Genomic DNA, 72,089 nt, shown 5'->3' with positions numbered 1-72,089 from the left:
AAAAGTCAACAGAAAACTTATTTTCAAATTAATGCATAATTAATAATGTAGAAGCCATGCAACCTATTTTATCATTAAAATAACTTGGAAATTAATGTAAGAACATGTCTAAACATGTTCACCCCGACAATTTTCAGTTTAGACTCGGTTCGGAACCGAAAGTCGCATAGTTTGACTTCTGCTTTGACTTTCAGTTCTGAACCGTTCTAGCATAGTTTAGATGTGCCTTAGAGCTCATTTAGGACTAGGTTTCATGTTAGTATAACCCTCTGAGATTATACAACTTGATCCACTAGTTATCCGATTCGCATGCATGTTTCCGTTAAATGCTTATATGTTGACCATTATGCCCAAATGACCTTAAAATGTGATTTTTGAAAATGTAAAAGAGTAGACACCTTAGTTACTGCTTTATAAGCTTGCACCTAAAATTTGACATCAGTTTGAGGTCTAGATTAAGAGTTATGCTCATTAGCGTAATTAGAAAGCTTTTTAGTAATTTAATGACATAATTAGTATATAGCATATCTAAACCCAAATTTTGATATCAAACTTTTTACCTAAAGATATAAAATAATATTTGGTGATTTTTGGAGATTTTTATTTATTTTAGGCTGAGCATAACTTAGAGTTCTAAATTTATTTCGGTTATTACCGGTTTTGCCCTTTCGGGCTATAAAATGAGTTTTACAAATCCTTGTGATACCAAACCTTTTTCTACTGATTTAATATGACAAGTAAATTATTTTGAGCCTTCTGGAATTATAAAAATATCAGCTTTCTATGCAAAACCCGGAAATGGCTCCAAATCGCCTTTTTAAGCGTTTTTAACGCATAATATGTATCAAAAGTAGTTTATATATATAAGGATTGATGCCTACTGATATTTTCAGTAAAATTTCATATTATAACAGTAAGCAAAAGTTTTAAACTCAGATTTCCAGTTTTGACCTTTTAGGCTTATGTGAAATTATCAAAATGCCCCTACAGTGCATAGTATGGTTAAAATTAATAAATTTCATATATATATGATACCCTACTATTATGACTTATCAAATTAAGTATATTTACTGATTAAATCAGACTTGTAACTCAGATTACTAATTAAACTCTTTTATAACCTTTTAAATGACCAAAATGCCCTTACGGGGCATAGTTTGAGTTTAAAATCATTTTGGGCATAATAGAAGATATCTTACTGATGTCACAACATATTTAAGGCATATTAACTTAGGAAACTTGTATATGATTCATATGGTTACTCGTTACGCACTTTTTGCGTTCGGATCGGCTTATGTAACTAGTTTACATATATTAGCCGAAGCGGGTCAAACCATATCATTTTTGTCTCAAAATCCAGAATGTGTTTAAGTTACCCATATTAAACAAGCATGCAAGCTTGTCGGGTCAAAACCACATTCTAAACCGGTCTTCGCCTTCCATGCGATTGAACCGTATTCTTTCTTTAAAACTAACCGGTCTAAGCTTAGGCTAAATTAAAGACCCGTTAGAATTCTAATAGGTTATTATAAACCTTCGTTCCAGAATAGGAGACCCGGTAAAAGCTATTTGCACTTGCTTATTGTGACTATACTTGCTCAGGTAAATACTTTTAACTTATTTTCCCTTATACGGACTTGGGGTACGGTATATAAAACACCGCTTGGTCGGGCATTTGACCTTAATTCATTGGTAGTTAAGTATTATCAAGATGACCCGTTTAAAAATTTGGTTTTGTTTGTTTAACGCCTTTGGGAGTTTAATGACCATGTCCCGGATATCCTTGGCATCATTCATAGAATGGCCACGACCTTAGCACACGGGTGTAGGCGTACACCCGTCAGTGCATTTATAATTAATAAGGTATAACCGTTGGTACGAGAAAAACTCACCGCGAGACTATACTATGTGGTGTATCTATTAATCTTTAACCCGGCATGAACCGAGCTACTGAACGCATAACAGACATGTAATTCTTTTACAAGATTATTTACAAATAATTATCCCAAGTTATAAAAATATTTTTGTGTCGCGTGCAATCAAATCAATTTTAAACCTTTTCAAAATGAGTCAGTTAAATTGTATTTACCAATGCAAACTGACATATTTTCCCAAAAAGGTTAAGTGCAGGTACTACTCGTAATAGGTTGGCCTCTCCTTAGCATCAATAAGAGTCTCGCAAGCTTGGATGCAATGAGTCTGTTGAACAAGTTTCCTCTTTATTTTGATCCGCCTGTGGATCTGTTTCAACCGTTTGTGATACTTAATATTACAATTTTATTTGGTTGAAATAAATCTATCTTTTGCTTCTGCTATGCATTTAAATTTGTGTTTTTTGACCATGATGATATCAACTACGTCACAATACCCCCACCGGGCCCACCGGTAATACGTGGAAATATCGGGGTGTGACATTTGTCCTCGTTATTTTATGTTTCTGAGTCACTACATACCAACGGTCTTTCAAATGTGTTTTTGAAACGTGATTTGTACATTTTCCCTCTAAGGCGATGGCTTGACCTGACTATAGAAGACATTCAAACACTATATTTAAAAGACTACATCTAATACAACTTATCCTAAATCAGGCTTCAAACTAATTTAACAAAACCATGGCACAGGATGTTTACGACCCTACACAGACATATAACAATATCATAGAACTGTTAACAATATCACAAGTTAACAACACAAACAAAATACAGTTAACAATATCATAGAACTGTTTACCATAATATGACACCATATCTACCAACAACAACATATATAACACAATTCATACAAAAAAATTCATATGTTTAAATCAATCTGTTAAAAACACCATGTAACAGTATACATAACACCATACATACAAACAAAAATCATATCTTTAACTCAACCTATTTGATAACACGACATAACACCATAGCTGGAAAGACCAATATACATAACACCATGCGAATGCTTAACTCAATATGCATAAAAACACCATATAACACCATAACTGGGAAGACCAATATAAATAACACCATACATATGCTTAACTCATTATGTTTAAAAAACACACCATATAACACCATATCCAATTAAACATGAACCATATAACACCCTATATAATAAAAACACCATGTCCAACAACAACAACAAACACAATCTTCATAGCACAGTTAACTGATAAACATATATAAAACACCATTATAACACTCCTATTCTACCAAACCCTAGATTTAACACCATTGAATAATCGATCAGTTCCTTTTGTTCTTTGTTAAAATTAAATATCTTAAAGTATAAAAAACACCATTACATTTCAAAAAAATCAAAGAAGAATGACGAACCTTTTCTAAACTTAGATGTTGTTTTCTTGATTTTTGGAAGTTTAAGCCGTCGGCTTGTAGTGTCTTTTCGAGTTGAATCATCCATCTTCTTCTTCTTCGTCCTTCGTTCGAAATTCTCAGATGATGAACTGTGCCTTTTCCGCTTGTATACGAGTTCAATTTTAGGGCTCATTGTCATCTAATGTAGATTAAAATCTTTGGTGGAGAACACCATTTTTTTCGAGCGGAATTATCGCAATGAGAGAGAAATCAGGAGTTATTAGATACGGTTATTGATTTGAATATGTGTGAAAGGCCTATTTTACCCCTATGAAATTAAATCAGTATTAAAAAACACTATTTTAATTACAATATTGTCATTTTAATACTAACCATTGGATCAATGATCTAATGGTTTAGATTCTTTCTTACCTTTCTCAAACAAAACATCTTTTTTACAATAACCTTACCCTATATATATATATATATATATATAGAGAGAGAGAGAGAGAGAGTTAGTTCCGACTTGCTAACTGAGTTACCGGTTTGACCGCCCGAACCCCATGGCTATACAAAGAATGGTTTAGAAGCATTGAACAATGCAAACCGGCATAGGATCTGGATCCCGGTCCACCATGCTTTTTTATCCGATCATGGAAACAATACCTGGTATTAGTCGATAGCATATTTATGTATGGCATGATCGGTTATAACTTAGCATGTTAATAATTATGATTGTTCAGAATAAACAAAATACAATGCGTTCATTGAACACAATGAGTTACAATGTTGAGTTTACACATATCTAGTTATAGTTTTGGGGAAGGTTCATTTGAGAAGAAAATTAAATTGAGAAGAAAAAGAACAAAGGGTACAATTGTAAAACATTAAATAGTTTTTCTCTCATCTCATTTATTATTATCTTTGACTAATTAATTAGTTATAAAGACTAACATCCTCCACCCTAAAATTTTTACCTACACACATCAAAATTTATCCTACACGTTTTTAAATTTATCCTACATAGCTCGTAATTTATCCTACACACCTCGTAATTTATCTTACACTTTAAATTAATTTTTTTTCTTCTTTGAAAAAATAATTTAAAAAAAAAAGTAAGTTACAAATTTAATATAGTTAGCTGTTAAAAAGGAAGACTACCAAATAATGATCTATCTAAGTTTACAAGTATACCCTTACACTAATATTAAATACAAAAATTAAATGAAGTAACATGAAGCTTTCATATTGGTTGAAATTTTTTCTTTTTTATTCTTACAAAAAAATTATTCTCATTTGAACCCTCCACTATAGTTTTATCATACTTAAAACGTTATGTTATTTTTGTACGAATAATAAATACAAAGTATGAGCATGTATCCTGTACAAGAGAAAATTCTCACTTGAACTCCTTCCTCCATTAATTTTCAAACGACTATAACTTTTTAATACATTAATATTTTTTTAAAAGTACGTCGTATTAACGAGCATTTCATTTTCTTTAATTCGAGCACCCTATTGCTATACTTTTCTTTAAAAATATACATGATTTTGAATGCCCATTACGTGATTTTTAATACCTAGTACATGACTACGTGATTTGGAATACACATTACGTGATTACGCAATATCATTATTGTATGTAAAAACCCCCCTAAGTGATTACCTAATAACCAAACATTAGCCAAATTAACCTATAATAACCACATAATGCCATACATTAGAGACTTACTTACATAATAAAGTATAAGAATCAACTTCTTATTATTTAAATGTGTTATCATGTAATAAGCATTATTGTAATAACATTGGTTATAACAAATCATATTGAATGTTTAATCACGTAATGGAGTTATACTGAATGTGTAATCATGTCACACCCCCAAAATCCACCTGCGGAACACCACCGCTTGGAGGCGTGACCGACCAGGATCCAGCCACTAATCATATGTGACACTTCGAGTTTTCCTGTATGTTTCATGGATGTTATAATTAAATTTGTGAAATTCTGTACTATGTGAAATACATACACACTCTGTGGATCTTGAGCTACGTGACTGTTACGTGCTATGTGACCTTATGTGCTATGTAGTTTAGATGTTGATTTTGCGAACTTGCGTGGACTACGTGTAATCAGATATGACAATAAGGTTATTAAGAAAACCATATGACTTTTTGCTTAAATTTCGAGGACGAAATTCCTGTAACTTGGGGAGAATGTGACAACTCGAACCCTTGGTCCTGATCGTCGAGAGACGGGCCAGTTATTATTAATTATTATTATTATTATTATTATTATCATTATTATTATTATTTGTGAAATAATAATAATCCGCGATGAGAGTTCTAATTATTTGCGTACGAGTTAATATAACCGGGCCACTCGGTTTGAGCGAGACGCGTAGTTGTTTAAACGGTTTCACACTTGGGCTAGGCCCAACCTAACCAACCCAAACCCTACACAAACACATCAGCCGACAAGTCCCCTTCCTTCCCTCCCTCATTCCCGATTGATCAAACCTCCGGTGACCGGAGCCGATTCCGGCGAGCTCCGGCGATTCCTTCTGCCGACAACCCGCACCCACACTCCTTGTCTCCTCCTCACTCTCATTCTGTCCGATCACACACCTCAGTCACGCTATTCCTTCTCTCTCTCCTGAATAACACAGCCGACCACCACCGTGAATAATGGTGGCGCTAGATATTACCCCAACAGCCAGAAACCAGTCAGCAGCTCTCGGCGGTAACAGGAAACGTCACTCTGACGACACAGTGGTGTGACGGTGGAGAACGGTGGCGAGCGGAGGTCTCCGGCACCTCGATTCAAGCTGTAGCGGTGGCATGGCGTCTCCCCCTTGTCTCGAAGTCACTCGGCCAGCACATTTTGGTCAGTGTTTAGTGGTTCATGATTTATATGTGTTTTTGTTGCTTTATGATTTAGTTAATTGTAACCATTTTATGAATAAAGTGGGTTTTTCTTTATGTGATGTTGTGTGCTTGAATTTTGATAAGATCCAACACATCTGCTGTTTTATGAATAAAGTGGGATTTGTTGCTCATAATATGGTTACTATCCTGTTAATGATATTACAATAATATTCACAAGAACAATGAGTTAGAAGTTAGGGAGTTGTGGGGTTACTGAAAAATCTGATGAATATAACTAAAAGGTGATGTTGAGATCTGATGAGGAAATATATAAAAATAGGGGGTCCTTGTGACATGATATTGAAACATTAAATCTCGTTAGTGGGTACACATGATTCGGTAATAATGACGATTATAGGAGTTCTCAAAGGTGTAATAGTTGACTGATGATGATATTTGATATATGAAATTTGTTAGTTGTTTGATGCATAGGGTTCAAGGCTCTAAACTATGCATATATGAGAGTTGGCTACCTGTTTGATTTATGAGTGCATAAGGGTTCAAATGAGGGTCAAAGTTGTGAAAGAAATATTGCTGCAAGATTTATTTTAGAATGAATATGTTGCTTGTATTGCAAATCTGAAATGATGAACTGTTTGAAGATTTGATGATTATTTGGAATGTGCTATATTTGATCTGTTTTGATAAGCGTACGGTAGAATAAACATGTTAATGAAATGTAATTGGATAGTACCGACTTGAATAAGGGGTCTAGAAGCATCGGTGGTGGTTGCGAGTCGAGACCGTAAGGTTGCGACTCGGGACCTCTCTACGGAACAACGTACAATATGAGACTCGAGAACCAGCTGGTTGCGACTCGTAGATCTCCTGATCTCGACTCAAGGTTGCGACTCAAAAACCGCACAACTCGAGACCAGCTGTTGCGACTCAGGAACTCGTGGTTGCGACTCGAGACCTCGTGTTCTCGAGTCGAGACCACCCGGTTTCGACTGGACCACTTTGCTTAGTTATTGGGCCGCACAAACTGATGTTGGACCGTATGTTACTGTTAATGTTTGACTGTTACTGATTATCTGTTCTATGCTAGGATAGGCCCAATAACATGTATGCTGGTATGATACGTGTTACCGTTACCATTTCTGTACATTATGCACGTGTGTGTGTTATATGAAATGTGGATTTACGTGCTACGTGTTAGATACGTGTAGGACTATACGTGACTACGTGACACTGCTTGCATACGAATCTAATAAATATTTAATAACCATAATAGGGTATGGTTGACCAACGTAACACAAGTAAATTTTACTACCGAGCAAAGCAAAGGTGAGTTCACAACTTAAAAGCATGCGTCCCGGTGGTTTGGGACACGAGACTAAAACAACCCTATCCCCTGGTAAAAGGGGATACCATTTACATACCTTCCCTAGTTATTGGGAACAAAACTTACTTTTCCTTCCCGGGTATTGGGAAACCTTTTGGTTAATTACTGTTTATACGGATTACAACTAACGGCACTAAACGAAACTCTATCACTCAAGTCCCTACTACATAATACCGATTAGTCGCCGGTGCCAGGCGAACGGGTTATTAGTTGATAGCGCTATTTAGGTCTTACCAGCCTCACACCGTGCCATGGTATGGGATCGGTCGTGAACTAATGTACTCAGGCATCCGTCAATGATGATAGAACATTGACATCGGGGCATCCTGCGGAAACGCATTCGGTTACCTAGTGTTCGGTATTGGAAAAACAGTTTAGTCGCTAACTTTTGGGGTAGCTCCCCATGGCATGTATAAACGGATAAATTAACTGGTGAAACAAGTTTTTGGTAATTAAAACTGGACAACTAGTGAGCTCACTCAGCATTATTGTTGACCCCTTTACTGCATGCTTTGCAGGTGGCCAGTGACTGGAGCAGCTACTTGGGATGTGTAGTGGTCGTCTGCCCGTGTGTTGGGCATTTATTATGCTTACTTTATGAACATTGTTTAAAACTGTTAATTATGCTTCCGCTACATTTACTCTGAACCTAAAACTTTGAACACTGAACTTGATATTTGCTAATCTTATGGTTAGTAAGTGTTACTTTTGTTATCAACTTAATTAGTCAGTATAATTGGTGGCTGGATCCTGGTCAGTCACGCCCTCGAAGCGGGTGTTATCCGCAGGTGGATTTTGGGGGTGTGACAGATTGGTATCAGAGCCATTGGTTATAGTGAACTTGGTTTTAAAAAGGGGAAAATCTTTTTGAGAAAAACCAGACTATAACCCGTGACTCGCGACGACACTACACTCCAAGTGCAAGGCTCGACACTTTTGACTCATAGCTCGGACCAGTGTTTACTTGTTTGCTTTATGTTTCCTGTTTAGCTATACATACTAGTGTGCCTAATTAGATAGATACACCTCTCTCTTCTATCTCATTCTCGCTACATTACGACATCACCCTCATACTGTGTTTTCTGTGAATTTATCGTTTTGATAACCTCTGTTTGGCACTCGAGTTTGGGGAACCATTTGACACAAGTTAGGAGGAACTGAGATGAGCATGCAAATCACAATATTATTGTGGGTGCACACATAATAATAATGTGGGGTGCATGCGAGTCCCAGTGAGGCTTAACAAGTGAAAAATGGGTTCCGTTTCGTTATTTGTATGATGAGAGACACAACAGTCCATAGGAGCCGTAGCGATGATTGTCTCCTACTCGAACACGATCTTTTCACTTCTCACTGCACCCCTTCGAATCTCGAGGCTATCGAGTATCACCTGAACACCCATATGAACGCCTAGCGAACCGTGTAGAACATTAGGTGCTTGTACGAACATCCCCGGGTTGGATGTTGAAACGACAATGATTGGTCTATATCTTTCTCACCTTTCTTCGCTTGCTGGAACTTAACGTGTTGACGTCTTAAATCCCGAAGTGCGATCACTTCTGCAACACTATCTCGACATACCATGTATTACTCAGTCAACTTGCAAGAACGGTGGACAAGAGGGTAAACGTAGTACCTTACTGGCTTCAGCGTTTGAACGACCCTAGTCACCGACAACGAACATCAGCGAATTGACTCCAATCAAATCCTTAACCCTAGTCAGCGGCTCATGGGGGCCAGCCCTTACGAATCAATCGGGACATAAGCAATGACAATTGATCATGGTGCGGAAATGCGTAACGGCTAGCTCAATAAGTACACCTTGGGACGAAACGACGCGGTGAACGGTTACTCGATATACTTACCTAAGAGAGGCCTGCTACGAAACACATAAAGAAGTTACCAGAACGAATCGACAAAGGGGAGCCACCCCTACATCATGGGATGCTAGAACAGGAAACAGCGTCATTCGCATCCTTTTTACTTGCATATTTCTTTTCCCGCCTTAAGTAGTGGGACTTGTCCTCTCACCCGACTGCTCACCTGGATTCTTGAAACTTGCTAGTAAGTCTGCACCTTTCGAGGTTATGTTTACACGTCTCCAACACGTAAAAACCTGGGTGGTGTGTGCTTCTCATTGTGGTGCCAGCAATCGCATTACCTCTCCATCGACCACGAAGTTATTTCCTCCTAATTCCTCGTTACATGGTTAATCCTTGCTCATACCCTAGCACGCCCCAAAACCCAGCAAGTTGATATCCTTCCTACGAACCGATGTATTTGAAGACGTGGCTAGACAAGGATACGAGCCAGTCAACCCACCGACGAGTACGGTGACCTTGATGCTTACCTTATCCATCATTTGCCATAACCGTTATTCTTTGACGACTTTTCTAATCCTACGAATCCTTTCACTAGCTTCCGTACGAATCAATGTTTATTGCTTAAGACGGTATCCTCACTTCCATCGTTTCTTGATCACGGCATCCACGTTTCTTCATATGGAAACCTTGACCTGATTTCTCTCCAGATTTATGAATTCAGCAAGATAGACCGTTAGTCGACAAACCTCATAAACTCTGAAATATGGCAACATCTACCTCAATCATGCCTTTTCGAAGGTCTGTTTCCGTAGTCTCACATCAACCCCCCCCCCCCCCCCGACTATGCAAGCACTACTTCAAACTCATTTGCATGACTTAGACTAATCCGCTCGAACTTGATTCCCTACCGATCTGAGAAATCATATCCTGCTAGACGTCTCCGTAGACGTTAAAACCTACAGACCCGCGTGATGGTCATTCCTCTCTAGCCGCTTCATATTGTGCTAATCACATCGACGTAACGCCCCATATCGGCAAGCGACATTCTTCTAACTATATACAACTTGTGTACGACCAGCTACCTCATCGACGTTAGATAAATCCCTATTGCCGATCCCAAAGCCTTCATGTTTTGTCTCAAGTTGAAAGCAGCAGTTATGACTACCCCTCTAGCATTATCCCGCTACTCGTGTTGTGATTCACGGATTCCATGAACCTTATCCTACTCTACTCTGCACAAATCCTCGTTTGAGCAAACTACTTCCTATGAATGTTACTCGTTGGAGCGGCGAGCCAAGGATACCCCGGGGGTAACGGGTATCGCAAGCACTGTCCTTCGAACTTGATATGATCAACACTTAGTCACGACGATCTAATTTATTCCATCCTGTCAAAAATTTGACGCTTGTTTCTTTTGATGATATTTGAACCTACTCCGAAAACCCGAGGCAGTCCGAACGGCTCCTCTGCGCTACCTTGGCACCTCTACAACTCAAAACCGCCTGCGTTAAGTTTCCCGCACACGACTTTTAAACATTGCAACGCCCGCATTTCTCGACCATATACGCAACCCCTCATGACTTTGACCCGAAAGAGTATCACCTGACGATAGGAAAGTGCACAATAATCCACAACTCCAGCAATTGAAAAATATCCTACGAGGTGCTTCTATCTTATTTATCCTATCCAAGGCATTGATGAAATGTCTGCTAGTATCGACACACAACCAAAGAAACCGACAGGTTTTCGAACTTGCAACCGTCTACATGGCAGAAGTAGATACTAGGCACGGGATGCCCACTTCTCTTATATCTGAGCGTAACCCACGTTTTGCAACCGATTTGTCGCAAGGCTGTGCACAAAAACCTTTGGCTTATAGTTAGGCATGAGCACCGTGTATCGCCCACAAACTGATGGTCGGGCCGAACGCCCCATCCAAACATTCAAAAGCATGTTGGGAACATGTGTATTGATCATGGATACGAGTGACACCTCCTTTATGTGGAAATCTCTTCCAACAACTGCTACCGCACTAGCATTCAGGCAACACGATTTGAGACATTGCACGGACGCAGATGTCGGTCACCCCTACGTTGGGCGGAAGTCAAAATTCCGGCCCAGAACTTGCACTTGACACAATGGGTAGGATTGCCCAGAATAGACAACGCATGGCGGCGGCTCCAGACCGTCAGAAAGGCTACGCGGATAAGCGTAGGAAACCTCTAGGACTCCGAGTTGGAGACTGGGTCCTACTTAAAGTTTCACCCTGTAAGGGTGTGGTACGTTTTGACAACAAGGAAAACTTAATCCGTGGTATGTTGGACCGTTTGAAATTTACCGAGAGAATCCGTAAGGTCGTTATAGACTAAACCTGCCTGAAGAGCCGAATGCGGTACACAACGTCTTTCGCGTGCCTAATCCGAAGAAGTGTTTGTCAGATGAAACATTCGTTGTTCCTTTAGGAACTCGTGATTAGCAACAAACTACGCTTCGTTAAGAAACCGGTTGAGATCAAGGATTAAGAAATCAAAACCCTCGAGCGTAGTGTAACCAACAGAACGAGTTCGTTGTAACTCACGCTGTGGCCCAGAGTTTACCTGGGAACGGGAAAACCAGCTGATGCGCATGTATCCCAGTTGTTTACAAACATTACTTCCAGCACTGAGGCTACCGCTAAATTTCGGGAAGAAATTCCAAACCAACAGGGGGTGATGTAACGCCCTACGAAAACGTTTAAACACACTAGCTTATCAGTGGCTGCGCGCTAAATTTCGGGACGAAATTTCTTGAACTTGGGGATAATGTGACACTTCGAGTTTTCCTGTATGTTTCATGGATGTTATAATTAAATTTGTGAAATTCTGTACTATGTGAAATACATACACACTCTGTGGATCTTGAGCTACGTGACTGTTACGTGCTATGTGACCTTATGTGCTATGTAGTTTAGATGTTGATTTTGCGAACTTGCGTGGACTACGTGTAATCAGATATGACAATAAGGTTATTAAGAAAACCATATGACTTTTTGCTTAAATTTCGAGGACGAAATTCCTGTAACTTGGGGAGAATGTGACAACTCGAACCCTTGGTCCTGATCGTCGAGAGACGGGCCAGTTATTATTAATTATTATTATTATTATTATTATTATTATCATTATTATTATTATTTGTGAAATAATAATAATCCGCGATGAGAGTTCTAATTATTTGCGTACGAGTTAATATAACCGGGCCACTCGGTTTGAGCGAGACGCGTAGTTGTTTAAACGGTTTCACACTTGGGCTAGGCCCAACCTAACCAACCCAAACCCTACACAAACACATCAGCCGACAAGTCCCCTTCCTTCCCTCCCTCATTCCCGATTGATCAAACCTCCGGTGACCGGAGCCGATTCCGGCGAGCTCCGGCGATTCCTTCTGCCGACAACCCGCACCCACACTCCTTGTCTCCTCCTCACTCTCATTCTGTCCGATCACACACCTCAGTCACGCTATTCCTTCTCTCTCTCCTGAATAACACAGCCGACCACCACCGTGAATAATGGTGGCGCTAGATATTACCCCAACAGCCAGAAACCAGTCAGCAGCTCTCGGCGGTAACAGGAAACGTCACTCTGACGACACAGTGGTGTGACGGTGGAGAACGGTGGCGAGCGGAGGTCTCCGGCACCTCGATTCAAGCTGTAGCGGTGGCATGGCGTCTCCCCCTTGTCTCGAAGTCACTCGGCCAGCACATTTTGGTCAGTGTTTAGTGGTTCATGATTTATATGTGTTTTTGTTGCTTTATGATTTAGTTAATTGTAACCATTTTATGAATAAAGTGGGTTTTTCTTTATGTGATGTTGTGTGCTTGAATTTTGATAAGATCCAACACATCTGCTGTTTTATGAATAAAGTGGGATTTGTTGCTCATAATATGGTTACTATCCTGTTAATGATATTACAATAATATTCACAAGAACAATGAGTTAGAAGTTAGGGAGTTGTGGGGTTACTGAAAAATCTGATGAATATAACTAAAAGGTGATGTTGAGATCTGATGAGGAAATATATAAAAATAGGGGGTCCTTGTGACATGATATTGAAACATTAAATCTCGTTAGTGGGTACACATGATTCGGTAATAATGACGATTATAGGAGTTCTCAAAGGTGTAATAGTTGACTGATGATGATATTTGATATATGAAATTTGTTAGTTGTTTGATGCATAGGGTTCAAGGCTCTAAACTATGCATATATGAGAGTTGGCTACCTGTTTGATTTATGAGTGCATAAGGGTTCAAATGAGGGTCAAAGTTGTGAAAGAAATATTGCTGCAAGATTTATTTTAGAATGAATATGTTGCTTGTATTGCAAATCTGAAATGATGAACTGTTTGAAGATTTGATGATTATTTGGAATGTGCTATATTTGATCTGTTTTGATAAGCGTACGGTAGAATAAACATGTTAATGAAATGTAATTGGATAGTACCGACTTGAATAAGGGGTCTAGAAGCATCGGTGGTGGTTGCGAGTCGAGACCGTAAGGTTGCGACTCGGGACCTCTCTACGGAACAACGTACAATATGAGACTCGAGAACCAGCTGGTTGCGACTCGTAGATCTCCTGATCTCGACTCAAGGTTGCGACTCAAAAACCGCACAACTCGAGACCAGCTGTTGCGACTCAGGAACTCGTGGTTGCGACTCGAGACCTCGTGTTCTCGAGTCGAGACCACCCGGTTTCGACTGGACCACTTTGCTTAGTTATTGGGCCGCACAAACTGATGTTGGACCGTATGTTACTGTTAATGTTTGACTGTTACTGATTATCTGTTCTATGCTAGGATAGGCCCAATAACATGTATGCTGGTATGATACGTGTTACCGTTACCATTTCTGTACATTATGCACGTGTGTGTGTTATATGAAATGTGGATTTACGTGCTACGTGTTAGATACGTGTAGGACTATACGTGACTACGTGACACTGCTTGCATACGAATCTAATAAATATTTAATAACCATAATAGGGTATGGTTGACCAACGTAACACAAGTAAATTTTACTACCGAGCAAAGCAAAGGTGAGTTCACAACTTAAAAGCATGCGTCCCGGTGGTTTGGGACACGAGACTAAAACAACCCTATCCCCTGGTAAAAGGGGATACCATTTACATACCTTCCCTAGTTATTGGGAACAAAACTTACTTTTCCTTCCCGGGTATTGGGAAACCTTTTGGTTAATTACTGTTTATACGGATTACAACTAACGGCACTAAACGAAACTCTATCACTCAAGTCCCTACTACATAATACCGATTAGTCGCCGGTGCCAGGCGAACGGGTTATTAGTTGATAGCGCTATTTAGGTCTTACCAGCCTCACACCGTGCCATGGTATGGGATCGGTCGTGAACTAATGTACTCAGGCATCCGTCAATGATGATAGAACATTGACATCGGGGCATCCTGCGGAAACGCATTCGGTTACCTAGTGTTCGGTATTGGAAAAACAGTTTAGTCGCTAACTTTTGGGGTAGCTCCCCATGGCATGTATAAACGGATAAATTAACTGGTGAAACAAGTTTTTGGTAATTAAAACTGGACAACTAGTGAGCTCACTCAGCATTATTGTTGACCCCTTTACTGCATGCTTTGCAGGTGGCCAGTGACTGGAGCAGCTACTTGGGATGTGTAGTGGTCGTCTGCCCGTGTGTTGGGCATTTATTATGCTTACTTTATGAACATTGTTTAAAACTGTTAATTATGCTTCCGCTACATTTACTCTGAACCTAAAACTTTGAACACTGAACTTGATATTTGCTAATCTTATGGTTAGTAAGTGTTACTTTTGTTATCAACTTAATTAGTCAGTATAATTGGTGGCTGGATCCTGGTCAGTCACGCCCTCGAAGCGGGTGTTATCCGCAGGTGGATTTTGGGGGTGTGACATCATACTGAGCATTGATTTAATAGTAGAAATATTTACTATCCAAAGTAGTTAACAACATCGTAGTTTAAGTTCGATGATTAGTTTAACAAAACAGCGGAAGCATAAACCAAAGTAGTTTAAAGATAGTTCTTAGTTCAAGATAAGTAAACCCAACACACGGGTTTTGACGAACACTACACATCCCCAAGCAGCAGCTCCACGGTCACTGGTTACCTGCAAAGCATGCAGTAAGGGGTCAACAATAATGCTGAGTGAGTTCACTAGTTGTCCAGTTTTAGTTTACCAAAAGCTTAAGTTGTTTAGATAAAGCATTTATAATCACGTTGTGGGGGGCTACCCCATCTGTAAGCTCACTAAACTGTAGATACCGAAACTGTTGACGGAAAGTTGTTGTGCCCCGAGTCAATGTCTATCGTCATTGACCATGTTGCAAGGTCTACTAGTTCACGCCCGATCTCCCCCGGTCACGGTGTGAGGTTGTCAAACCTAATAGCGCTATCAACTAATAACCCGTTCGCCCCCGGCGATTAATCGGTACTTTAAGCAGGGACTTAAAGTGATAGAGTTTCGTTTAGCATGGCTAGTTGTGATTCATAAATAATATCCAAACGTATCTCCCCCGGAGATAGTAGTTACCCATTCTGATTTCCCCCGGAAGTAATGGTTTAAAAGAGTTTTTCCCAAAGTTGGTAGTTTGTTCGTATCCCTCCGCGGGACGCATGCTTTTAGTGTGTGAACTCACCTTGGGTTGCTCGGCAGATTAGGTTACTTGTTAAACACGTTGGTCACCACGTCCTAACATGGTTACCAGTATAGGTCAGGTTTGGTGTACAAGCAATCACGTAAAATCTACACTTAACTAACACGTAACATGCATATAACAAACAGTGGGTTATTGGGCCGGCCCTAACCTATTCACATTCAAACAGAACTTCAGCAACACATAGTCCAGTTAACAGGTAGCCCATATTACACATATTATGGCCCAATAACCAAAGTGGACAGCCCAGTCGCAACCAGGTGGTCTCGAGTCGCAACCGTTGCGGTTTCGAGTTGTCATGCTGTGGTTGCGAGTCGCAACTGTGTGGTCTCGAGTCGCAACCGTTGCGGTTTCGAGTTGTCATGCTGTGGTTGCGAGTCGCAACTGTGTGGTCTCGAGTCGCAATGCTGTCCTTTTCTTGTTCACGTGTAGATTCAGACTTAGTCAGGCTAATGGTACAAGGCATCAGGCCCAAATCAGGAAACAACCAATGAGGTTTAACAAACAAGTTTTCCTAATCTGTCTATTAGTAAAAATGGATCAAATCATAAGGGTTTTCACATCTTCAACTATCATTCATCAAGTTCATCACAAGTTCATCTTTCTAGGGTTTTCATATTCAAAGCAAACATAACCCAAATAGTTCATGAATTACACACAATCCTTGGTTCATCATCTTTAAACAACATTTTTCATACAAGAATATGTTTTGTCATAAAAATCAATCATTCATCTCCAAATTACCTACCATTTAGTTTAAACATTCAACTAGTCATTTTGAACATTTTAACAAGCATCCTAACATGGTTTACACATATGGTGAATACTCACAAATCATTTGAAAAATCATGCATAACACTACTAACTAAACACTTTCTAGTCCATTCAACACACATAAATCTTTTACACATACAATAACACTAACCGGTTATGAAGAAGGAGCCGAAACAAAGGAAAGGAACCGAGAAAATGAAGTGTCCGAGTGATGATGATCTTGACCGAGATTTCTTGACCGAGATCCCTTGTTGTCGCCGGTTTGATTCCAAGCTTGAACCGAGATTAAGGAGTGAAAGTAGTGTTGTTGAGGGTTTTCTAGTGAGAGAGAGAGGAGTGTTTGTGTGTTTGTGTAAAATGAAGGAAGTGGGGAAAGGTTGGGATTTTATACAAGGTTCAAAAATAGGCTTAGGGGGTTTCGGCCCAAACCGGTTACGGCCCAAGAGGCCCACTCGAGACCGAGTGGTCTCGACTCACATACACATATATATATAATATATATACATACAACACATACCATGCAAAAGGTCACGTTTCCATTTAATAACATATATATACACCAAGATATTACAAGAAATTTGTTCGGAAAAACCTAGAGTGTCACATTATCCCCAAGTTTTAAGAACTTTCGTCCCGAAAGTTAAGGCAGCCACTGCCAAGCTAGCGTGTTTCAACGGGGTGTCACATCATCCCCCCGTTAGTTTGGAATTTCGTCCCGAAATTCGGTTGTAGCTTCAGTGCTGGGGTTTTCGTTTGGGAACAACTGGGGATACTTGGACTTCATCAGGTCTTCCCGCTCCCAGGAAAACTCTGGGCCACGCCGTGAGTTCCAACGAACTCGCACGAGAGGTATTTGGCTACGTTTGAGGGTTTTGATCTCTCGATCCGTGATCTCAATCGGTTCCTCGGTAAAGTGTAGCTGTTCATCAATAGTGAGTTCCTTGAAAGGAATTATGAGTGTTTCATCTGACAGACACTTCTTCAGATTAGACACGTGAAAGACATTGTGCACTGCACTCAGCTCTGCAGGCAGGTTCAATCTATAAGCAACCTTACCGATTTTCTCGGTAATTTCAAATGGTCCAACATATCGCGGATTCAGCTTGCCTCGTTTACCGAAACGAACCACACCCTTCCAGGGTGAGACTTTAAGTAGAACCCTGTCCCCGACCTGGAATTCTAGCGGTTTCCTACGCTTATCAGCGTAGCTTTTCTGACGGTCACGAGCTGCCGCCATGCGTTGCCTGATCTGGGTAATCTTTTCCGTCGTATCTACCACCAGTTCTGGGCCTGTGATTTGACTGTCACCGACTTCCGCCCAGCAAAGAGGTGATCGGCATTTACGACCGTACAATGCCTCAAAAGGTGCCGCCTGAATGCTAGTGTGGTAGCTGTTATTGTAGGAGAATTCCACCAGCGGTAGATGCTTCTCCCAGTTCTTGCCAAAATCGATCACACATGCTCTAAGCATGTCTTCCAGGGTTTGGATGGTGCGTTCAGACTGCCCATCCGTTTGTGGGTGATAAGCGGTGCTCATGTCCAAACGTGAGCCAAAGGATTTGTGCATAGCTTGCCACAACTCGGAAGTAAAACGAGCGTCTCGGTCGGAAATAATAGAAGTTGGCACCCCGTGTCTCGAGACTACTTCCTTTAAATAGATTTCTGCCAAGGTAGAAAACTTGCCTGTTTCCTTAATGGCCAGAAAGTGTGCAGACTTAGTCAATCGATCTACTATCACCCAAATAGTGTCATTCCCGCGTTGGGATCTAGGTAGCCCCGTAACAAAATCCATGGAAAGTTGTTCCCATTTCCACTTCGGGATTTCTGGTTGCTGGAGTAGGCCTGCTGGTTTCTGATACTCAGTCTTGACTCTTGCGCAGGTCAAACACTTGCTAACGTATGCTGCTATGTGGGCTTTCATGCCAGGCCACCAGTAAGTGGTCCTTAAGTCGTGGTACATCTTATCTGAACCAGGATGTACTGAATAACGGGACTTATGGGCTTCGTCCATCACAAGCTCTCGTAGATCTCCGTAAAGTGGGACCCAAATGCGCCCTGCCACATAGTAGGCGCCGTCTTCTTTTTGCTCTAGTCGTTGTCTCGATCCTCGCAGGGATTCAGCCCTGATGTTTTCCGTTTTCAGAGCTTCAGTCTGAGCATTTCGAATCTGAGTGGGGAGGTTAGACTGGATGGTAAGTTGTAACGCTCGCACGCGCTTGGGCGTAGTTTCTTTTCGGCTGAGGGCGTCTGCCACGACATTGGCCTTGCCCGGATGGTACTTGATGGCGCATTCATAATCATTCAGGAGTTCGACCCATCGGCGTTGTCGCATGTTTAATTCCTTTTGCTTGAAGATGTGCTCGAGACTCCTGTGATCGGTGTAAATGGTGCACTTGGTACCGTACAGGTAATGTCTCCATATCTTAAGCGCAAAGATCACTGCTCCTAGTTCCAAGTCGTGCGTAGTGTAGTTCCTTTCGTGAGTCTTAAGTTGTCGAGAGGCGTAAGCAATAACTTTGTCGCGTTGCATTAACACACAACCGAGCCCATGGATGGATGCATCGCAGTAAACCACAAAGTCGTCAGTGCCTTTAGGCAACGAGAGAATAGGAGCACTACAGAGGTTATCCTTTAGTTTCTGAAACGCGGTTTCCTGAGCTTCACCCCATTTATAAACCATACCCTTCTGAGTAAGAGCCGTGAGAGGCTGAGCGATCTTTGAGAATCCCATGATAAATCTTCGATAGTATCCCGCTAGTCCCAAGAATTGGCGGATTTCGGTCGGAGTCTTAGGGGTAGGCCAATTCTTTATAGAGTCGATCTTAGCTGGGTCGACGTGAATTCCATCCTTGTTAACCACGTGCCCAAGGAAATGGACTTCTCGAAGCCAGAAGTCACATTTCGAGAACTTGGCATACAGTTGCTCATTGCGAAGGAGTTCGAGGATAAGGCGTAGGTGCTGTTCATGCTCTTCTTGACTTTTTGAGTAGATCAGGATGTCGTCGATAAACACGATCACGAATTTGTCGAGGTAAGGTTTGCACACTCGGTTCATGAGATCCATGAATACCGCGGGCGCGCTGGTCATTCCAAAGGGCATAACAAGGAATTCATAATGACCGTAACGAGTTCTGAATGCAGTTTTGGAGATGTCTTCATTACGGACTCTTAGCTGATGATAGCCTGATCGTAAGTCGATCTTAGAGTAGTAGCTCGATCCTTGCAACTGATCGAATAGGTCGTCGATTCGTGGGAGAGGGTAACGATTCTTGATGGTAACCTTGTTCAGCTCACGATAGTCAATGCACATTCGGAACGTGCCATCCTTCTTCTTAACAAAGAGTACCGGTGCTCCCCAGGGTGATGAACTAGGGCGGATAAACCCTTTATCCAATAGTTCCTGTAGTTGAGTAGAGAGTTCCTTCAATTCTGCGGGGGCTAGTCGATAAGGTGCACGAGCTATTGGCGCTGCTCCGGGAGCTAGCTCGATTTGGAATTCGACCTGACGGTGGGGAGGGAGTCCAGGTAATTCTTCAGGAAAAACCTCGGGGTAGTCACACACTACTGGAAAATCTTCAATCCTCTTTTCCTTTTCCTGCGTGTTGGTGACAAGTGCTAAGATAGCGGTGTGCCCTTTTCGTAAACACTTCTGGGCCTTCAAGAATGAGATAACGCTAGAGATTTCTCCACCTTTGCCACCTTGTACAATGAGGGGTTCGCCAGAACGGCGGGGAATACGAACTGCTTTCTCTTGACAGAGGATTTCCGCGCGATGTTTGGATAACCAATCCATACCGATAACAACATCGAAGCTTCCAAGTGTAACAGGGAAAAGATCGATACTAAATGTCTGACCAGACAATTCTAGTTTGCAGCCTTTGACAACATGTGAGGCCTCGATGTTTCTACCATTAGCTAACTCGACGATATGATGTGAACTTAGTAACGAAAGCGGACGCTTAAGCTTCTTACTAATACGTAGGGACACATAACTAGCATCGGCTCCAGAATCAAATAATACAGAAACATAACGATCATCGAGTAGGAACTTACCCGCCACGACATTGGGGTCATTCCTTGCTTCTCCAGCTCCAATCACAAAAGCCCTTCCTCTAGCACCATTCCCAGCATTGTTGTTCTGATCGTTGTTTCCAGCTCCCTGATTGTTGTTGCGGTTTTGGTTCAGTTCAGGGCAATTCTTCTTAAAGTGCCCCTCAGCTCCGCACTGGAAACAACCCTTAGCGTTCCCGTGATGTTGTTGCTGCTGGTTCTGCCCCACGGGACGTGGACTCCTACAGTCCTTGGCCTCATGCCCCATCTTGTTACATCGCTGACACTGACTTTTCCCACAAGGCCCACTGTGATGTCGATTGCACTTGTTGCACTTGGGGTGGTTACCGCGATAGCCACCCTGTTGTTGAGTGCCCTTGTTGTTTTCAGTTTTCCTTTGCTGTGCTGGGGCCTGAGTGGGGTTAGCATCCTTGCTTTGATTTCCTTCCCACTTACGCTTGTTGTCACTAGAAGTTCCGACGGTAGCACTGATCCTTTTGGGCAACCTGCCCTCTTCTACGGCTTGATCAGTGAGTTTGTGAGCAAGTCGAACGATCGGCTGAATGGTAGTGAGGTTGGCTGAAGTTACATGGCTTCGAATTTCTGGAGCCAAACCCTTGACGTACAACTCGATTCTTCGATACATAGGTCGAGACATGTTTGGGCAAAGAGCAGCATAGTCATTGGACAGCTTGGTGTAGGTTTCAATCTCTGACCCAACCATCTTAAGCGCATAGTACTCGTTCTCGAGTTTGTGGATGTCATCCCGGTGACAGTACTCCTCCTTAATCATGTCCTTGAAATCCTCCCACGCAGTAGCATTAGCAGTTTCCAATCCAAACATCTGAATTTGCGCCTTCCACCAGGAAAGCGCGTTTCCTTCAAGCGTAGCAGTAGCAAACTTCACCCAATTCGCAGGGGGACACTCACAGATAGCAAAGACAGCTTCAACTTTCTCAATCCAGTGCAAAAGACCTATGGCACCCTCAGTGCCGTTGAAAGGGAGAGGCTTGCAATCCATGAAAGTTTTGAAAGTACACACGGGTGGTTGCGCAGGTGCATGCTGACCTGTTCGTGAGAAGCGAAGCGTATAGGTTTTAGGGATAAAAGGCGATGTGGCGGTAGGATCTAAACATCCTAGGGTAACGAGTTTACCTCCAGGGTGAGCTGCGAAAGCTGCAGCCACCGTGTTAAGCAGGTTAGTGAATTGAGCCTGAGTCATGTTGATGTTTCCTCTTCCACGTCCACTCATTGTCTTCATAATCAGAAAACATAGTATGAGTGTGATGTTGTAATGTAGCGAGAATGAGATAGAAGAGAGAGGTGTATCTATCTAATTTAGGCACACTAGTACGTATAGCATAACAGGAAACATAAGGTAAGCAAACAAGTAAACACTAGTCCGAGCTATGAGGTCTAATGTGTTGAGCCTTGCACTTGGAGTGTAGTGTCGTCGCGAGTCACAGGTTATAGTCTGGTTTTTCCCAAAAAGATTTTCCCCTTTTTAAAACCAAGTTCACTATAACCAATGGCTCTGATACCAATCTGTCACACCCCCAAAATCCACCTGCGGAACACCACCGCTTGGAGGCGTGACCGACCAGGATCCAGCCACTAATCATACTGAGCATTGATTTAATAGTAGAAATATTTACTATCCAAAGTAGTTAACAACATCGTAGTTTAAGTTCGATGATTAGTTTAACAAAACAGCGGAAGCATAAACCAAAGTAGTTTAAAGATAGTTCTTAGTTCAAGATAAGTAAACCCAACACACGGGTTTTGACGAACACTACACATCTCCAAGCAGCAGCTCCACGGTCACTGGTTACCTGCAAAGCATGCAGTAAGGGGTCAACAATAATGCTGAGTGAGTTCACTAGTTGTCCAGTTTTAGTTTACCAAAAGCTTCAGTTGTTTAGATAAAGCATTTATAATCACGTTGTGGGGAGCTACCCCATCTGTAAGCTCACTAAACTGTAGATACCGAAACTGTTGACGGAAAGTTGTTGTGCCCCGAGTCAATGTCTATCGTCATTGACCATGTTGCAAGGTCTACTAGTTCACGCCCGATCTCCCCCGGTCACGGTGTGAGGTTGTCAAACCTAATAGCGCTATCAACTAATAACCCGTTCGCCCGCGGCGATTAATCGGTACTGTAAGCAGGGACTTAAAGTGATAGAGTTTCGTTTAGCATGGCTAGTTGTGATTCATAAATAATATCCAAACGTATCTCCCCCGGAGATAGTAGTTACCCATTCTGATTTCCCCCGGAAGTAATGGTTTAAAAGAGTTTTTCCCAAAGTTGGTAGTTTGTTCGTATCCCTCCGCGGGACGCATGCTTTTAGTGTGTGAACTCACCTTGGGTTGCTCGGCAGATTAGGTTACTTGTCAAACACGTTGGTCACCACGTCCTAACGTGGTTACCAGTATAGGTCAGGTTTGGTGTACAAGCAATCACGTAAAATCTACATTTAACTAACACGTAACATGCATATAACAAACAGTGGGTTATTGGGCCGGCCCTAACCTACTCACATTCAAACAGAACTTCAGCAACACATAGTCCAGTTAACAGGTAGCCCATATTACACATATTATGGCCCAATAACCAAAGTGGACAGCCCAGTCGCAACCAGGTGGTCTCGAGTCGCAACCGTTGCGGTTTCGAGTTGTCATGCTGTGGTTGCGAGTCGCAACTGTGTGGTCTCGAGTCGCAACCGTTGCGGTTTCGAGTTGTCATGCTGTGGTTGCGAGTCGCAACTGTGTGGTCTCGAGTCGCAATGCTGTCCTTTTCTTGTTCACGTGTAGATTCAGACTTAGTCAGGCTAATGGTACAAGGCATCCGGCCCAAATCAGGAAACAACCAATGAGGTTTAACAAACAAGTTTTCCTAATCTGTCTATTAGTAAAAATGGATCAAATCATAAGGGTTTTCACATCTTCAACTATCATTCATCAAGTTCATCACAAGTTCATCTTTCTAGGGTTTTCATATTCAAAGCAAACATAACCCAAATAGTTCATGAATTACACACAATCCTTGGTTCATCATCTTTAAACAACATTTTTCATACAAGAATATGTTTTGTCATAAAAATCAATCATTCATCTCCAAATTACCTACCATTTAGTTTAAACATTCAACTAGTCATTTTGAACATTTTAACAAGCATCCTAACATGGTTTACACATATGGTGAATACTCACAAATCATTCGAAAAATCATGCATAACACTACTAACTAAACACTTTCTAGTCCATTCAACACACATAAATCTTTTACACATACAATAACACTAACCGGTTATGAAGAAGGAGCCGAAACAAAGGAAAGGAACCGAGAAAATGAAGTGTCCGAGTGATGATGATCTTGACCGAGATTTCTTGACCGAGATCCCTTGTTGTCGCCGTTTTGATTCCAAGCTTGAACCGAGATTAAGGAGTGAAAGTAGTGTTGTTGAGGGTTTTCAAGTGAGAGAGAGAGGAGTGTTTGTGTGTTTGTGTAAAATGAAGGAAGTGGGGAAAGGTTGGGATTTTATACAAGGTTCAAAAATAGGCTTAGGGGGTTTCGGCCCAAACCGGTTACGGCCCAAGAGGCCCACTCGAGACCGAGTGGTCTCGACTCACATACACATATATATATAATATATATACATACAACACATACCATGCAAAAGGTCACGTTTCCATTTAATAACATATATATACACCAAGATATTACAAGAAATTTGTTCGGAAAAACCTAGAGTGTCACAAATCACGTAATGATTTATGTTGAATGCGTAACCACGTAATAGGTATTCAAAATCACATAGTCTTGTGCTGGATATTCAAGGTCACGTAATCACGTAATGGACTAATGGATATACTGTATTTTTTTTTAAGAAAACTATAGCAATAGGCTGCTCAAATTAAGGAGAATGAAATACTCGTAATTTAAAAAAAATATATTAACGTATGAAAAAGTTTTAGCCGTTTGAAAATAAATTCACTTGAGAAATGACATTTGTCTTCCTCTCATTGTCGCGTATGCTTCATACGGAATTCTTATCTTGTACATCATCCAGCCACTATAAAATATAATTTAACATGCCGTTTAAAAGAAAATATTTGTAATCAAATATGTAAAAATTTTCCTTCATAGTGGAAATTTGATAAATGTACTACGAAGTTAATTAAAACTATTTAATCGTATTTGTTAGTAGTGATACAAGTAGAACCGAGTAAAATATTATAAGATTATAAAAACTATAGATTAATCCAGATTTGTTGCACGTAAAATTCAAAAGAAAATATATTTTTATATTTATGTAAAGGTGTATGAATAGTATTTAATGTGGAGATATAAGTCAAAAGGTATTTAAGAGTTAATTAATTTATGTACCAACCCGTGACAAGTTTCTAGACTTGTAGAGAGATAGATAGGAGGCCAAAGTGGATTTGTTCACAGCCTCAATTCATGTATGGCCAAACATTCATATGGATTATAATACATAGTGGATGGTCTAGTGCCATTAATATACACATGTCGACATACTGATTGATCCTACACCAATAATGGTTAGATATAAAGCCCTTAGCAATTTTATCGCGTTATATCAGCGTCATGTCATATAGAGGACTTTAAAACTGCTCTTTTTAACCTCCATGCAATGTTTAAAGCCCCCTATTAAACAAAATACAAAAAAAAATAAAATAAATAAAGAGCAAAGGATCTGATTGATTGACAAGAATGAGCCCCACCTGAACAAATCATTAGCGCCCGTTACTGGAATGAAACCCTCTCTATGGCGGCGGCCCCCTTTGGTGCCCACGGGGTGGCTATGGGGCGCTAAAATTGTTGATTTGCCTAGGGGCGCTATACCACACCCCCTGACCTAAACAGGGCTGGATCTTGGGCCGGTCAACCCGTGCCGTCGCTCGAGACCCAAATTTTTAAAGTACCTGAAAGGTTTTTATAAGCTTTTATATGTATAGTAAATTATATATTTAGCATATGCATTCATTTTTTATACATATAAATGTTGGTGATGGAGTGGGAAAAACCATCTTAAGATTATGTAGAAGTCTCAAGTTCAAAGCTTGGCTTTTACCGCCAAGGTTTTATATTTTTTAATTCATTACCTCTTATCACAATTTCGGGCTCAATTTATTATTTCTCCCGGGGCCTAAATTATTTTAAGAGTTCTCGGAGACGACTGTGGACCTAAACATAACTTAAACCGATTAAATTAAATAGGTAAAGTAGAGGTTTGATTCCTGTTGGGATTATGTGACTAGCTACCAAGTGTTGTTGAAATGAATGCATAAAAGCCTTTGATTATGGATTGTAATTAAAACCTCGGCATAAAAAACTAAAAACAGAAAACTAAACAAAAAGCTATTTGAATCGTGCATAAAAAAGTTAAAAACAGAAAATAAAATAAGAAACTAACTGAAATTAGTAGACATGCTACTTCAAATGCAGAATATAATCACTTTTCTGGTTGAAGCTAAAATCATACAATTGTAAAGTGGTATATTAGTGTGACAAATGACAAACCACATAGACATAGTCCATAATAGTTACATCCTAATCAGATCACGAATCACACTAAACCACACCAAAGGGACATTCCCTAATTATAGTAACTAAGGTGGAATGATACCATTGGTAAGTTCCACTGATCACACCAACGAGACGTCTCTTAATTACACCAACTATGGTGAAACGACGCCATCGAGTAAGCAAGGATAAAATACATTCAATAAATTCCCTGATTACTAACAAAAGCACAATCAACAAACATTCACTAGCTAATGCAACTAATTGTTCCATTGCTTAACAGGCACCTGTAGAAATTAGAGTTTACATTACAACGATAAACCTCTCACCCAGTCGTGATTAAAATTTCTAGCCACACTTATTGGTGGGTACAAACGAGTTGAAAACAAAGCCATAAAAGAAACAAACATCAAATCCTAGAAATCCTTTTTGTTTGTACAATTCTCCTTGCCTCCAAACCGTCGAAAATTCTCCAAAAGTCATCAAAACTATAGTTTAAATTTTTGTAAACTCCTTAAAACTACATTAGAAACCATCTTTTTGTTTCGAGCATCGTAAAACAGACCAAGGGCGGACCTACCCACAATGGTGGGTGGGCGGCCGCACCTCTTGAAAAAAAAGTTTTTAGTGATAATTTTTATCGAAAATCCCAACCGCGCCCCTTGAAAATTTCAACCGCCTCCCTTAGAAAAAAATATTACGAATTTATATAAAAAATAAACATTGATTATTATGAATATATAAAGTATATAACACAATTTATATAACTATTCTTTAACCACTTATTTACTTTATTTAACCCAATCTACAATCTAATTTATTAACCTAACTACGTAAGCCCAAACTCAAGCTAAAAAATTTTGAACTAAATAAAATAACCCAAACCAACCCACTAAATCACTAATGACCCATTCGAATTCCACATCCCGCTCCAAAAAAACACATCCAACGACTACAGTCTACGTGACTCACGACCGGACGAGCTTTTTGGCCGGAAAATGATTACTAATCAACATTTAATACTAGGGCTTAAATATTTGAAAATTATGGACTATGGTATTGGTTGAACATGATTGTTTATTTATTTAAGTGTTTAGTGTTGTTTTATGAACTTATGGAGCGATTTATATGTGATAAGAACCATGAGTAGGGAAGTTATAACACGATTTCTCAAGAGGAAAAGGGTTGAACCACTTTTTTCGTCGGATTCTTCTAATTAAAGACCAAGCTATGTTTTAGATAAGTTTTTTGTTGTTGTTTTATTTAATGATTAAGAAAAACAGAAGTATGGAGGGCTTGAACTTTGAAGGTTTTTTGTTGTTACTTACTTATAATGAGTTTTTATGTTGTTTACTATTTTATTTGAAACTTTGTTTGTTAATGTGATAGGAAGTTAGGAAATAGAGTTTGATTATTTGAAAATGGAAATTGACCCAACCCGACCTGATCTGATCCGACCCGCTCTGAAACTTTGTTTGTTTATGTTTACTTGTTTTACCTGACCCGACTTGATCCGGCCCGCTATGAACCAAATTTTTTTATATAGCTAGGGGCCTAAAATTTTTAAAAAAAAATTCGCATCCCTAGTAAAAAATTCCTTAGTCCGCCACTCAAACAGACTCATGCAAGATTACTGTGGAATGATACTTAAACACACTACTATAAAACAGAGTTTTAGACGGGGTGATATGGGTTTTAAGACGGTGTTTTGAACACCGTCTTAAAATCGAGTTTTATTGTCTTAAACTTGATGACACCGTCTTTTAATGGTGTTATTACTTTAACACCGTCTAATGCTACATTTTTGTAGTAGTGACATCGATAAAACCCTACATGTCGTGGCCATTTTACTCCCTCAAGCGTTCCATTACGCTTGGCGTGATGTCTTCATCCTTTTTTCCATCTTTTATGCTATGACCTGTCACTAATTACCCATTATTGTAGCGTGTTTTAAAGGTAATTCAACAAGAATTCACACTCATTCAATGGCTTTTCAACATTTAAAACATGTATTGATCAAGTTGCTCATGAAATATCTTAGTCATATAGAAGCTTTTGGAGATAGTAGAATAGTAATATATTTTAAGGAATGAAAGAGTTCATCCGGTAAGCCCCACAACTAGGTGAATGCTAATTTTGGCTGATAAAACCGTGAAGGATAAAGATTGCCATTTGACGATTAACCTAAATATTTTTTGTAGAGGAGAATAAAAAATAAAACATGTTTATGTGTGTATAAATGGAAGCAGAAACGAAGCAAAAATTGGGAGAAAAAGTTGATCTTCATCAACAAATCTAGACTCCAAATCAGTTTTAAGGTTTAACACAGAGGATAACTCTCTTATTATTATAAACAAACTCAATACGATTACAAACTAATGACAGGTAGACGAGCAACAAGTTGCGCCGCTATATTTCCAAATTCTTGATTCCTTTGTGTTAGTTGTTTAAGTCGTGAAAGAGGAAAGACAAGAACTTTCCAAATAGCTAAGATCATTATAAACCACTTTGGTAACTCTCTAATCACTATATTTCCAAATTCTTGATTCCTTTGTGATAGTTGTTTAAGTCGTGAAAGAGGAGTGGAGTCAAGACAAGAACTTTCAATAAACACGAACTTGAAACCACAAATCTAGTTCTAACTCAAGTTCTAATCCTTGTAGTGATTAGAGTTATTCAATCTCCTTGGTAAGCAACTATATTTTACCTAATATTTAATTGAGTTTAAATGGGTTTTAACCCAAATAGTGTTACTTCCTTGAGATTGATGGTATACATAGAGAAACATAGCTTAGAATATTTCAAAAGACTATTAAAAGCTATTATAAACCATTTCAAATATGTTGCAAGATCTGGAATTTTGGATTGAGCTCTTGGAGATTGAGTTAGGACTCAAATATAGATTTTCTTGGGTTCGGTAGTAATGGCACCCCTTAAACTATAATATCCACAAATAATGTGTTTAACATGCTCAGATTGTTTAATTTGGTTTCATACTAAGGAAAATCAACGTATGTAAGAGTTTTGGTTCGAAATTGTTATGAAATATAGTGGGTGTATACTGTCATGAGTTGTAAAAATTATATTAAGATCAACCAAAATCCAAATGAGGTGGTCATTTTTTGTTAGAAATCTATTTGAGTATATTTTATTCTGATATTGAACATAAGAGACATACAGGTACAGTATGTGTAAAAATTATTTTGAAAATGAGTAATCTTAAATGGATGTTTGTACAAGTTTAATATACTACTTTCAAATGACTAATTGTACATATTTTTTTTTTCAGTGGTATGAAGGGATCTATAACAAGATTTTGGTATAACTTGTGGTCAAAATGATGCCTTAGGAGAATAAGATTATTTAGAATTGTGTTAATGATGAAATTGGCTAATTGAATCAAATGAGTTATAAACTAAATTGCTTGACTTTAAGAAAGTCAACAGATCTTGGGATAAACACATGCAATACGAAAGCACTAAATGCAAAATGATTCTACAAAATTTTATTAAGAAAGTCTATAGCTGATTGTGGAATCTTTTACAATTTGTGTGTTTTACGTGAGTTATATATTTGTTGCATAATGCAAATGATTTGTAAAATGGCATTGTGTATACTTTACATGCATGGAATGTATGCAACTATGAGAAGTGATTCCATTATGTATACTTATACATGAATGGAATGTATGCAACTATGAGAAGTGATTCCATTATGAAAGAAATCATGAGAAAGAGAAAATTGAAGTGCATATGAAACTCGAACACTTTCATATCATAATGTAAACTTTGAAAGATGTATCGAAAGTGAGACTTTGAAACGAGTGAATATAACTAAAGTATTACATATGCTCACCCCAAATCTATATCTATGATATATTAAAAAGGAGAAGTGATGGATAAAGATGTAATTTTACCACTTATACAAGTTGTTAAACAGGATGTACAAAAGAGTTTAAGCCATACAATAGGAACTCAACAGCCATTTTAAGACATCTGCAAGGTTATTCTTGGAATTTCATAAGGAATTCTAAAAGAACACTAAATTAATCTTCATCAATTGAAGCCGGCCAAGGAAGGGTCTCACCTTCAATTCATCATCTCAATTCCCCTGTTAAGAAGTGGGCAATGGAAGATCATACAGCATCTTCGTGAGTGGTGGATGATGATGAAAGAGATGGTTTCTTATCAGAAGTTGATTTCCTTTAATTTGAAGAACCACATCAGAGTAGGGAACAATTAGGGTTCCCTTGATTCTAGCCAGGTAAAAAATTTATAATTTTTGGAAGATAAGTTTGATTTTTGTTTATATTTACAGTTTAATCAAAGAAGAAAATGAGAAATATTGTTTATGTTTACACTTTCAGGCGACCAAGATCCGACGAAAATCATTCTTGGTTGATGAACCAGGTAAAACCCTATATCTACATTCGATTTTTTCAATAAATCAATACGTATTAATAAGGTCTGTAGCTTATGTTATTTTTTTTGGCCAAGCTAGGCTTTAGGTCACACTCCGGTGAGAACTCCAATAGGTTCCGGCAACCTACGATTTGGTAGAATGGTAGATGAAAATTGAAGATTTGGAGCCTAGCCTTTAGATACAACAATAATGCGAAAAGCAAAGAACGGTATGTATATATGTAATATTGGGTTTTAAACTCTTCATTTTCTTGACTATGGTAGATGAGTTTATGAGATTGTTTGTTTACATTATGAAGAACATTGAAAGGTCATGAAGGCCGCTACATAGGTAAAGGCGTCGTATAGGTTAGGGCGGCAACTGGCAACGGCATACCGGGAAGACAAACAGACGCAGACGCTGCATCATCTTCTTCAACGTGGACCTTGCCAGAGTCGATTTGTCCTATAGGTTGAAAACTGCGGGTATCTTTGATATGAAATGGAACCTAGTGGGAGCCAACGCAACACATCCATTGCTTGCTCAAGCAGACGCGATGGTTTCTTGAGGGTTCATCACTTAAAAAACTCTATAAACGGTACACTAAATTGATAAAATAAAATGTCACTATGTATGATTTAAACTCATCAATGTAACGTGATGCAGGGGATGCTTTGAAAGAGGTACATAACCAAAAAGTCAGCTCGTCTATGTGTCTATGCTTAGACTGGAATCCATCGGCTACATCGATATCAACAGGACTTTCTGATGGTTCGGTCTTATTAATCTCTATCGACAAGACCAAAACAAGCATATTACAAGAATGGAAAGCCCATGACTTTGAGGTCTGGGCTACTTCTTTCGACACGGACCAACCACATCTGGTCTACATCGGGTCAGACGACTGCAAATTCAAGGGCTAGGACTTACTCAACAGTCCATCCGAAATTGCATTTCAGAACTCAAAAGGCCATCAGATGGGTGTTTGTTGTATTGCAAAATCTCCACATGATCCCAACACTTTATTTACAGGAAGCTATGATGAAAATTTAAGGGTATGGGATGTGAGATCGATTTCAAGGCTCGTAAATGAAACATCGATTAATTTAGGTGGCGGGGTGTGGAGAATCAAGAACCATTCTGTTGTTCCCAGATTGATTTTGGCAGCTTGTATGCATAACGGGTTTGCTATTGTTAAAGTCGATGGGAATGAAGTTAAAGTGGTGGAAACATATAACAAACATGATTCACTTGCTTACGGAGCAGATTGGTATAGAGGGAGTATACGTGATGTGTGTAAAATGCAACATATAAATTACATCAATTAAGGCATAAAACTAACCCTTTTTAAGTACTAATGTTGGAAAAAGAGTGTTTTTGTCTTCCTTTTGTATTTTCAGGATAAAATGAGCTCAAATTCGCAAAAGAAGCAAAAAGACAGCTAATTCTAACATAAATACAAGAAAAGGAACAAAAGTGGATTGCCCGACCCCTCAACGGCATCCTCCCAAGCAGAAAAGAGAAGTCAGAAGACTGAACACGCCCCGTGATCAGCCAGCACGGGGTCGTGCCCAAGAAGCAGTAGAAAAGACAAACCTATAGAAGCTTCTATTGCCCACCACGGGGCCGTGTCCAATGAGCAAGGGGGCGTGGCGAAAGTACAGCAGGCGCATTAATTGTAATTGCGAATTACAATTAATGAAGAGAGAGAGAGAGTGTCAGACGGGCACGGGGGCGTGTCCAGCGGACACGGGGCCGTGCCCAGCCTTCTGTTCAGCCTATAAATAGGAGTGCTTGGTTTCATTTCAACTCATCCCTTGGCACACCACCTCTCTCACACTTCATCCACCACCCACCACCATCACAACACCATCATCCACCACCATCATCCATTGTCCATCATAGAGTGCGTGTGTCGTCTCGGGATCCAAGATTGATCGTAAGAGTTCTTGACAATCAAGGCCATGTTTGCCTAAGTCTCTTACATCACTTGGTGAAGACAAGTGTTTAGTATAATACTTTTTATTTTTAATCTTTTGCACTTTTTATTTGGTTTTGTATTAATGACTTTAATAACTAGTTGCTTATGTTGAAGGTGATCTTTCCTTATCGTTTGTCCGTGGTGTCTTGGCATTATTTTACTGTCTATATAAAATAAAAGATTTTCACCATTCATATCTTCACGGTCTATATGGAGGTATGTTGGCTACCTGGTCGGGGATTAAGGGAACGGTTTGGTAAGGGTCTTGCCCTTGTTCAGCGTTTAGAGGTCCTGCAAGGGACCTGGCTCAAATTTAGTAGGATCTCCTTCAATGCCCATAGGTATTGGATGGCAGGGATCCAAACTCTTTGACCCCCTCATAAGTTAACTACTATTAATACTATAACCCGGCTATTTAGGACTGTATCTCTGCTGACTCAGACAACTTAGCCGAGGGTAACGTCACCGCCAAAAGCGGGGCCTACCACAATTTGCATTAATAACTTAATTCATTATCTTCCAATAATCTAACCCTTTAGGATTGTATCCTTGCTGACTCAAACTACTGGGTTGAGGGTAATGTCGCCTTCAAAAGAGGGGCCTACTACAATAACTAAGATAATCTCTTAAACAAGTGCAAAAGTGCGAAAATAATCAAAGGTTATACTAATACACGAGTCAGATCCAAGTGATTCATCTTGTCTATCTGTTTTTATTTTATTTTTTTTCTTCAGCATTTAGTTAGTTTTTATTTTCTTAGTTTAAAAACCTTTTCTAACTTTTTGATTTGATTAGACGTTGAGGATAAACCGGTACTAAAAGCTCTTGTGTCCTTGGACGACCTCGGTATCTTACCAACACTATACTACGTCCACGATGGGTGCACTTGCCCATATGTGTGTTTAGTGTTAGTAAATATCGTGTTTTATAAATTTAAAACTTGGTTAAAAGTGTAAAAAGGGCTTAACATATACATCAAAAATATATTACACTACACACGCATCAATACGCGATCTAGACAACAAGGAGAAAACTATTGTTGCTACATGTTCATTTTATGATAAACTCCTTCGAGTGTGGGTGCCAGAAAATGATATAATCTAATATTTGTAAGTCTATATTTACTTAATGTATTGATCAATCCTAGGATCTATAGTTTCATCATTTTAGCTAATGTACTGTATTGTGATAACATATACAGTGGACCATTTAAAAAAAATACTAACAGGACTTGCCAATTTGCCATTGATTTTGGAAGTACTCAGAAAGTCATTATTCTTTCTCAGAAGTTGTTCACATTAGGCTAGAGGGTATGGTGATGGTCCTCCCTTGGAGGATGATCCGCCACGTAGGCGCCACATCATGGTCCTCCCAAGGATGGTCCATCCCACAAAATAGAGGGTATGGAGGATGGTCCTAGATGATCCTACCCCACCACTTTTATATTTTTTATTTTTTGAATCTTCTACTTTTTTTTAACATTTAACAAATAAATTAACTAAATATTTTCATTAATATTAAAAAGACATTACATAAACTTAAAAAAGATGAAGGCAAACTACATAATGATCCAAATTATTCTTATTATCAGCTACAGCAAACCTTATGTCTTCGAACAGCGAAAATGACCCATTGATAGGAACAACTCCTGTCAACAGGTTGTTTGATAGATCCCTGTGATAGAAAGAAACGGAACAACTTTAGCTTTTCGCATCAGGGACCAGTCGACCAGACAAATTAGCGTTTCCAAGATCGCTGCAGCAGACAAACACCAAACCACACGTTTCTTCTTCAATTCAGACCAAAAGGTAAAAATTCGATTTTTTTATTGAAACATGTTGATGGCCAGATGCTTACATTCGAGTAACACTACTCACATTGTTGCAAGTAATATGATAGCATGTACATGAATTGGACACATTCCACGTCTGCATAACACCGTTGGAATCAGTTAAATTTGTCTTCAGGGCACTCAATGCATCACCTGTCTAGAGTTGCGGCATTCGTTATATCGCCGATCAAAACGTCTTCGGCTCCGCCAATTTGCTGCTTACTCTCCTCACTTCTAGCGAAACCTCGTGCAATATACCCCCCTAACCTCTCCTTCAGCTTATTATAAACTAAATGACCTAAATCATCAAATCACCAAACAGTTCAATTTCAATGTCAAATCTCTCATATCTATCTGTTGTTTTATTTATACATTAAGAAATGGATTTCGGCATACGTTTACTTGACCTTGATCATCAAATTTCACCTAATAAGTTCCACTTAGATTTCATAAGTAAGCTAAGAGTGGTACCTACAAAGAGCATATGGGAAATTCGATATATACAGGTACCATCACCAAATGTCAAGTTTTCTACACCTGAAGTTTATCACACATATGTAATCTAAGCACACTTCATGGTGTGGGTCACTCTCAGCATTGGCCAATGGCAAGTAAATAGGTCGAAGTTATTGTTTAAAACCATCAGCTGTCATTCAGACCAGTCATTATAATGGCAAGTAACCTCTAAGCCGATGCTCAACAACTCTTTAAACAAAATACAGTCACAAAAACCTCTCCTAAAGAGCTCTGCAACAAATATTAATACATGACACACCAATAATCATATAAAAGTACATCCTTTACTCAAAAACTACATCCAATATTCCATCACATATTACAAAAATACTAGCAAACAACATTTTTGTTTCAAAAACCGATTTCATGAACAATTAATTCACAAATTGTCTAGATAAAGAATTAACTGAAAATTGAACCGAAAAAAAAAACCTAACTGAAAATTTGAACACCACTACTTGAGAAAAAATCATCCATATCAAGATCACAACACTTTAACCAAAATTTACATAAACAAAAACCCTAACATTTCATTAAACTAAAATCAATCCACTAACCGACAAGTAAAACTTCACTTTCCCCAAATCTAAACATAAAACCGATCGATTAACACAATAAACAACAACACATACGCATCAATTACACATAACACACATCAATTTAACAATTAGAAACAAAATTACAGAAAAGCAAATCACGAGAAGCTAAATACGTACCTGGATAAGCTCAGTAACAGAAACTGGATCTAATCATGAGTGTATATGGCTAACAATAAGTCTGCAAATCAGTTGAATTTTGCCGTTAAAATCGAAAATAAAACCCTAGATTTTGGGGAGGGGGCCCACCAGATTGGATCGTCGCCAACATCCAGATGCTGCCGCTGAGGACGGGACGGGAGGGGGCGGCGTGGTGTGCCGGCGTCATCGGAGCTCGACGGGATGGGGGTCGGTCCCATACCCTATAGCCTTAGGCTTAAATCAACTCGCAAAAATTATGACTATAATGTCACATGATCAAGTACAAAAAAACACACCTCTTTGGTAAAAAGTTTGACATAAAAAATAAAAATTAAATTAGATTGTTTTCGTTTCTACAAACCACATGGAATATTGTGGTCCCGGGTGACTTGAGGTTAATAGAATTGGTAAGGTACGGTTAAAGAAGTAGAAAATAGTGAATTAGTTGTTCGGCTTTGTTTTAGATATAGACTGCAGGCCATTTTAGGTCCTAAGATATTTGACTATCTGAGTTTAAACTGAACTTAGCTGGCTTAAGCGGCCATTCAGTTACAACATAGGTAGGTGCCGTGGTTTACTTTCCTCAAACTAACTATACCAGATTATGTGAAAAAAAATATATAACCAGCTTTAAAAAATTTACACCCTCCGCAAAAGTGTGGGTGCTTTTACATACATATAAATACATACAACTTACATATGGCCTTTTTTTATTGTTTTAAGGTTTGAACTATGTTCCCGCCATGTATTGTCGACTCCGCCGCAACGCACGGGTGCCCACACTAGTTTTAATAAAAAGATTTAACTTTCTTTCTTTGCTTCTTTAATTATATATTTAATATATTTATTTAGAATGATGGGTTTACAAGCCCATTTTGCTTAAATAGCTGGAAAGACATAGTAACTTTGCATGAGGGTATTTAAAGAGAAAAAAAACCCTAATGCCTTATTTGACCCACCATTCTTGTGATATCTTGAAAGGAGAAGGTTTAGAGAAAGAGAAAGGTTGTTTTAAGCCATTTTCGCAAAAGATCGAAGGGAAGCAACAAGGATCACCTACAAATACATTTTCGAGTAGAAGGGAAAGGATCCGAATCTATTTCTTAGATCTTTCATGGGTTAAAATCCATTTTTGGTTTCAAGACCAAAACCTGCTTAAAGCTTGGTATTTTATGAACGAATTTGCATGGAACTTCGGGGCATTATATTTTGTGCTCACTAGGATCATAAAGTCTAACACTTGATGTGTTTTCAGATCATAATCATCAACCATCATTAAGGTTCGGATCTAGTGCTCCCTTGTCAACCATGTATACATAATGATGCACGTGTGTATTTTTAATATTGCTAATGTAAAAAGTAGTGTATTACAGATGGTAGTGTAAATGAAAGTATAATTGTATAATACTGGTAACGTACTACGGAATTTGTCAAAGAAATGATACATATGCACATTTGCATCGATAATTGTTACTTGAGTTTTTTTTAGTGACGAAATATAATGAATTTTTTTTAAATATTAAAATAATTTGTGTTTTTAGGTATTTTTTTGTGTTCACACTGGTTCTCGTGGTTCCAACAATAATAGTGATTCTCAAATGAACCCTACCATATATATAGATATAGATATAGATATATATCTATATAGGGTCGGGATTCAGCGAAAACGGTAGAATGTGTGAGAACGGTGAGAACGCTTATCAATCGTCCGATCAAAACAATCTATGGACTAGATTGGCGCGGTGGTGTTTTCATAAATAACATCAATTTTATTACGTGGACGCGCTTCATTAAGGGTAAAAGGGTCTTTTGACTTCTCCACACAAAACGCCATCTCATGAAATAAAACGCCAAAAACAAAAATCACAGCCCATTCCAAGAAAAAACGCCATTAGATATAAAACGCCAAACTTAATTATAGTAAAATCCCGCCTAAAAAAACCACCAAAAAAATCCTATACATACAACATCTTAGACATTCAATTAAAAACACACACAAAAACCCAAACGCCATATTTGATATATCCCATTCGCCTTAGAAACGCCAAAAAACCCAAACATCAAATATCTTCTAACCCAAAACGTTTTTTTTGAAATTCAGTTTGGTTGTCTGTAAGATTTCGCTCAATGAAATGGACAAAATCCTTAAGTGAGGATGTTGTCCATTTCATTGAGTAAAATCTTATTGATTAATCCTCAACTTCCATCCAATTTATAACGCCAAAACATACAAAAACATTATTGAGCTTTGTTGTCAATAAAGTTTAGCTGTATGGGGTGGACAACATTGTCAGTTATCTTTCTTAACCGAGTTAACAATGTTGTCCATCTCATACAACAAAACATTATTGATTTTAGCATGATCAAATTTTGAAGTTTAAGGTGCTCTTATTTTGTGGCGTTCTTTTTATCGGTAAAACGCCAAAAAAGATAAAAAAAAAAAATCAAACATCGTTCATTGTGAAATTCAAGATTGTTGGCTGAAGCGTCTAAACTCAATAACATTTTGCTGCATCAGATGGACAAATCTTCAAGAAAAAGATGCTGATGTCAGACTGTGTACTTCCAAACAGCCACACAAAAAACTACTTGAAAAACTAAAAAAACAAAATGAATCATACGAAAGTCGAACCAGCCAGTTAACATGATTCAAAAAAGAAGAAAGAGACTGGTGACAGTGAAGATTTGGAAGATCAATTGTTTATGTATTCTTTTATTTTATTTTCCTTTTCAGTTGATTGTTATATAATAAAAAAGCCACATATAATAAAAACGCCAAAACAACCAAAATGCTTGTTTAAACGATATCATCCCGTTAAACGCCCCCCAAAACTCCCAAACTATAATAAAATTACTTTGAAAAAGTATTATAAAAAACCCAAAAAAACAAATAAATAAACAATAAAAAGCAAACTTGAAAATGTAACTAGAAACAGTAAATACAAATCAGTAATACTGAAGACAGGGAAAATTTGTTATATTAGAATCTAAAACGCCAAACTTGAAAGATGGGACGTGTTATAGACTTCAGAGATGAAGCTTATCAAAAACAATAATTACAAACAGTAACCGAAAAGACGAATACTTTATTATAATAATGCGCCGCCTAACTTAGGCGCCAAAAAGACATCTTATAAAATGATACGTCTCAGCAACTTCCATTTGATCAAACAAAAAAAAAAAACAAACGCCAACACTACTAAATACCACTCACTGTAAAACGCCAAAAAATAAAAATAAAAAATCAAAGATGGCTAATATGCTTTCTTGGATATTCATAATTGTTCTTCGTGAAGTTTCACTGAATGAATTGTTATCAGAAGGGAGTAACTCAGAAAGATTTTGCTGCATGAGATGGACAAAAATTCAAGAAAAAGATACTGATGCCAGTCATATGGCATTTTGTATTTTTGGTTCTTGAAGAAAGTTTGGATGAGGAGAATAGATCAATGACACTGAAGAGTGGGTTGATTATAAAGATGAAGATCAAGATAAAGAAAAAGCGAAAAAACCCACACACACGTCATAGATCTATGTCCCCAAATATTCACAAAAAAGCCAGTTCAACAGACGAGCAGGCAAAATAATCAAACCAATGGGTTTGTTAAGTTTTACATAAAACGCCATATATTTGGTGACAGTTCTGGTACTATTAAAGAAGAGAGAGACAGATGACATTGAATATTATGAAGAGAGATCCGATTAGTATTTTTAATTTATTTTCTTCCCTTGTATTTTTTTTCCTGTGGTTGAAATATAATCTAACAATAGTAAAACGCCAAGATAACACAAACGGCAAAATGTTTATAAAACATAATAGAACAATGGGCCATCTTGTTTAAAACGCCTTGAAAACGTCATTCAAATAGATTTCCTGACCCCCTGGGATCCAATGGCATACGATTTGAATAAACGCCAAAATGTTAATACAATGAAACTATTAAACGCCATTAATTATTGAATTTGGTTAACGCCAAAAACCTTAAAAACCAAAAATTAAAACAATATTGGGAAAAGCGGAACAGAAAAGCAGAAGATGAAAGGACAAAAAGCCCCTCCGCCCTTTTCTAAACGGCGTGACACGTGTTGGGCCAGGAAGCGTTCTCACCGTTCTCACACTTTTGAGCGTTTTCTCTCGATCCCGTTTGTATATATATATATATATATAATTATGGATGACCTAACTTGGTTAACAAGAAACCTTAAAAAACAAGTTAACCCCTCAAACCCATTAACCAAACTTGCAAAGGACAACACGAGCTAGCCCGCTCCTTTGTGAACTGCCTTAGGAAATTATGCGAACAACATTCACCCCCTGATTTCATGAGGCGAATTAAGCGGATCTTCAACTTCAAGCTTTGTCACACCCTGACTTTTGCGGAAGCGTGATTATGGTGTGACTTTCTTAATATCATTGCATTCAATCTTAACATCAACTATATGATAAAACCATAGGTTTGTCATCCATTAAACAAGTGTAAAACATAACAACATCATTTTAAAACGTAGACTTCAAATTCAAGTTTTACAAATTGTTTATGAGCCTATTAAAGACTCGTCAAATGTTAATGAATAACACCAAGGTTTGGTAGACGTGTCTCGTCCAGGAACAGGACACACTAACCAAACTCAAAGACCATGGATGACATCTTTATTCTTAACGCAGCATAAAAACTTCCAACGCCCGCCAGATCCACTTTACAAATTCCCTGAAATACATGTAGTTTGAAAAACATCAACAAAAGTTGAGCGAGTTCATATGTTCGTTTGTGTGTATGTATAAACCTTTGAAACGTTGTAAGTATGTATGTAAGTCCCTGGTATGTAGCAATAAGGAAAAAGAGATCACCAATGGTTTGCAAGGCCATTGATATGTGTGAAGTGATGCAGGAAGACTCAAACCTAGCAGATTTCGCACCGGGCTTCCGGCTGTAAGACATAGTCACCACATGGTCCACTCAGTGGACTCAGGGGTGGGGCTCGCTACACCCAAATAGATCTATCACTCATGCCCCTCGGTCCTACAACGAGGATTGATGGCCTTAATCGCCCTACTCATTCACATGATCTAGTAGTAAACCCTCTTTAAGCTAACCATACCATGTATAAAAATGTCTGTAATAGTTGTAACATGTATTCCACCCCCGAAGTATAAAACTGAAAACAGTTAAGAGAAAAGGGGGGACATGAACTCACTGTATCGCGTCTTCCGTATGTGTAACCCAAGTCTCCTCAGCAAACACGACTACCTACAGTGTACTAATGTCTATTAGATGAACGGGCCGTGTCTTTGCTTAGTATGAAGGTTTTTGAGTTACGTTACTTTGATATTATTCCAAGTTATAACTTCTTGTTAAAATACTAGTAATTATTTTAACTTAACTTTTGTTTTTAGGGTTTTGGAATAATAGTTAGGCAACTATTTCGTATCCATACTTCTCAAGTATTTTACATGCGTATTTCCTTCCCAATGATGGGGGTATTTATACATGTATATTTGTAGTTTCGAAAAAATATATTTTAAGTCCCACTTAGAAAAATATATTTAACTTATTTGTCCAAAATAACGTATTTCCAAATATATGTATTTTTCCCAAAAAATAATATATTTTCACTTCTTTAGTTTCCAAAATAATATTTTACCCAGAATATATATATGTGTAAGAGTATTTTCTGGAATAATTCATAAGTTACGTTTTCTTGTTTGGTTTCACAATATTATGTGTGTAACTTAAATATTTTATTCCTTTATGTTTTTGGTATTATTTTGGAATTGTAAATGTCAAGGTATTTTGTTAAGTTATATTGTTTTACCCTAAAATAATATAACTAGTTCACAAAATATACAAATATTCACACAAGTGTCTTAGTATAAAATATATATTGTAAATATATATTTACCCATTTTTATTTACAAAAACCAACCTCTGATACTTTGTATTTTGTAACAAAACCCATGGCGAAGTTTATTTTGAAAAACAAAGTTAAAAATTTATTCGTAAGCATTTGTTAGAAAAATATTTTCTAAGTGTTGGAATTTTTAGAAAATTTCGCCAGAGTTTCATTTGTAAACGGAGGTGTCCATGCTTATTAGCATATCATTTTCTTTTCGGAAATCATTCAATCAATCAACAACAAGTTACTAAACAACATTACACTAGTTAAGTGCCAAAAACAGTGCACTTTACATAACAACATGAACTTGGTTTTTCATAAAAACGCGTGGTAACTTAGTGGGGTGTTTAGTGGGTTTAGTTACCCTCCAAAGTGTGTTTATTTTTGTTAAAATCTTACTCTCGAGGTTTTTAGATGTTCACAACTTGTGAACTTATTTTACAAAAATATCTATTTACAATATTTTCATGTTTCACTTGCATCCTTATACTCATTTTATTTCCAAAAATAATGTAAGTGCTAGAAAAGTTATGATTCCTCAAAATTCTCTTTTCAACTTGGTTTGTTTAGAAAAACCATTCTCAAGACTTGGATTTACAAGTTTACTAGTTCTCTTGGTTCATCACTTTTCAAGAAAATCATCCTACTTTCAAGTTCATGTCTTCACTAGTGGATGATTATTTCATGTACACATAATCATCCCTAACTTGTTAAGCCATGTTTTTAATCATAACTTAACAAGCTTCATATGATGACTAACCATCATATTACTAGCAATCATCAAGAAATTATCAACACATTCAAACAACATCATACTACCATTATTTCATCTTATGTAAAGCTTATGTTCAAGTTTTATGTTTATGATCTTTTAGTGTTCATATATTTTCATCAAGATATAACTATTAACCACCATAAGCATGAAGTAAACAAAGGATTAAAGAAGCTTACAACTAGCTTAAAGCTAGGGAAGATCAATGGAGAAAAATGAGTGGATAATAGCAAACGAAGGTGGTCCTTCAAGTTCCGAGTGTCCCACACCTTCTAATTCACCTTCTAGCACCTCAAGACAAGCTTGGATTTAATGGAGGAAAATAGAAAAATGTGATAGTGGGGTGGGTATGTTCGGCCGCAAGCTTTAATGTGAGAGGGGAGTTTGTTGTTGTGTGAAGATTATGAATATGTTATTGGTTCTTATAGTTACCAAAGCTTTTTATCCAATGGTTAGCATGTTCTCACAAGTACCAACATATCTATGCATATCCCAAGAAGATTTTTAAGAGATTTAGGAAGGATCTTGAAAGATTAGATATTCTTGGAGTGGGGTCCCCTTAGGGGATGGTCATAACAAGGGGGGGCGCGGGGGGGGGGGGGAAGGATAATTCAAATGGTAAAAAGGTAATTAGTAGGGGGGTTAAGTGTAATGTCAAATGTTTAGTGTGTACCATGTATTATGTAGTGTGTTTAAGTGTTTGGGAACCAATACTAGCTCAGAAAAAGTGAAACAATATTTTTAACAATATTTTTGTGTTCCGGGTAATGTCCGGTTGTTCGGTTAGATACCGTTCCGTTAAAGTGCTAAGTTATATCGTAAAGTGTCCTTTATGTATCTTTTAGTGACCCTTTTAATCCCCGACATTTAGGAAAGCATACAGGACCATTTTGCCATATTTTTTGCAAGTGACTAGCATATTAAATGCTGAATTTTGTTAATAGATGCAGAATTTTGCATCTTAAGTGGGTTTTAGGCACTTTACGGCACCTGAACTATCACCTAGTGACGCAGCTTTATGGTCCTTACTTCCCTACACTCCATACTAGTGTAGTACCTTGACTCTGGCTCGTATTGGCCTCAATATATTGTCTGTCTATGTACTAGCACTGTCAGTATATTTCTGAGTTATCCGCTAACCGTGCTAACTATGCTTTGTGCATCAAGTATGCCACTAAAGTTTGTATGTGATAAATGTTGTGACAGTATGAAATGTGATGCACATGTATGTACGATACAGAAATCAGAAAGCAGTTTAAGTCTTCTGTTGTATTTAAGCACAGTCATTAAGCATAAATCAATATTAATTAAACGTACGGATGCATGCAAATTTGACAGTTGTCACATTCTCCCCCCGTTAAGAAAACTTCGTCCTCGAAATTTGTACTACCTTAACTCCTCATGGTTACGTCACACATGTATATAAATAATACCGAGGTAGATAATCACCAAACCGAATCAAACCTTACTCACATCGGGTGAGTCCAAGAATATATAACAACCCGAACCCTACGGTTAAAAGGTATGTGCTTTTAGCATTTGATGTCAAAGGTACAAGACGTATTTGACATATAGTCTAGTGTAATCCAGCTAACAGGGGTTCCACAGAAGAGGAGTTTTGACTAATAAGATTCTCAAACGATCGACTAGAATATGCAAACGAGCTTTCGTAAACCATAGCATCCGCTATATGAATTCAAAATCAACAACTCAAATGTAATAGTAAAATGATCTATCAACTCCCGAGTAAATGGATGGTAAGGTTTAGTGTGTTGACATTCTTAAATTTCGAAAGTACACCGAATGAAATACAAGCGAATCTGATGTATCATTGTCTTGTTTCGTAGTTGCATCAGAAATGTTTAAATGACTAGTCAAACGAAAATATATGCAGTTTTGTGTGAAACGGTTGACCCTGATTAGCCCAAGTTACACGTTTGTAATGACACCACAAGGTGTCGTAATGACGTAATTCAAGTATAATGGTGACTGAACAAGTTCACCGTGTTGGAAATCAAATGAACATGCACCGAAACAAGCCTGAAGATTTGATTTACACAATGTCATAGAGTCTTCAATTGAATTTGGAACATCAAAGTATTATTGTCTCTGATTGAAGATGGAAAACAATAAATACTGCAAGGTATTTATTTTGTAACAAAAGAGTCGTTAGGAGGTACATCGTGCCATGAAATGAATCTATGTACCATTGCCTTAACACATAACTGTTTTGAGACTGCTTTGATTGTGGTAAACAAAACAGATTTAGGGCAAGTCAACGAATAAACAATTAAATCCGCATAGGAGGTGCGTAACCAAATTGGCGCAAGCTTCAATTTCGTGAGAGTATCACCGTAAGGTATCGACATCAACGAATGATTTAGGGGAGCCGCAGACCAAGCAAGTCTACTATGGCTCGAAGCAAAGAACATTTGAAAAAATATTTGAATATGATGCTCCCAACACATCATATGACGTCTTAAACAGAATATGCGAAATGGATAAGTTCCAGCAATTGAACTTGGTTTCAGCGTAACCCGGCAATAAACGTATGTATCAACAAAGGAATCTCGGCATGGTCACAAAGATAACCATGAATGTAACTTGAAATAGATGAAGTTTCAAGAAAGTGTGTTGACTTGATAGCAAAAGAGTCAATAGTCACAATAATGTAGGTCATTCGAATCACAGATCAGTAATTAGATTTAGCGTCATAATATTTGAACTTAAATGAAGCGTTTGAAATGAGACCGCATGCGTAGCAAATGGTGCATGCGTAACATATAAATTCCCCAAGTAATGAAACAACGAGTATCTGCTAAAATGAATAGATGACCAAGAATTCGAAGCAAATGTGTGTTCGCTCTCAGCGAAGAAAATTAACGTGATGCAACTACCATTAAGGGGAGTAGAGATTGCAAACATCTACTCGTTAGAAACAAAAGCGAAGATTTTAACAAAAGAAATTCAAGTACTTTCTGTTTGGTCAACTGAACTAGTATATATGTCGGGTAATGGTGTTTGCTTGAGTTAACAGATGTGGTTCCTAAGTAACAACCTTTGTGAATTTAGACCTGGGTTCCCAATGGTCCTAAGTACATGTTTTCTAGATTCTCAGAGTTTCGTGTTCGGTGTAGAATTGTTCTGTGCATCGTATAGAAACACCATTCTTGTGTACGTTAAAACAAATTATTGTCCCACAATTTCCTCAGTATACCTTCTTTCTGAATTCACCGCTAATGACACTCGATCGTCGATCAGTCATGTAATAGTAGTTGGATCCTCTCCGTTAGTTAAATAAGTAATTCGTTAATCCTAAGCAAGAGTCACCGACTCTTGTTGGTTAGCTCGTTCGGCTCCTGGTAGTCTGATGTTCGCACGGAAGTTATCGTCCTTTCTCTCGACGAGCAGACTGGGGTTACTTAAAACGGAACACTTGGTCTGTTATCTTCCTTCTCTCTCCACTACTGAAACTACACTATCGATCCTTGCATTTCCGAAGGTGTAAGTTGCTAGAGTGCATTAATGATGTGCGTGAAGTGTGTTATATTTTTTATATATATTTTAAGCCCTTTTACACTTTTAGCCAAGTTTTAAATTTATAAAACACGATATTTACTAACACTAAACACACATATGGGCAAGTGCACCCATCGTGGACGTAGTATAGTGTTGGTAAGATACCGAGGTCGTCCAAGGACACAAGAGCTTTTAATACCGGTTTATCCTCAACGTCTAATCAAATCAAAAAGTTAGAAAAAGGTTTTTAAACTAGAAAATAAAAACTAACTAAATGCTGAAAAATAAAAATAAAATAAAAACAGATAGACAAGATGAATCACTTGGATCCGATTCGTGTATTAGTATAACCTTTGATTATTTTCGCACTTTTGCACTTGTTTAAGAGATTATCTTAGTTATTGTAGTAGGCCCCTCTTTTGAAGGCGACGTTACCCTCAACCCAGTAGTTTGAGTCAGCAAGGATACAATCCTAAAGGGTTGGATTATTGGAAGATAATGAATTAAGTTATTAATGCAAATTGTGGTAGGCCCCGCTTTTGGCGGTGACGTTACCCTCGGCTAAGTAGTCTGAGTCAGCAGGGATACAGTCCTAAATAGCCGGGTTATAGTATTAATAGTAGTTAACTTATGAGGGGGTCAAAGAGTTTGGATCCCCGCCATCCAATACCTATGGGCATTGAAGGAGATCCTACTAAATTTGACCCAGGTCCCTTGCAGGACCTCTAAACGCTGAACAAGGGCAAGACTCTTACCAAACCGTTCCCTTAACCCCCGACCAGGTAGCCAACATACCTCCATATAGACCGTGGAGATATGAATGGTGAAAATCTTTTATTTTATATAGACAGTAACATAATGCCAAGACACCACGAACAAACGATAAGGAAAGATCACCTTCAACATAAGCAACTAGTTATTAAAGTCATTAATACAAAACCAAATAAAAAGTGCAAAAGATTAAAAATAAAAAGTATTATACTAAACACTTGTCTTCACCAAGTGATGTAAGAGACTTAGGCAAACATGGCCTTGATTGTCAAGAACTCTTACGATCAATCTTGGATCCCGAGACGACTCACACACTCTACGATGGACAATGGATGATGGTGGTGGATGATGGTGTTATGGTGGTGGTGGGTGGTGGATGGATGGAGTGTGAGAGAGGTGGTGTGCCAAGGGATGAGTTGGAATGAAACCAAGCACTCCTATTTATAGGCTGAACAGAAGGCTGGGCACGGCCCCGTGTTCGCTGGACACGCCCCCGTGCCCGTCTGACACGCTCTCTCTTCATTAATTGTAATTTTCAATTACAATTAATGCGCCTGCTGTACTTTCGCCACGCCCCCGTGCTCACTGGACACGGCCCCGTGGTGGGCAATAGAAGCTTCTATAGGTTTGTCTTTTCTGCTGCTTCTTGGGCACGGCCCCATGCTGGCTGAGCACGGGGCGTGTTCAGGCTTCTGTTTTCTCTTCTTTGCTTGGGAGGATGCCGTTGAGGGTTCGGGCAGTCTACTTTTGTTCCTTTTCTTGTCTTTATGTTAGAATTAGCTGTCTTTTTGCTTCTTTTGTGAATTTGAGCTCATTTAATCCTGAAAATACAAAAGGAAGACAAAAACACTCTTTTTCCAACATTAGTACTTAAAAAGGGTTAGTTTTATGCCTCATTTGATGTAATTTATATGTTGCATTTTACACACATCAAATACCCCCACACTTGAACTTTTGCTTGTCCTCAAGCAAAACTCTTTAAATGTGGCTTACACTCCCAAATGGAATGGGTAGAAGAGAAGGTTTTTGGCTTGTCATAGAGTGTCGGGAATCCAAGATCTTTTTGGGTTTTATTTTTGTTTATTTACAATCCTATTCGTTATGATTTATTTAGAACGTTTCATAAGATAAATTACTTATTTGGGCATAACATGACTTTTTAAAATTTCATTTATATACAAGTTCACATACCTCATGGGAGAAATCACTCAACACTCGGCCGAAGGTGTATTTTTTAGTGAATCACTCGAGAGCGGCATGGAACTTACGCCTACCATAGGCTTGCCAAGCAATCAATCCTCCTCCTTTTTAACTTTATACCTTTGTAAATATCAAGAGGACTTTTTGGGTGAAGGGTTAGGCTTGGGCTAAAGGTGGGTGGTTGGGTTAGTGGTTAGTAAAAGGGCGAAAAGCGTAAAAAGCGTCGGTTTTCGTAAAACACTTTGTTTTAGTGACTTTTTATTTTGAAGTATTTCTCCAAACAAGCTTTTGTTTGCATAGCTTTGTTTGTTTTTAACTTCATTATATTTTTTTAAATTTTTTTTTTGATGTCACACAAAAGAACGAGCTTGCGAAAAAACCGAACTTGTTACTAAAATAAAGGGTAAAAATAAAAAGGGTTTTTGGTGGGTAAAAAGGGTTTAGGGTAAAGAAACGAAAGGTTTAGGCTCAAAGGGGTTAACTAGGGGGATTTTGGGTAGGTGGTAAAAAAAATGAAAAATAATGGTGTAGAAAGAAAAATGGTTAGTCCTAATGCCTCCATCATTTACTTATTTGGGTTTAAGTTGGTAAGGACCGGGAATGAATCGTCGTGGCAAGTTCTAGAGTTGTAAGAACCAAGCGGCTATTCACACAAGAAACGAAAAATGAGCATTTAGTCTAAGGGTGTAAATTTGTATGCTCAATAAAGGCTCAAAACTCACTTTTGTGGGAATGGGCTTTTAATGTGATCAAGTATATATAATCAAATTTTAACTAGACTTGTTATGCCGTTTCATAATTTTCTTATGTTGGTTCTTGTTATCACGACGCTCTCGGTTGTAAAATTTATAAAAATATAACCTTATTAATCTTAGGATTTCTAACTTAAACTTTAGACAAGTAAAGAAAATGAAAATTTTTGAAAAAAAAAATTTTGGGTGTTTAGCGGTTCCAATAGAGTTTTGTGTAAGGCTTGTTGTTAGGACTTGCAAAATTTCAAGGTGTTAGCTCCCCCCCCCCCCACACTTAAATTACACATTGTCCTCAATGTGTCCCAAAAATAAGTTTTTAGGTTGATTGGATGTGTAATGTGGTGTTAAAAAGCAAAGATTTATGTTACTGGCAGTCTGGACACGGCCCCGTGGGGACCGGACACGGCCCCGTGTTCAGGTGCCAGTAACAGAAATTAAAGAAATGAGACAGAAGCCTGGACAAGGGGGCGTGTCTGGTGAACACGGCCCGTGTCCAGTTACCTGAACTGGGCGTTTTTCTGCAGGTGGCTCAGCACGGGGCCGTGTTGGTTGAGCACGGCCCGTGTTGAGCCTTCTGTAATGGAGATTTTTGTCGGGTCGCTTCGTTCTTGTGCATGGGGCCATTTTTCTCATTCCCTTTTTCATCCTTTACCACCGTGAGTGTGTTTTATTCCTGCAAATTAAAACTAAAAGATTAAACTAAACTAAGGATAGTTCCGCGGAATGCCTCCGTGGCGCGCCACGTTTATAAGGGTCCTTGGCTAGACCCAATGTGAGGTTATATATTTTCTGAGTGGGATGCTTGGCATCCCATGGTACACCGTTGGAGGGCAGCATCCAAACTCGAATCAATAACCTTCATGTAGTTGACCGGGTCTTCGTCCTCTATTCTCTTCCCAACTCCGAATTTTACTTCAACATCCCCATACCTCAAGGTGATTGTTCCGTCATTCATATCTACCACCGCTTGTGCGGTGGCAAGAAATGGTCTCCCTAGTATGAGGGGGACCTCGGTGTCTTCCTCCATATCGAGTATGACAAAGTCGGCTGGGTAGACGAATTTTCTTACCTTTACCAAGACATTTTCAATGACACCTTGCGGGAATTTGATGGATCGATCAGCAAGTTGTATGCTCATTTTTGTAGGACTCGTTGTTCCTAGGCCGAGTCTTTTAAACATTGATGAGGGCATGAGGTTAATGCTAGCCCCTAGGTCGGCTAGTGCATTACGAATGGGGGACTCCCCGATTGAGCAGGGAATCGTGAAGCTTCCGGGATCGATTTTCTTTTGGGGAAGTTTATTGAGTACGAGGGCAGAGCATTCTTTGCCTAATTTAACCAATTGCAAAGTTTCAATTTTCTTTTTATGAGTGAGGAAGTCCCTCATGAACTTAGAGTATTTGGGCATATGGGTTAGGACATCAAAGGAATATTGACATGCAATTGCTTTAGTAGACTTTCGAACTTTGCGAATTGCTCATTGGTCTTTTGACGAATTAACCTACCGGGGTACGGAACTCGAGGAGCCTTGGTAGGCTCTGGTGACGGAGGGGAGTTCTTCTCCTACAGAGGTGGGGGTACCGTTTCTTCTGTCGGCGGCGGCGCTTCTGCAGGCCCCACGGTGCGGTTTCGTAGCGTGATGAGATGAACTTGCGTTTTTGGTTTTGTTTCGGTATTTCTAGGTAATGCGCCTTGTGGTCTCTCGGCAAAATTTTGAGCTATTTGATTTAATTGTTTTTCTATGTTTTGAATACTAGCTTGTTGATTTCTAAAATTTGATTCTAATTGTAGAAATCTTTCCGAGTTTTTCTTTTCAGTGTCGGAGATGAGGCGAGATACAGTATCTTCAAGCCTTTCTCGTCCACTTTGTTGTTGAGTGAAATTTTGTGACTCATTTCTTGGTTGTTGAAAGTTTGTTCGTTGGGTTTGTTGGTTACTACTATTGCCGGGTTCTCTCCAACCAAGGTTTGGGTGGTTTCGCCATCCTTGGTTGTAAGTGCCCGTTGGAGGACCCGACGGCCTAGGTCTATTATCAATGTAGCTTACCGATTCCTGTTGATCGTCCGTTTCTTTCATACAACTCCAATTTTCATGTGGCCCACCACACCCTTCACAAGCCATAACCGAGACTGTTTTTGTCATTTCTAACTTTTTTTATTTTTGAAGAAAGGGCCTCGATTTGGGCTTGTAAAGAAGTGCTTTCATCGACCTTATGGGCGCCCGAGGCAATAGATTTATTGCCTCGGGGGGTGTGCCATTGAAAATTGGTTTGAGCAATTTCCTCAATTTGGTTATATATTTCATGCGGGCGTCGATTACCTAAAAGTCCCCCGGAGCTAGAATCAAGTGTCTGCCTTGTGTGTGGCAGCAGTCCATTATAGAAAGTGGATACTTGTTGCCATATCGCAAGGCCATGATGTGGACACTTGCGTAATAGTTCCTTGAACCTTTCCCAAGTTTCATATAAGGATTCCCCGTCCTCTTGTGAATATGTATTAATTTCAGTCATTAATTTAGCCGTTTTAGCGGCAGGGAAATACTTATATAGAAATTTTTGGGCTAGTTCATCCCAGGTGTTTACCGATCCAGCTGGGAGGGCGTTGAGCCAAGCTTTCTCTCGGTCTTTTAGTAAGAAAGGAAACATTCGGAGGCGGATGGCGCCATTTGATGCTCCATTGATCCGAAAGGTATCACATATTTCTAAGAAATTAGTAAAATGTAGATGGGGATCCTCGTCCGCAAGCCCATGGAAGGTTGCGGAGTTTTGGAGCATTTGTATCAAATGCGGCCGAAGTTCGAAGTTATTAGCTTCAACATTCGGAGCATTGATAGCGGCGCCTAGGTTACCTACGGTGGGTCGTAGATAATCCATGAGGGTACGTTGGTCCGCCATTGGAGGTGGATCACCCGAAACTTTCTCTTGGTTTTTAGCTTTTAATCTTTTTCTGAGAAAGCGTTCGGGTTCTTCTAGAGGTTCTTTTTTGTCCTTATTTGAACTGGAGCTCATACACTATGTAGGATTGGCGTCGGGTTCCAAGTCCTACAATAAAAACAGAAAAGAAGGCTGGTCAGAAGGTTCACCACGGCCCCGTGTTCAGCGAACACGGCCCGTGGTCGGAGTTACAGTGATTGTTTTCCAGATCCCAGTTACTGGGAGTTGGACACGACCCCGTGTTGCGCCGACACGGCCCCGTGGTCAGCTCTCTGTAACTTGGAAAACTAAAAACTGTCAGTAACAATGCTGGGCACGGCCCGTGTCCGACCAGGCACGGCCCGTGCGTAGCTCTGCAGAAGCTGAAAAATTATGAAAAATCCTAAAAATTTAAAAGAAAAATAAAAATATGATTAGGCCGTTGATTCCTAACTTTCTTAAAATCCTTGTGTCCCCGGCAGCGGCGCCAAAAACTTGATGTGCGTGAAGTGTGTTATATTTTTTATATATATTTTAAGCCCTTTTACACTTTTAGCCAAGTTTTAAATTTATAAAACACGATATTTACTAACACTAAACACACATATGGGCAAGTGCACCCATCGTGGACGTAGTATAGTGTTGGTAAGATACCGAGGTCGTCCAAGGACACAAGAGCTTTTAATATCGGTTTATCCTCAACGTCTAATCAAATCAAAAAGTTAGAAAAAGGTTTTTAAACTAGAAAATAAAAACTAACTAAATGCTGAAAAATAAAAATAAAATAAAAACAGATAGACAAGATGAATCACTTGGATCCGACTCGTGTATTAGTATAACCTTTGATTATTTTCGCACTTTTGCACTTGTTTAAGAGATTATCTTAGTTATTGTAGTAGGCCCCTCTTTTTAAGGCGACGTTACCCTCAACCCAGTAGTTTGAGTCAGCAAGGATACAATCCTAAAGGGTTGGATTATTGGAAGATAATGAATTAAGTTATTAATGCAAATTGTGGTAGGCCCCGCTTTTGGCGGTGATGTTACCCTCGGCTAAGTAGTCTGAGTCAGCAGGGATACAGGCCTAAATAGCCGGGTTATAGTATTAATAGTAGTTAACTTATGAGGGGGTCAAAGAGTTTGGACCCCCGCCATCCAATACCTATGGGCATTGAAGGAGATCCTACTAAATTTGACCCAGGTCCCTTGCAGGACCTCTAAACGCTGAACAAGGGCAAGACACTTACCAAACCGTTCCCTTAACCCCCGACCAGGTAGCCAACATACCTCCATATAGACCGTGGAGATATGAATGGTGAAAATCTTTTATTTTATATAGACAGTAAAATAATGCCAAGACACCACGGACAAACGATAAGGAAAGATCACCTTCAACATAAGCAACTAGTTATTAAAGTCATTAATACAAAACCAAATAAAAAGTGCAAAAGATTAAAAAAAAGTATTATACTAAACACTTGTCTTCACCAAGTGATGTAAGAGACTTAGGCAAACATGGCCTTGATTGTCAAGAACTCTTACGATCAATCTTGGATCCCGAGACGACTCACACACTCTACGATGGACAATGGATGATGGTGGTGGATGATGGTGTTATGGTGGTGGTGGGTGGTGGATGAAGTGTGAGAGAGGTGGTGTGCCAAGGGATGAGTTGGAATGAAACCAAGCACTCCTATTTATAGGCTGAACAGAAGGCTGGGCACGGCCCCGTGTTCGCTGGACACGCCCCTGTGCCCGTCTGACACTCTCTCTCTTCATTAATTGTAATTCGCAATTACAATTAATGCGCCTGCTGTACTTTCGCCACGCCCCCGTGCTCAATGGACACGGCCCCGTGGTGGGCAATAGAAGCTTCTACAGGTTTGTCTTTTCTGTTGCTTCTTGGGCACGGCCCCGTGCTGGCTGAGCACGGGGCGTGTTCAGGTTTCTGTTTTCTCTTCTTTGCTTGGGAGGATGCCGTTGAGGGTTCGGGCAGTCTACTTTTGTTCCTTTTCTTGTATTTATGTTAAAATTAGCTGTCTTTTTGCTTCTTTTGTGAATTTGAGCTCATTTAATCCTGAAAAGACAAAAGGAAGACAAAAACACTCTTTTTCCAACATTAGTACTTAAAAAGGGTTAGTTTTATGCCTCATTTGATGTAATTTATATGTTGCATTTTACACACATCAACTAACTACAGACGCGGCGCCTGGAATCAAATCGATGCGAAATTCGACTTGTTGTTGAGGAGATAATTCTGGCAAGTCTTTGGGGAAGACTTCAAGACATTTCCTTATCACAGGAATATCTTCGTGTTTTGGTCCTTCAACTCCCTTGTCCACGACATGAGTCAAGAAAGCAACACATCCTATTCGCAACAACTTTTGTGCCTTAAAGCAATTAGTAATTTGTAAAGGCGTACCCCGCTTCATGAGTCACGATCGTTACTTCGTTCGCCATTGGGACGCGGATGCCAATCTCCGCTCGATCACTTGACAACCAATCCATCCAATTACCTTGTCAAAGTTTCCTTATTCAACTGGCAGTAGAATAAGCATAAACTCACGTTTGCCGTTTCCAATTACATCGTTGGCTTCTACTAGCTTCCCATTAGCTAGTACTATCAAGTGCGGATTATCTAACACACTTGTTACTAAACCAAGTATACTTTCAAACTCTAGTGATGCGAAGCTAAAATTTGCAACAGTATCTAGCAGCATAGATGCATAACGTTGAGTAATATGGGACGTACCGATACCCACGCTTGGATTCCTGGTGCTCCCCTAGTTCTGCTACTTAGCTTTTATCCTTGTGCCTGATTCTTCTTAGGGCAGTATTTTCTGAAATGCTTCTTGCTCCCACAGTTAAGACAACCTGGGGCACGTTTTTGTTTGTCACTCACCCTGCCTTTGTCGTTGTCGTTGTTTTCTACGTGATTTTCGCTGCTACCTTGGCCTCCATTTCTATGTTCAGTGTCTTGCCTACAATTTTCCTTAGGATGCCCCCTCTTACCACAGTTATCACATTTTCCATATTTACGTCGCCCGACATGATAACATAAACAATTGTCGCACTTAGGTAGGATACCCATGTAGTCTTTTCCCTTTTTGGCCTTCTTCTCGTTACTCACCCGAGTAACCTTCTTGAAATTTACGAGTTTTCTCTTGTTATCCCCAGATGACTCTTCAGGAGTCTCATTTTTCTCTTCCGGAGTGGAAAATTTTCCTTGTCTAATCGCTTCTTCAGTGAGTGCCACGCTCATGTCGATTGCTTCGATGATTGTTGAAGGCTTAGATGTTGTTACCAGGATTAGATGTTGTTACCAGGCTTAGAATCTGAGGTGCCAGTCCCCCGATGAAACGTTCGATCTTCCTAGATTCTGGTTCTACCAAACGCGAAGCAACTTGTGATAATTCGCCAAATCTCTGCGCATATTCAGCTATCTTTGGACCTTCCATTTTCAAGTTCCATAGTTCGGCTTCCAACTTCTGGACTTCTGCCCTAGAGCAATATCTTTTACGCATTAGTTCTTTCAGTTCGCCGCACGTCAAAGCATTCGCAGTAGTCTCGCCCATTGCCTGAACATGAAAGTTCACCATGACAGAGACCCATCTACAAATAGTCCATCTACATACGCGACCTGATGTTCTGGGGCACATTTGCTCAATCGTAAAACATTATTCGTCTTCTCCACCCAACACACTAAAGCTAAGGCACCCCCAGTGTAAGACCCTAATACGTATTTGACTAAAAGTCGCAGCGGAAGTTCAAGCCATAAACTTTCTTTCATTATAAACACCTTAACTTATTTAAAAATTAACTTTAACATAACTCTTTCACATAAATCCATCAATCGACTTATTTACTAAGTAGAAACATAGCTTATGTTTACTACATTATATACATCAACGTTCCCGTACAATCTCACTAGTGACTCGATCCTCGATCTCTGTTCCTTGATGATCCTCATGACTCGTACTACCTGCGCTCACCACATTAAATTCATAACATTAGTACGCATTATAAACATACAAGATTTATTCACGTTTACTTTTTGTTCCGTTAATTCTTTACATCCCAGCTTTCCATTTGATCGTACATTCCGTGGTGAGACTTTCTCATTGTACCTGCGTTACACTTCGTTCACAAGGCACACTATTATTATCGTCAATACTCAATTTCATTGAATACATGCGTATATACTTTCATACATACTTACATATGTGCATCCGTTCACACATAACTGCTTACAAACCTACGTACCTACATTCATACGTACGTTCCTACATACGTGCATACCTACATACATACATGCATACATGTCTACATACATACCTATTACATGCCTTCTCACAACCCTACATACGTGCACACACTTTCGTACATACTCACTTGGATATATATATACACATACACATACTACCCACATACACACCTACATACATACATACATACATTCATTCATACATACCACTTATATTCACACATACATACATACATACCTTCATACGTATCTACTTAAGGAAATTCTTAACTTAGAATCCCACATTTAGGTACCATATTACTACATATTCTTTAGGATCCCACCTTTGGGTACCATATTACTACATATTCTTTAGGATCCCACCTTTGGGTACCATATTACTACATATTCTTTAGGATCCCACCTTTGGGTACCATATTACTACATATTCTTTAGGATCCCACCTTTGGGTACCATATTACTACATATTCTTTAGGATCCCACCTTTGGGTACCATATTACTACATATTCTTTAGGATCCCACCTTTGGGTACCATATTACTACATGTTCTTTAGGATCCCACCTTTGGGTACCATATTACTACATGTTCTTTAGGATCCCACCTTTGGGTACCATATTACTACATATTCTTTAGGATCCCACCTTTGGGTACCATATTACTACATATTCTTTAGGATCCCACCTTTGGGTACCATATTACTACATATTCTTTAGGATCCCACCTTTGGGTACCATATTACTACATATTCTTTAGGATCCCACCTTTGGGTACCATATTACTACATGTTCTTTAGGATCCCACCTTTGGGTACCATATTACTACATGTTCTTTAGGATCCCACCTTTGGGTACCATATTACTACATATTCTTTAGGATCCCACCTTTGGGTACCATATTACTACATATTCTTTAGGATCCCACCTTTGGGTACCCTACCCGTCGGCGACGCCCTCTAGTTTTTTGCAGTTTTCTGCAGGTTCGTTACGTCGTCCGTACGCACTAAAACGCACGTAACTTTTGAACCGTTTACCCGTTTGACCTCCCGTTTCTTCCTACATGCTTGTAAATTCACATTCTATCATATGAACTTAAAATCTTACCTCCGGATTACGGAAATCCTTAACTTACATATATTCGACTTAACTATTTTCTAACTATTTGACCCGTTAAGGGTATTCGCGCATTAATTGGTCTATGACTGACCAAACCATCATCCCCACTTCCATACTTGTCCAAAACATTACTCTAATCGAATAACTTGCTTCTAAACCACTTTTAAGTTCGTTTACCCCAAAATACCCATCATGGGCATTTTGGTCAACCTTAAACCCATCATTTACGACGAAAGACTTTAACACATATTTGACCTCAAACATCATATTTAATTCATTACAACACTTTATTACTTACTTGTACTACGAAGTGATTACGGAAATCACTTACCTTGTGCATCCGTGTTCATAACCGCTTCCTTGCCTCATCTTGACCCGTTGGCCTTCCATGCTTGGTCCATGCTAGTGTGGTTCCTATTCTTTCATGCCGTCATGCCATAATAATGTTAGTATTTATACTTATTCATATTAACATACATTTTTCCAACTCTTATCTACATTGACTTCCACTAACACGCATACGACATGATTTGTCAACCACTTAGATCATATTAATGACATCATATTAATTTCATACATAATGTCGTATAACACATACAACTATATGATCGCCTAGTCGCTTACACAATATACACATACTTATGCTTTCTTAACTCTACATTCGACAACCGCATTGTTCGACATTCGCACAATCAAATTATCATCTTACATATGTACACGACATAATTCCAACATTATCACTTATCAATAAACTACGCATCACATATTCGTACACATTTGCTCTCAATCACCATGAATCAAATGCATAAAGTATATGGCGAGCATTACATCATTGGGACATAAGGTACAAGTTCCTAATGCATAATTTTACCAAACCATACATTCAAATCCGAATTCTCATAATGACTCCACCTTAAGCATACTTAACTTATTATTTTGCTAATGGCTACACCATAAGCACCTTCTATACATAATTACCCATAACTTTCATACAATTTCACAAATTTTGCTCTCTTAGGCATTTCATCGAACACTTGGCGGATGTACTACTAACAAAACATTATGTACAAGCATTCTTTGCAAATTCTTACTAACTCATATCAAGATCATCAAATTCCACTAGAATCATGTAATTTTCATACTATACCCAAATTAACTGACCATCACTCATTACATACAACATCATACATCAATCTTACACAACAAATGAACATGCATGATTATCCATATCATCATCTTCACTACCACAAGTGGGTTTCATCCAAAATCATCAAATTACTTAGAATCTTGCATAGTTCATGTTCTATAATGTGATTCTAACACATCTACATGATCAATTTCATACAATTTCATGGATTGACCATAACCCACTTCATAGCAAGATCATCAAATCATAAAATACAACTTACCACATGTTTGTTAGGGCTAGATCATCAAGAAAACGAGTTCATGCATCGGATTTGAGCCTAATTTCCTTGTCAATTTGAAGCTTTCTTGAGAACTAGGGTTTCACCCCTTTTTTCTTCTCCCTGATCGTTCTCACGCACACACCCATCTAGTGTGTGTGAGATTTTGTTTTTAATTAAATTCAGATTCATATTTGGCAACCTTAGTCCCTCATGTTCTCTCTTATTTATTTAACCCCCATTATTTTCCATTCTCAATTGATAGCCAACACTATCTAACCAAGTTAGATAGCTTGGTTATTTGTGAAATATCCCACTTAACTAATAAATCCTACTTACTTATGCCAACCAAATAAAATGTCCAAATAAAATATTTAGACCCGAGTTTTGGGGCGTTACAAATCTACCCTCCTTAAAAGAGGTTTCGTCCCCGAAACCTTGCTCATTCTTACTCTTACCCTCCTTTCTTTGTACTCATTTAGAGTGCGTAATACAATACGAATATATTCACGATCTTGGCTAAAATTTTACTCATAATTGAGTATACTTGTACGCTTTGTCCCTACTTTCTTAAATTAAGCAACCTTTACCTTCACAAACACAGGAACGGTCAGAAACTTATCCAGAGCCCTTACTAGTGTCATTTTCACTTTTGTGATTTATTTCATTCTATTATTGTATCATATACCTTGTTTCATTCTGCTCACCACGAGCAAATCCTATCATCCCGTTACTAAAGTCCTTTCTACTTACATTTCACCTTCATAGAAGGGTCGACGTATCATTATACGCATATCATAGACTTTCGATATACCAATTCTTACTCATCTAACATAAGTTAAACTTTTTACTGACCTCATCTCATATCATCAATCGACGATCCGCAACCCAGACCGATCCGCATTCTTCCCGAGTACTAGCCATACCAGGCTAGATTTCATTCATCCGCGTAATGCGCTTTCGCCCGTGCACATCCTTCCACCAATTCATTTGGTTTCATCACATCAATAGTTCCTAACATTATAATCTAAAATTTTAGCGGTTAGCACATTTCATTCGGGCATTCATTATACTAGGTGATTACTCACCTATATTTCCTTTTTTTTTCAACGTCCTACGTACAAACTTTAACACATTTCGCAATTCATTCCTTACATGAAATTCTTTTATTCTGGTTCCTCATTTCATCAACCTTTGCAGTTTGACCTTTCCAGGTCGGACTGTCATTTCTTACTTACCATAGATGTATTGAGGTACTCTTCATACTTCTTTCCATTCATGCTTACCTGCAAAGACATTCATTACATCATTTCGGTATTCTTAACAAAACTTACCCTTCTTGTTCGTACTTAAATCATTATCCGGGTCGTAGCCCGTAATTCATTATGACTCCTAAGAGTCAATTACTAACACATTTAACACATAACTTGTTCGAACTTCTTTCTTTCGCTTTAAAATTTAGGTTTGCATGCCCACTACGATCATTCTTTTGTTTATTACTTTACATTTACCCGTATGACTCGTTTGACACAACCACGGTCAAACTGTCGACACATTGTGATGTGGACTAATTTCATCCTTTTTATATTTTAAATCCGTCCCGCGAACTCAAACGTCACCTTCATGCCTTTTATTGCTTTCATGTTTTGAATCCGTCTAGCGGTTCCAAACATACCATTCATACATTTTATTCCTTTCGTACTTTAGATCCTTTTCGCGGATTTAAACATTTCACTTACATCATCCATTCACATCTTTCATTCATTACACGTGCTGAATCCGTCTCACAGATTCAAACATATCATTTTCTGCATTTCATTCCTTGAATCCATCTTGCGGATTCAAACATTGCATTTTACACCTTTCATTCTTTGAATCCGTCTCGCGGATTCAAACATTTCATTTATACCCTGTTGATCCGTACTTTCTTACGGATTCAACATTCTTCATTTTTATCACTCATACTTTTCATTCCTACATAGTACTCTCAATTTCCCGAGAGCCTTACTACCCACTTCACCCGCACGCCCACCTGCTACCCAATTCTAACGGACACACCTGCGATAATTACCACGGTCTCACGAATGTCATATGCTTCTTGCGTACTGGCCAGGTGCGCAATTCACATACTAATTCCGTGCCATCAGGTAATCATCGCCTTATGTCCGCATTAGTGGGTCTCAGTTCGTGCTACATTTTTTTTTTTTAAATTTTACCAAGACAATATCGTTGTCTTCCGTTTAGTACTTACCCTCCCAAGGAGACTTCTTCCTTTTTCTTTTAACAACGGTACCCGTACATATCAACATTGTGTACCTGGGGTCCGTCTGTCCATTCGCATCCTTAACTGCCTTAGCATCCACCTTAGACTGCATTCACGGATCATCCTCTCCAAACTTTTAAGCTTACCTTGCACATAGCAAACCGTTAGCTTCTCCATATGAATACATACATATACGTTTTCATACCATTTCTACCTTTAGATCTTGATCGAGTCATGGATTGTACAGGTTCCTTATCACAAGAGCACATAGGTTTGAGTTCAAGTACCTACCTTCTCGTACTTGATTCCCTCAAACCAGGGCTCTGATACCAACTTGTAAGACCCTAATACGTATTTGACTAAAAGTCGCAGCGGAAGTTCAAGCCATAAACTTTCTTTCATTATAAACACCTTAACTTATTTAAAAATTAACTTTAACATAACTCTTTCACATAAATCCATCAATCGACTTATTTACTAAGTAGAAACATAGCTTATGTTTACTACATTATATACATCAACGTTCCCGTACAATCTCACTAGTGACTCGATCCTCGATCTCTGTTCCTTGATGATCCTCATGACTCGTACTACCTGCGCTCACCACATTAAATTCATAACATTAGTACGCATTATAAACATACAAGATTTATTCACGTTTACTTTTTGTTCCGTTAATTCTTTACATCCCAGCTTTCCATTTGATCGTACATTCCGTGGTGAGACTTTCTCATTGTACCTGCGTTACACTTCGTTCACAAGGCACACTATTATTATCGTCAATACTCAATTTCATTGAATACATGCGTATATACTTTCATACATACTTACATATGTGCATCCGTTCACACATAACTGCTTACAAACCTACGTACCTACATTCATACGTACGTTCCTACATACGTGCATACCTACATACATACATGCATACATGTCTACATACATACCTATTACATGCTCGTAGGTGCAACCGCTGGGTGGATTATTTCCTGAGGTACCTCCGCCGTGTTCAGAGCGAAGGGCCTCGAGTTGTGCGATGGCCTGTGAGATGCGCCCTTATAATTCTAACTCTGCTGTTGTCGGCAGAGGGTTGTTGGTATCGATGTTCCCTTGTATCGACATCTTCTGAGAAGAAGATTGGTTAGGTCAGGTCTTATTTGTTCGGGGAGTGCATATAGTTGTTTAGAGATCGTATGCACATACACATAATAGGTTATCATACCAACCAATCAAGCAATAGTATAATCATAGTATAACCAAGTAATTCGGTAATTATGTTTAATGAGAGCATAACAAGTAAGCACGTAGCGTTATAATTATAGCACACACATATAGATCAACAACGTGCTTAACGAAGACATAGCGACTGAGCTTTCGCTGGTCATGGGCCACAAAGTATTGTCGCGTGTTTAATGATGATTGGGTTCTTATTATTCCCTGTCCACAATTGTATTGCCTTTCAAAACGTATCACATCAAAGGGGCACAGGGTCACCGTACCCTTGTCCAATAAGTACATTAGTGCGTCAAAATTACGCAGTCAGATGTGGTCTTCAAAAGTCTCCACAATCCCGGCTTAGCATTAGTGTCTTTACCCAAATGTAATGCAATCCGCATAATCCAGAAACCAACTATACTGGTGACTGAGGGGGAGGAGGAAAGAAAAGTAAACTATTAACATGCGTGAATTCCTCCTCGAGCTTGTATATACGTCGAAGTAATTAACTGATCAGCCGCTCGATCATCAAAACCCTGGGAAAGGTGTAATAGCAGCAGGCGAGAGTTCAGAAGGAATCCTTGATAAATGTGGGGGACCAAAGTATACTGGCAATAGACAGGATGGAGGACGTGGTGTCAGCTCAAGCTCCAACATTCTGCGGCTTATATCCTCAACTGTAGTGGATATGCCAGGTGTACTCATCCCGTGTGTAGCCTCCATAAAGTGAGGGATGGTAAGGGTCTAAATTCAGTATAGTGTATGATAGGAACCATCGAAATGGCTCGTCCAGTGCGGTAGAGTTGAAAGTAGCAAACGGTGCGGCCTGCGAGGTCGTAGAAAATGCTGCTGTAGCAAAAGGAATCGTTACGCGGGTGCTGACCTAGAGTACCTTCCCGGGGTGCGGGTATGTTTTGAAAGAAAGCGATAGGCACGTTGGCGCAATGGACGTCGGTCTTCACAAGAGCAACCTCAGTGGGTGAAGGTGCTGGTTCAAACGTCTCAACTGATAGGAAGATCATTAGGTGCAGGTACTGGGTCGGGTATAAGTGATGCATTGTCTGGTAAGTCAAAAGAAACAGCGTCATGATCAAGTAAGGGTGCAGGATCAGCAGGTACAACATCAGGCTGACCCAAAAGGAACAGGAGCTGGCTCAGAAGCAGGCTCTGGGTCGTGTAAAGGTGTGGTGCCTCGGGCAGGTGAATAGTGCAGCAGTCATAGCGGCGTCGTCGTCTGAGTCAGTAGTAGAAAGCTGTAATCTGACCGTCTGTAAGGCTGCAGATGTCACAGACTCAAAGGAGTCTGAAATCGAGTATATGCTAGTATCAGAGGATAGCTTGTTAACGGGGTCTCAAAAGTGAAATTAGTAACAGCGTTTTCATCTAACTTCCCATCATCATGAGTGTTATCAGAAGGACCATCAATAACATGTCAACGTCATCATCAATTATTCGTTGTGTAGCCAACCTTCGGAATGAATGTTCACAGGAGGCGCATTGTCGAGGATCGGAGCTATGGTGTGTTCACCATCGGGATGACCAGTGATGAGGTGGTCATGGACTGAAACAAGAGTGACAGGAGGATTCTTGTCAAGGAAACCATCAGCAAGGGTAATTCATCACCAAGGTCTGGCAGCGCGAACGGTTGGAAGTCGTCCTCGTCCTTGGTCAGCATGTCAGGGTCACTCTCAGTGTCTGTCGTAAATATCTTCGATGCAGGTACAGTCTCATCATCTGTGGTGGTGGTCGTAGGGTCATCATCATCTGACAATTCATTCCCTGAGGAAGGTGACGTGTGTGACGGTACATAATAGTCACATCATGCATATTCATAGTAATCTTTAACACTTTGTGTATTGCAAACAAAGACAATTCATAATGTAATCATGTATCCACATATTCATCCTAGTCTTCCCAGACAAACCTTCCCAGTCTCTAAGACTAACTCTTAGTCTCTAAGACCAACTCCTAGTCTCTAAGACTAATTCCCTGGTCTCTAAGACCAACTTCCAGTCTCTAAGACTAATTCCCTGGTCTCTAAGACCAACTCCCAGTCTCTAAAACTAATCCTCCCAGTGTTTAAGACTAATTATCCCCAGCCTCTAAGGCTGATCCTCCCTCAGCCTCTAAGACTGAACCTCCCTTAGTCTCTAAGACTGAATTATAAATATGAATTTCGAAATGTGTATTTGTGCCTTTTGTTTGTAAAAATATTTGTTCCCTGGATCTGGACATTTTGTGTATGCAATGAAACATGTCGTAAAACATTTTCGTGAGAGCCCTAATGATCGTAGTCTAGACTCAAGAAAGAATCCTAGTTCGCTACGATCGAAGCTCTGATACCAAGCTGTCACACCCTGACTTTTGCGGAAGCGTGATTATGGTGTGACTTTCTTAATATCATTGCATTCAATCTTAACATCAACTATATGATAAAACTATAGGTTTGCCATCCATTAAATAAGTGTAAAACATAACAACATCGTTTTAAAACGTAGACTTCAAATTCAAGTTTTACAAATCAAACAAATTGTTTATGAGCCTATTAAAGACTCGTCAAAAGTTAATGAATAACACCAAGGTTTGGAAGACGTGTCTCGTCCAGGAATAAGACACACTAACCAAACTCAAAGACCATGGATGACATCTTTATTCTTAACGCAACATAAAAACTTCCAACGCCCGCCAGATCCACTTTACAAATTCCCTGAAATACATGTAGTTTGAGAAACATCAACAAAAGTTGAGCGAGTTCATGTGTTCGTTTGTGTGTATGTATAAACCTTTGAAACGTTGTAAGTATGTATGTAAGTCCCTGGTATGTAGCAATAAGGAAAAAGAGATTACCAATGGTTTGCAAGGCCATTGATATGTGTGAAGTGATGCAGGAAGACTCAAACCTAGCAGATTTCGCACCGGGCTTCCGGCTGTAAGACATAGTCACCACATGGTCCACTCAGCGGACTCAGGGGTGGGGCTCGCTGCACCCAAATAGATCTATCACTCATACCCCTCGGTCCTACAACGAGGATTGATGGCCTTAATCGCCCTACTCATTCACATGATCTAGTAGTAAACCCTCCTTAAGCTAACCATATCATGTATAAAAATGTATGTAATAGTTGTAACATGTATTCCACCCCCGAAGTATAAAACTGAAAACAGTTAAGAGAAAACGGGGGGACATGAACTCACTGTATCGCGTCTTCCGTATGTGTAACCCAAGTCTCCTCAGCAAACACGACTACCTACAGTGTACTAACGTCTATTAGAAGAACGGACCGTGCCTTTGCTTAGTAATAAGGTTTTTGAGTTACGTTACTTTGATATTATTCCAAGTTATAACTTCTTGTTAAAATACTAGTAATTATTTTAACTTAAGTTTTGTTTTTAGGGTTTTGGAATAATAGTTTGGCAACTATTTCGTATCCATACTTCTCAAGTATTTTATATGTGTATTTCCTTCCCAAGGATGGGGTATTTATACATGTATATTTGTAGTTTCGAAAAAAAATATATTTTAAGTCGCACTTAGGAAAATATATTTAACTTATTTGTCCAAAATAACGTATTTTCAAATATATGTATTTTTCCCAAAAATAATATATTTTCACTTCTTTAGTTTCCAAAATAATATTTTACCCAGAATATATGTGTAAGAGTATTTTCTGGAATAATTCATAAGTTATGTTTTCTTGTTCGGTTTCACAATATTATGTGTGTAACTTAAATATTTCATTCCTTGATGTTTTTGGTATTATTTTGGAGTTGTAAATGTCAAGGTATTTTGTAAAGTTATATTGTTTTACCCTAAGATAATATAACTAGTTCACAAAATATACAAATATTCACACAAGTATCTTAGTATAAAATATATATTCTAAATATATATTTACCCATTTTTATTTACAAAAACCTACCTCCGACACTTGTTAAGCTATGTTTTTAATCACAACTTAACAAGCTTCATATGATGATTAACCATCATATTACTAGCAATCATCAAGAAATTATCAAAACATTCAAACAACATCATACTACCATAATTTCATCTTATGTAAAGCTTATGTTCAAGTTTTATGTTTATGATCTTTTAGTGTTCATATATTTTCATCAAGATATAACTATTAACCACCATAAGCATGAAGTAAACAAAGGATTAAAGAAGCTTATAACTAGTTTAAAGCTAGGGAAGATCAATGGAGAAAAATGAGTGGATAATAGCAAACGAAGGTGGTCCTTCAAGTTCTGAGTGTCCCACACCTTCTAATTCACCTTCTAGCACCTCAAGACAAGCTTGGATTTAATGGAGGAAAATCGAAAAATGTGATAGTGGGGTGGGTATGTTCGACCGCAAGCTTTAATGTGGGAGGGGAGTTTGTTGTTGTGTGAAGATTATGAATATGTTATTGGTTCTTATAATTACCAAAGCTTTTTATCCAATGGTTAGCATGTTCTCACAAGTACCAACATATCTAAGCATATCCCAAGAAGATTTTTAAGAGATTTAGGAAGGATCTTGAAAGATTAGATATTCTTGGAGTGGTGTCCCCTTAGGGGACGGTCATAACAAGGGGGGTTAAATGATAATTCAAATGGTAAAAAGGTAATTAGTAGGGGGGGTTAAGTGTAATGTCAAATGTTTAGTGTGTACCATGTATTATGTAGTGTGTTTAAGTGTTCGGGAACCAATACTAGCTCAGAAAAAGTGAAACAATATTTTTAACAATATTTTTGTGTTCCGGGTAATGTCCGGTTGTTCGGTTAGATCCGTTCCGTTAAAGTGCTAAGTTATATCGTAAAGTGTCCTTTATGTATCTTTTAGTGACCCTTTTAATTCCCAACACTTAGGAAAGCATACAGGACCATTTTGCCATATTTTTTGCATGTGACTAGCATTTTAAATGCTGAATTTTGTTAATAGATGCAGAATTTTGCATCTTAAGTGGGTTTTAGGCACTTTACGGCACCTGAACTATCACCTAGTGACGCAGTTTTATGTTACTTACTTCCTTACACTCCATACTAGTGTAGTACCTTGACTCTGGCTCGTATTGGCCTCAATATATTGTCTGTCTATGTACTGGCACTATCAGTATATTTCTGAGTTATTCACATGTATGTACGATACAGAAATCAGAAAGCAATTTAAGTCTTCAGTTGTAATTAAGCACATTCATTAAGCATAAATCAATATTAATTAAACGTGCGGATGTATGCAAATTTGACAGTTGTCACAAGCTTGTCTCCTTGGTCTCGGTTCTCCTTCACAATAACCATGACTCGGTTATCCCCTTGACCACCCTTCATCTTTGCACGCTCCATGTGACAACTCGAGTTTCCAAGATTCCATATTCGCATTAATTGCACGTTAACTGTTTAGTTGCTTGATTGTATGACCTGTAACTGTACACTGGATTATAAATTGAAATGGTTGTTTGATATATTATGTGCTTAATATGAATAAAGTGTGATTTATTGATTCCATGAACATGAACTTGTATACTTGCATAACTGTTGAGATTAGACCCGACGAAACAAAGTGTTTCGCCGTAACTCTCATTGACGAAACAAGGTTCGACGAAACAGAGTTGTTCGTCATGCACACCTCCGACGAAACGGGTGTTTCGTCGAGCCCAGTGTTTCCGAAGCCCAGTTAGGGCCCAACAGTTACGGTTTACGTATTTAAGGGTCATAGGTTACGTGAGTTGTTATTCTTGCAACCCTAGAGTTCTCGTCCAGCCGACGACAGCTCTCTTCCCATTCGAAGCTATACCCCTCTCTCGTTCTTGTTCGAATTCAGTAGTGCGGTTAGTGATTTCCACGTTTAGTTTGATTTCAATCCTAGATATATGAGTATGATATTCTTGATTTCGTTATGCATGATTAATCGGTTACATAACTTCATACGAAACATGATGTTGATTTAGGGATTTTAATATTCAGGTCCGGATTGATGTGTATTAGCGATTGGTAGGACTGGATTTAATAATGTTCATGTCTGTTTGATATTTGCAAATCATGTTGTCGTCTGCCTTTGATTGATTAAATGAATATGTGTTATGGTCTTGTATATGCCAATGATCCGGTAGCAATCGGTGGCTAGGGTTGATGTTGATGATAAACTGTTGGCAATGATTAGGGTTTTCTGTGTATAACTGATGACATGACGTAACTGACGTTTTAGACGAAACACTATTCACGACGAAACTGACCTGACGAAACAAATGCCTTTCGCCGAAACCATTTATGACGAAACGAACATGGCGAAACAAGTGTGTTTCGCCGAGGGTAATCACGACGAAACAAAGGGTGTTTCGTCGAAAGGGATTCATGGCGGAACAGGGGTGTTTCGCCGAATGGGTAAACTGTACAGTAACTTGGTTAAATTCTGTTAAGACTTAACTGGGTTGACTAACTGCTGTTAAATGTTAAGCATGACTTGTATGAGTTTGAATACGTGTTGTGCTACTTAGTGATCACTGATTTAATATCCACCATGATTGTGCTTATATGCAAACTTCGTGAATATAAACTGATTATGTACACGTGCGTACTTTAGGACTTGACTGATTGTTTGTGAGCACATACTTTAGCATACCGAGCAAACCAAGGTGAGTTCACACTCTTACCAAGGCATGGGATTCCCGGTGGGTTGGGAATGGGATTGAATGATTACTCGTACTTTCATCGCTACTGGGATACGTACCACTGTCCTCGTTCGGGGAAGGACACCTATAGATACAACTAGACTAGTAACACATGGGAAGCCCCCACTAATCTTCGCAAACATGTCTGGGAGGCCGCGATACGAATACTAATCTTCGCAAACATGTCTGGGAGGCCGCGATACGAATACAGATACAACTAGTCTAGAACACATGGGAAACCCCCACTAATCTTCGCAAACATGTCTGGGAGACCGCGATACAAACTAATACGATGCGTAGTTTACAAAGCAAACATTTGATTTACGAAATGAATACGATAACTAAACAACCAACTGTGAACTCGCTCAACTTTGTTGTTGACTCGTTGTTACATGCCTTGCAGGTCGATAGGTACTCATGGAGCTTGCACAGGGAGGCGCAGTCGTTGTGGGATATGGATCATGGATGCCATGTTAAACATTTATGACATTTCAAACTTATACTTATGTTGAGTTTTCATATTTATGCTTCCGCTAAACACTTAACTACGTTGGTGATTTGAAACACCTTTCATATTGTATGGTTGAATTTTATTTATTACTTGTTATGTTCAATATGATTGTGGCTTGATCCTGGTCAGTCACGCTCCGCATGTGGATTTTGGGGGTGTGACACTCCAGATTTAGTCCTTTGAATCAATTTTGTGAATGGATTGAGACAAACTTTTGGATGCAACCCCCTAGAGCCCTTAGTAACAACAACTAACCCTGAATCTAGTGTGTTGTAAAACAATTCAATCCATTTAAATCTTTTAGAGTAAAACACAATGGTTCAATTCAACTTCCCAAAAACTAATTCTTTTTGGTGAAGTTTCAAGTGAAGGGATTCCCAAAGTTCCCGTGGTTCCCAAAGTAAATAAACAAGATCGACAGCTCTCGAAGTTGGTAGGCGGTCCTACCAGTTCTTCCTCGGCAGCAATCGTTTACCCATTAATCCCCTTGGCTGACTTCTCTTGACCCTAGATCCTCTTGGCAAAGCGAACAACCCTGGATCCCTTTTCCCGACGACGACTATTCAATCAGCTTCCTTGCGGATCTTGGTATTAATTCCGGGTACTTTTAACTTGGCTTTGATACCAATTCAAGTCTCAATCGACAATCAAACTAAATAAACACAATGAATTTGGATTGAATAACTCTCAATCTTATTAATCTAGAAATTACAACTCTAAAACCGTAACTCGGGGTTCTGTTTTAATAATATGAAACCCTAACTTGGTTTATATTTACGAACCCTAAGTTGCTAGCTAAAACATCACCATAATTAATTAATTGTAATGTAACTATAAAACTTAACCAATTTAACAAACTTATCAAATTTGGTCCCCCTAAGTTCACCAACTTGTGAGTTGGTCTCCTTTGTCACCCTTTTCCATCACCGACTGATAGAATCGAGAATTACCACCAAGTTCGTTCATGTCTTTTTTTTTTTGTGTGTTTGATCAACGACCTGGTTTTCCAACAGTTATGGCTTCATTTATCTTAAGAAATAAGAGTTCAAGATATGATAATTCTTTAGAACATTTCCTCTGACATAATACTTAAGTTGACAAAGCGCCATCCCTATGTAAATTTTAATACACAACTTCTTGTTAATGCATGAAATTTGATACGGATGATTTCTTGTGAAATTTGTAATTGGAGACTAATAAAAAAGTGTTTCATAAGGTATACATAGTTTATTCATTACCAACATAGATGTTCACAAACGTTTTTTTCTTGTGAATTTAAAAAAGGGAAAACTACCAAAATGTCTGTTGACCAAGTGCATTTGCAAAATTGTCACCTTCCTGCGTCTTTGGAAGGTCCTCACAGCCTCGGAAGCGTCCGTGTATCATGTTGATGCGTCCATTTCATACAAGCTGACACGTGTCCCAGACGTGTCCGACAATGTTCAAGTGTCGGTGGCCGACGCATCATAACCAAAAAGTATATTGATGCGTCCGGCTTTGTGTTTCACTGACGATCATCTCTTCCTAAAAGTTTTGGCTGCCAGACGCTTCGAACGGCTTGCCGACGCTTCCTCCGATGGCTTCGTCGACGCTTCCAATGGCTTGGCTGACTCTTTGAATTTGTTTGGCTCGGCTGAATTCTCTAATATATATTTTTTTGTTTCTTTTATTCTATTAAACATAAATTTTTCCAATGTAAAAATATTACAACCTAAAGATATTAGTTAAATATAAGTTTTTTTAATTTTGGGCCTATATATACTGGCCCACGTTGTCCATTAGTGTGTATGAGCATGATGGCAACCGGGAGGCATTCCAGTAACATAGTAACATACTGGAATCAGTAGAAAACACTAAGCAACAACATGAAAATTGGTCTCCAAATGTTCTTGAGCTTTATTATGAGGGTGACTGTCCTTCCTGTTGTTCCAGCTATATTGGGAGCCAACCTCTAGATAAACACTGGTGGGGTGGCCTATTAGGTTTTTGTGGAAACGGTTTTATTCAACAAACGGTAATTGTGTAATATATTTAAGTTTTATATTAATAAAAAGGTTAAAATATCAAAATTTTGTACACAACATGTCGGAGCATGGTGTAACTGGCTCGTGCAGTCGAAGAAAAATGAAAATCCCGGAATTGCGACTTCATCAGTTAGTTATCGCTGGACGGTGCTCCCACCTCAATTTCTCAATCTCCTTGTAGAACAACATCATGATGCTTACGGATATGTAAATGGCTCTAGCGGAATATATCCTGCGTTGTGGGATGTCGATACGGTAAAAAAAAGGGACCTAAAAATAATAGTAATTTTTTTCCAGAAACTACATTATTAATGTTAACTTAATGTTTGTCAGGTATATATACCGGTGTCAGCAGACAAAGAAAATTGGATCCTTATTAAGATTAAAATGCCGTCACTAACTATAACTGTTTATTATACAAACAATTGCGATGCAATTAATTGTGGTGATTCGTTTTGCGTCCACCAGAGAATATACCAAACTCTTATTGAATTCGAGTCGGCATTCCTATGGTTTCTAGAACGTATAGGTTACTGGGAAAAATTGGACTTAGCGAGCCTGACGCATTTGAATATGCTGGGGATGTTGTATAGCCTACGTGTGTTCATCACGTTCGGCAAAATTCTGGGGTTATCGTATGTATATTACTACAAAATCTGGTTGAAAACCGTTCACTGAAATGGGAAGAAGGAAACATTGAAGATGCTTGTATGAGATATAGAAGATTTATGGTTGATCAACTGTATGCTGGCCGCTATGTTTAGCAAATGTTAACAAAAATAAATAATATAACTGATGCGTGTGTTAGTGTTGGGTTGGACACGGTAGGCACGGCGGTTCGAGTCCCGCTGCCATCATTTTTTTTTTTGATGTAAAAAATTAAATTAAGTTTAACA

The 72,089-nt window shown here is 38.8% G+C and overlaps 1 non-coding gene and 1 pseudogene across 1 annotated transcript; both read left to right on the top strand.

Annotated features, from left to right (window-relative positions):
• The first annotated feature begins 31,302 nt into the window (after positions 1-31,302).
• Positions 31,303-34,002, top strand: LOC110916482 (annotated as a pseudogene).
• Positions 34,003-51,246: 17,244 nt separating this feature from the next.
• LOC118488497 lies at positions 51,247-51,353 on the top strand. The gene has a single exon (XR_004885036.1). It is a non-coding gene; the product is annotated as a small nucleolar RNA R71 (small nucleolar RNA).
• Positions 51,354-72,089: the final 20,736 nt, after the last annotated feature.

This window comes from Helianthus annuus, chromosome 16, assembly GCF_002127325.2.
Source record: "Helianthus annuus cultivar XRQ/B chromosome 16, HanXRQr2.0-SUNRISE, whole genome shotgun sequence".
Lineage (NCBI taxonomy): Eukaryota > Viridiplantae > Streptophyta > Magnoliopsida > Asterales > Asteraceae > Helianthus > Helianthus annuus.
The sequence above is the reverse complement of the archived record's forward strand: the minus strand, read 5'-3'. Positions and strand labels throughout refer to the sequence as shown.